Source organism: Ovis canadensis, chromosome 2, assembly GCF_042477335.2.
Source record: "Ovis canadensis isolate MfBH-ARS-UI-01 breed Bighorn chromosome 2, ARS-UI_OviCan_v2, whole genome shotgun sequence".
NCBI classification, from domain to species: domain Eukaryota; kingdom Metazoa; phylum Chordata; class Mammalia; order Artiodactyla; family Bovidae; genus Ovis; species Ovis canadensis.
The window spans coordinates 117,396,513-117,466,212 of record NC_091246.1 but is presented as its reverse complement, the minus strand read 5'-3'; positions in this window follow the sequence as shown (position 1 = coordinate 117,466,212).

The window sequence follows — 69,700 nt, the reverse complement described above, 5'->3', positions numbered from 1 at the left end:
CGTAGATCAAAGGATCTATGTTTTTCCCTCGAGTTTTTCCAACGTGGTTTCCCACGAGGCTTTCCCACAGGGCTGTCCCACGTGCACACGTGGTGGGAGCCGAACCTCGGCTTGAACGTCAAGGCAGTGCAGCGAAAACATGTTCCTCTGGAATGGACTGACACATCTGGGGGACTCTTGGAATGGTGGCACGACCCTGGACTTCCTCTCGCCTTTCCTGTGGAGAGCGCCTCCTCTTGAGATGCGACGGGAACGCCGGGAATTCTTTCCCTTCGAAACAGGGAAAGGATCCCTCATCTCGAGCTAGGAGGCGGAAACGGGGCTCCCCTGGATGTGTGCGGGACCCTCGTGCTTCCTCTCGAGTGGAGACGGGTATGTCGGGGAACTTCTTGAGTTGCAGCAAGGGTGTGAAGGACCCTTTGGAAGTTCCAGTGGTTAGATGTGATTAACCTCGAGAAATCTCAGCGGAAATGAGCCTCATCTCTCCTGGAGGGCAAAACCTCCTGGATTTTCTCGAGTTGCGGCAGGTGCTCTCGACTTACGACGGGGCCCTCAGGGACCCGCTCTGGTGGCCTCAGGAAAGGCCAGTCCCCATGCGAGTTCCTCGGGGGCCTCTCGGGATTCCTCTCCCGTCGATGCCGGGGCCTAAGACCTTGTGTGGAGTCGGGGCCGGAACCTGAGGATTCCTCTCCAGTGCTGACATGGATCTTGGGGTACTTCTGGAGACTCCCCAGGGGAGTCAGTCCTCGTCTTGAATGCAGGTATGCACTTGCGCTTTCCTCCAGAGCGGTAGCAGCAGTGCCACGCATTCTGCCGCGTGGATCAAAGGATCTATGGTTTTCCCTCGAGTCTTTGCCACGAGGCTTTCCCACGAGTCTTTCCCACAGGGCTGTCCCACGTGCACACGTGGTGGGAGTCGATCCTCGGCTTGAACGTCAAGGCAGTGCTGGGAAAACAGGTTCCTCTGGAGTGGACTGACACATCTGGGGGACTCTTGGAATGGTGGCACGACCCTGGAGTTCCTCTCGCCTTTCCTGTGGAGAGCGCCTCCTCTTGAGATGCGACGGGAAGGCCGGGAATTCTTTCCCTACGAAACAGGGAAAGGATGACTCATCTCAAGCTAGGAGGCGGAAACGGGTCTCCCATGGATGTGTGCGGGACCCTCGTGGTTCCTCTCGAGTGGACACGTGTATGTCGGGGAACTTCTTGAGTTGCAGCAAGGGTGTGAAGGACCCTTAGGAAGTTCCAGTGGTTAGATGTGATTAGCCCCGAGAAGCCTCAGCGGAAATGGGCCTCATCTCGCCTGGAGGGCAAAACCTCCTGGATTTTCTCGAGTTGCGGCAGGTGCTCTCGACTTACGACGGGGCCCTCAGGGACCCGCTCTGGTGGCCTAAGGAAAGTCCAGTCCCCATGCGAGTTCCTCGGGGGCCTCTCGGGATTCCTCTCACGTCGATGCCGGGGCCTAAGACCTTGTGTGGAGTCGGGGCCGGAACCTGAGGATTCCTCTCCAGTGCTGACATGGATCTTGGGGTACTTCTGGAGTCTCGCCAGGGGAGTCAGTCCTCGTCTGGAATGGGGGCATGCACTTGCTGTTTCCTCCAGAGCGGTAGCAGCAGTGTCACGCAGTCCGCCGCGTAGATCAAAGGATCTATGTTTTTCCCTCGAGTTTTTCCAACGTGGTTTCCCACGAGGCTTTCCCACAGGGCTGTCCCACGTGCACACGTGGTGGGAGCCGAACCTCGGCTTGAACGTCAAGGCAGTGCAGCGAAAACATGTTCCTCTGGAATGGACTGACACATCTGGGGGACTCTTGGAATGGTGGCACGACCCTGGACTTCCTCTCGCCTTTCCTGTGGAGAGCGCCTCCTCTTGAGATGCGACGGGAACGCCGGGAATTCTTTCCCTTCGAAACAGGGAAAGGATCCCTCATCTCGAGCTAGGAGGCGGAAACGGGGCTCCCCTGGATGTGTGCGGGACCCTCGTGCTTCCTCTCGAGTGGAGACGGGTATGTCGGGGAACTTCTTGAGTTGCAGCAAGGGTGTGAAGGACCCTTTGGAAGTTCCAGTGGTTAGATGTGATTAACCTCGAGAAATCTCAGCGGAAATGAGCCTCATCTCTCCTGGAGGGCAAAACCTCCTGGATTTTCTCGAGTTGCGGCAGGTGCTCTCGACTTACGACGGGGCCCTCAGGGACCCGCTCTGGTGGCCTCAGGAAAGGCCAGTCCCCATGCGAGTTCCTCAGGGGCCTCTCGGGATTCCTCTCCCGTCGATGCCGGGGCCTAAGACCTTGTGTGGAGTCGGGGCCGGAACCTGAGGATTCCTCTCCAGTGCTGACATGGATCTTGGGGTACTTCTGGAGACTCCCCAGGGGAGTCAGTCCTCGTCTTGAATGCGGGCATGCACTTGCGCTTTCCTCCAGAGCGGTAGTAGCAGTGCCACGCATTCTGCCGCGTGGATGAAAGGATCTATGGTTTTCCCTCGAGTCTTTCCCACGAGGCTTTCCCACGAGTCTTTCCCACAGGGCTGTCCCACGTGCACACGTGGTGGGAGTCGATCCTCGGCTTGAACGTCAAGGCAGTGCAGAGAAAACTGGTTCCTCTGGAATGGACTGACACATCTGGGGGACTCTTGGAATGGTGGCATGACCCTGGAGTTCCTCTCGCCTTTCCTGTGGAGAGCGCATCCTCTTGATCTGCGACGGGAACGCCGGGAATTCCTTCCCTACGAAACAGGGAAAGGATCACTCATCTCAAGCTAGGAGGCCGAAACGGGGCTCCCATGGATGTGTGCGGGACCCTCGTGCTTCCTCTCGAGTGGACACGGGTATGTCAGGGAACTTCTTGAGTTGCAGCAAGGGTGAGAAGGACCCTTAGGAAGTTCCAGTGGTTAGATGTGATTAGCCCCGAGAAGCCTCAGCGGAAATGGGCCTCATCTCGCCTGGAGGGCAAAACCTCCTGGATTTTCTCGAGTTGCGGCAGGTGCTCTCGACTTACGACGGGGCCCTCAGGGACCCGCTCTGGTGGCCTAAGGAAAGGCCAGTCCCCATGCGAGTTCCTCGGGGGCCTCTCGGGATTCCTCTCACGTCGATGCCGGGGCCTAAGACCTTGTGTGGAGTCGGGGCCGGAACCTGAGGATTCCTCTCCAGTGCTGACATGGATCTTGGGGTACTTCTGGAGTCTCGCCAGGGGAGTCAGTCCTCGTCTGGAATGGGGGCATGCACTTGCTGTTTCCTCCAGAGCGGTAGCAGCAGTGTCACGCAGTCCGCCGCGTAGATCAAAGGATCTATGTTTTTCCCTCGAGTTTTTCCAACGTGGTTTCCCACGAGGCTTTCCCACAGGGCTGTCCCACGTGCACACGTGGTGGGAGCCGAACCTCGGCTTGAACGTCAAGGCAGTGCAGCGAAAACATGTTCCTCTGGAATGGACTGACACATCTGGGGGACTCTTGGAATGGTGGCACGACCCTGGACTTCCTCTCGCCTTTCCTGTGGAGAGCGCCTCCTCTTGAGATGCGACGGGAACGCCGGGAATTCTTTCCCTTCGAAACAGGGAAAGGATCCCTCATCTCGAGCTAGGAGGCGGAAACGGGGCTCCCCTGGATGTGTGCGGGACCCTCGTGCTTCCTCTCGAGTGGAGACGGGTATGTCGGGGAACTTCTTGAGTTGCAGCAAGGGTGTGAAGGACCCTTTGGAAGTTCCAGTGGTTAGATTTGATTAACCTCGAGAAATCTCAGCGGAAATGAGCCTCATCTCTCCTGGAGGGCAAAACCTCCTGGATTTTCTCGAGTTGCGGCAGGTGCTCTCGACTTACGACGGGGCCCTCAGGGACCCGCTCTGGTGGCCTCAGGAAAGGCCAGTCCCCATGCGAGTTCCTCGGGGGCCTCTCGGGATTCCTCTCCCGTCGATGCCGGGGCCTAAGACCTTGTGTGGAGTCGGGGCCGGAACCTGAGGATTCCTCTCCAGTGCTGACATGGATCTTGGGGTACTTCTGGAGACTCCCCAGGGGAGTCAGTCCTCGTCTTGAATGCGGGCATGCACTTGCGCTTTCCTCCAGAGCGGTAGCAGCAGTGCCACGCATTCTGCCGCGTGGATCAAAGGATCTATGGTTTTCCCTCGAGTCTTTGCCACGAGGCTTTCCCACGAGTCTTTCCCACAGGGCTGTCCCACGTGCACACGTGGTGGGAGTCGATCCTCGGCTTGAACGTCAAGGCAGTGCTGGGAAAACAGGTTCCTCTGGAGTGGACTGACACATCTGGGGGACTCTTGGAATGGTGGCACGACCCTGGAGTTCCTCTCGCCTTTCCTGTGGAGAGCGCCTCCTCTTGAGATGCGACGGGAAGGCCGGGAATTCTTTCCCTACGAAACAGGGAAAGGATGACTCATCTCAAGCTAGGAGGCGGAAACGGGGCTCCCATGGATGTGTGCGGGACCCTCGTGGTTCCTCTCGAGTGGACACGGGTATGTCGGGGAACTTCTTGAGTTGCAGCAAGGGTGTGAAGGACCCTTAGGAAGTTCCAGTGGTTAGATGTGATTAGCCCCGAGAAGCCTCAGCGGAAATGGGCCTCATCTCGCCTGGAGGGCAAAACCTCCTGGATTTTCTCGAGTTGCGGCAGGTGCTCTCGACTTACGACGGGGCCCTCAGGGACCCGCTCTGGTGGCCTCAGGAAAGGCCAGTCCCCATGCGAGTTCCTCGGGGGCCTCTCGGGATTCCTCTCCCGCCGATGCCGGGGCCTAAGACCTTGTGTGGAGTCGGGGCCGGAACCTGAGGATTCCTCTCCAGTGCTGACATGGATCTTGGGGTGCTTCTGGAGACTCCCCAGGGGAGTCAGTCCTCGTCCCGAATGTGGGCATGCACTTGCGCTTTCCTCCAGAGCGGTAGCAACAGTGTCACGCTTTACGCCGCGGGGATCAAAGGATCTATGGTTTTCCCACGAGTCTTTGCCACGAGGCTTTCCCACGAGGCTTTCCCACAGGGCTGTCCCACGTGCACACGTGGTGGGAGTCGATCCTCGGCTTGAACGTCAGGGCAGTGCAGGGAAAACAGGTTCCTCTGGAATGGACTGACACATCTGGGGGACTTTTGGAATTGTGGCACGACCCTGGAGTTCCTCTCGCCTTTCCTGTGGAGAGCGCCTCCTCTTGAGATGCGACGGGAAGGCCGGGAATTCTTTCCCTACGAAACAGTGAAAGGATCCCTCATCCCGAGCTAGGAGGCGGAAACGGGGCTCCCCTGGATGTGTGGGACCCTCGTGCTTCCTCTCGTGTAGAGACGGGTATGTCGGGGAACTTCTTGAGTTGCAGCAAGGGTGTGAATGGCCCTTTGGAAGTTCCAGTGGTTAGATGTGATTAGCCTCGAGAAGCCTCAGCGGAAATGGGCCTCATCTCGCCTGGAGGTCAAAACCTCCTGGATTTTCTCGAGTTGCGGCAGGTGCTCTCGACTTACGACGGGGACCTCAGGGACCTGCTCTAGTGGCCTCACGAAAGGCCAGTCCCCATGCGAGTTCCTCGGTGGCCTCTCGGGATTCCTCTCCTGTCGATGCCGGGGCCTTAGTCCTCTTGTGGAGTCGAGGCCAGAACCTGAGGATTCCTCTCCAGTGCTGACATGGATCTTGGGGTACTTCTGGAGTCTCCCCAGGGGAGTCAGTCCTCGTCTCGAATGCGGGCATGCACTTGCGCTTTCCTCCATAGCGGTAGCAGCAGTGTCACGCAGTCCACCGCGTAGATCAAAGGATCTATGTTTTTCCCTCGAGTCTTTCCCACGAGGCTTTCCCACGAGGCTTTCCCACAGGGCTGTCCCACGTGCCACCGTGGTGGGAGCCGATCCTCGGCTTGAACGTCAAGGCAGTGCAGCGAAAACAGGTTCCTCTGGAATGGACTGACACATCTGGGGGACTCTTGGAATGGTGGCACGACCCTGGACTTCCTCTCGCCTTTCCTGTGGAGAGCGCCTCCTCTTGAGATGCGACGGGAACGCCGGGAATTCTTTCCCTACGAAACAGGGAAAGGATCCCTCATCTCGAGCTAGGAGGCGGAAACGGGGCTCCCCTGGATGTGTGCGGGACCCTAGTGCTTCCACTCGAGTGGAGACGGGTATGTCGGGGAACTTTTTGAGTTGCAGCAAGGGTGTGAATGACCCTTTGGAAGTTCCAGTTGTTAGATGTGATTAGCCTCGAGAAATCTCAGCGGAAATGGGCCTCATCTCGCCTGGAGGGCAAAACCTCCTGGATTTTCTCGAGTTGCGGCAGGTGCTCTCGACCTACGACGGGGCCCTCAGGGACCCGCTCTGGTGGCCTCAGGAAAGGCCAGTCCCCATGCGAGTTCCTCGGGGGCCTCTCGGGATTCCTCTCCCATCGATGCCGGGGCCTAAGACCTTGTGTGGAGTCGGGGCCGGAACCAGAGGAATCCTCGCCAGTGCTGACATGGATCTTGGGGTACTTCTGGAGACTCCCCAGGGGAGTCAGTCCTCGTCTTGAATGCGGGCATGCACTTGCGCTTTCCTCCAGAGCGGTAGCAGCAGTGCCACGCATTCTGCCGCGTGGATCAAAGGATCTATGATTTTCCCTCGAGTCTTTGCCACGAGGCTTTCCCACGAGTCTTTCCCACAGGGCTGTCCCACGTGCACACGTGGTGGGAGTCGATCCTCGGCTTGAACGTCAAGGCAGTGCTGGGAAAACAGGTTCCTCTGGAGTGGACTGACACATCTGGGGGACTCTTGGAATGGTGGCACGACCCTGGAGTTCCTCTCGCCTTTCCTTTGGAGAGCGCCTCCTCTTGAGATGCGACGGGAAGGCCGGGAATTCTTTCCCTACGAAACAGGGAAAGGATGACTCATCTCAAGCTAGGAGGCGGAAACGGGGCTCCCATGGATGTGTGCGGGACCCTCGTGGTTCCTCTCGAGTGGACACGGGTATGTCGGGGAACTTCTTGAGTTGCAGCAAGGGTGTGAAGGACTCTTAGGAAGTTCCAGTGGTTAGATGTGATTAGCCTCGAGAAGCCTCAGCGGAAATGGGCCTCATCTCCCCTGGAGGGCAAAACCTCCTGGGTTTACTCGAGTTGCGGCAGGTGCTCTCGGCTTACGTCGGGGCCCTCAGAGACCCGCTCTGGTGGCCTCAGGAAAGGCCAGTCCCCATGCGAGTTCCTCGGGGGCCTCTCGGGATTCCTCACCCGCCGATGCCGGGGTCTAAGACCTTGTGTGGAGTCGGGGCTGGAACCTGAGGATTCCTCTCCAGTGCTGACATGGATCTTGGGGTGCTTCTGGAGACTCCCCAGGGGAGTCAGTCCTCGTCTCGAATGTGGGCATGCACTGGCGCTTTCCTCCAGAGCGGTAGCAGGAGTGTCACGCAGTCCGCCGCGTGGATCAAAGATCTATGGTTTTCCCTCGAGTCTTTCCCACGAGGCTTTCCCACGAGGCTTTCCCACAGGGCTGTCTCACGTGCACACGTGGTGGGAGTCGATCCTCGGCTTGAACGTCAAGGCAGTGCAGGGAAAACAGGTTCCTCTGGAATGGACTGACACATCTGGGGGACTCTTGGAATGGTGGCACGACCCTGGAGTTCCTCTCGCCTTTCCTGTGGAGAGCGCCTCCTCTTGAGATGCGACGGGAACGCCGGGAATTCTTTCCCTACGAAACAGGGAAAGGATCCCTCATCTCGAGCTAGGAGGCGGAAACGGGGCTCCCCTGGATGTGTGCGGGACCCTCGTGCTTCCTCTCGAGTGGAGACGGGTATGTCGGGGAAATTCTTGAGTTGCAGTAAGGGTGTGAAGGACCCTTTGTAAGTTCCAGTGGTTAGATGTGATTAGCCTCGAGAAGCCTCAGCGGAAATGGGCCTCATCTTGCCTGGAGGGCAAAACCTCCTGGATTTTCTCGAATTGCGGTAGGTGCTCTCGACTTACAACGGGGACCTCAGGGACCCGCTCTGGTGGCCTCAGGAAAGGCCAGTCCCCATGCGAGTTCCTCGGGGGCCTCTCGGGATTCCTCTCCCGTCGATGCCGGGGCCTAAGACCTTGTGTGGAGTCGGGGCCGGAACCTGAGGATTCCTCTCCAGTGCTGACATGAATCTTGGGGTACTTTTGGAGTCTCCCCAGGGGAGTCAGTCCTCGTCTTGAATGCGGGCATGCACTTGCGCTTTCCTCCAGAGCGGTAGCAGCAGTGTCACCCAGTCCGCCGCGTGGATCAAAGGATCTATTGTTTTGCCTCGAGTCTTTCCCACGAGGCTTTCCCACGAGGCTTTCCCACGTGCACACGTGGTTGGAGCCGATCCTCGGCTTGAACCTCACGGCAGTGCAGGGAAAACAGGTCCCTCTGGAATGGTCTGACACATCTGGGGGACTCTTGGAATGGTGGCACGACCCTGGAGTTCCTCTCGCCTTTCCTGTGGAGAGCGCCTCCTCTTGAGATGCGATGGGATCCCCGGGAATTCTTTCCCTACGAAACAGGGAAAGGATACCTCATCTCGAGCTAGGAGGCGGAAACGGGGCTCCCCTGGAAGTGTGCGGGACCCTCGTGCTGCCTCTCGAGTGGAGACGGGTATGTCGGGGAACTTCTTGAGTTGCAGCAAGGGTGTGAAGGACCCTTTGGAAGTTCCAGTGGTTAGATGTGATTAGCCTCGAGAAGCCTCAGCGGAAATGGGCCTCATCTCGCCTGGAGGGCAAAACCTCCGGGATTTTCTCGAGTTGCGGCAGGTGCTCTCGACTAACGACGGGGCCCTCAGGGACCCGCTCTGGTGGCCTCAGGAAAGGCCAGTCCCCATGCGAGTTCCTCGGGGGCCTCTCGGGATTCCTCTCCCGTCGATGCCGGGGCCTAAGACCTTGTGTGGAGTCGGGGCAGGAACCTGAGGATTCCTCTCCAGTGCTGACATGGATCTTGGGGTACTTCTGGAGTCTCGCCAGGGGAGTCAGTCCTCGTCTCGAATGGGGGCATGCACTTGCGCTTTCCTCCAGAGCGGTAGCAGCAGTGTCACGCAGTCCGCCGCGTAGATCAAAGGATCTTGGTTTTCCCTAGAGACTTTCCAACGAGGTTTCCCACGAGGCTTTCCCACAGGGCTGTCCCACGTGCACACGTGGTGGGAGCCGATATTCGGCTTGAACGTCAAGGCAGTGCAGCGAAAACAGGTTCCTCTGGAATGTACTGACACATCTGGGGGACTCTTGGAATGGTGGCACTACCCTGGAGTTCCTCTCGCCCTTCCTGTGGAGAGCGCCTCCTCTTGAGATGCGACGGGAACGCCGGGAATTCTTTCCCTAAGAAACAGGGAAAGGATCCCTCATCTCGAGCTAGGAGGCGGAAACGGGGCTCCCCTGGATGTGTGCGGGACCCTCGTGCTTCCTCTCGAGTGGAGACGGGTATGTCGGGGAACTTCTTTAGTTGCAGCAAGGGTGTGAAGGACCCTTTGGAAGTTCCAGTGGTTAGATGTGATAAGCCTCGAGAAATCTCAGCGGAAATGAGCCTCATCTCGCCTGGAGGGCAAAACCTCCTGGATTTTCTCGAGTTGCGGCAGGTGCTCTCAACTTACGACGGGGCCCTCAGGGACCCGCTCTGGTGGCCTCAGGAAAGGCCAGTCCCCATGCGAGTTCCACGGGGGCCTCTCGGGATTCCTCTCCCGTCGACGCCGGGGCCTAAGACCTTGTGTGGAGTCGGGGCAGGAACCTGAGGATTCCTCTCCAGTGCTGACATGGATCTTGGGGTACTGCTGGAGTCTCTACAGGGGAGTCAGTCCTCGTCTCGAATGCGGGCATGCACTTGCGCTTTCCTCCAGAGCTGTAGCAACAGTGTCACGCAGTCCGCCGTGTGGATCAAAGGATCTATGGTTTTCCCTCGAGTCTTTGCCTCGAGGCTTTCCCACGAGTCTTTCCCACAGGGTTGTCCCACGTGCACACTTGGTGGGAGTCGATCCTTGGCTTGAACGTCAAGGCAGTGCAGGGAAAACAGGTTCCTCTGGAATGGACTGACACATCTGGGGGACTCTTGGAATGGTGGCACGACCCTGGAGTTCCTCTCGCCTTTCCTGTGGAGAGCGCCTCCTCTTGATCTGCGACGGGAACGCCGGGAATTCCTTCCCTACGAAACAGGGAAAGGATCACTCATCTCAAGCTAGGAGGCGGAAACGGGGCTCCCATGGATGTGTGCGGGACCCTCGTGCTTCCTCTCGAGTGGACACGGGTATGTCGGGGAACTTCTTGAGTTGCAGCAAGGGTGTGAAGGACCCTTTGTAAGTTCCAGTGGTTAGATGTGATTAGCCTCGAGAAGCCTCAGCGGAAATGGGCCTCATCTCGCCTGGAGGGCAAAACCTCCTGGATTTTCTCGAGTTGCGGCAGGTGCTCTCGGCTTACGTCGGGGACCTCAGGGACCCGCTATGGTGGCCTCAGGAAAGGCCAGTCCCCATGCGAGTTCCTCGGGGGCCTCTCGGGATTCCTCTCCCGTCGATGCCGGGGCCTAAGACCTTGTGTGGAGTCGGGGCCGGAACCTGAGGATTCCTCTCCAGTGCTGACATGGATCTTGGGGTACGTCTGGAGTCTCGCCAGGGGAGTCAGTCCTCGTCTCAAATGTGGGCATGCACTTGCGCTTTCCTCCAGAGCGGTAGCAGCAGTGTCACGCAGTCCGCCGCGTAGATCAAAGGATCTATGGTTTTGCCTCGAGTCTTTCCAACGAGGTTTCCCACGAGGCTTTCCCACAGGGCTGTCCCACCTGCCACCGTGGTGGGAGCCGATCCTCGGCTTGAACGTCAAGGCAGTGCAGCGAAAACAGGTTCCTCTCGAATGGACTGACACATCTGGGGGACTCTTGGAATGGTGACTCGACCCTGGAGTTCCTCTCGCCTTTCCTGTGGAGAGCGCCTCCTCTTGAGATGCGACGGGAACGCCGGGAATTCTTTCCCTACGAAACAGTGAAAGGATCCCTCATCTCGAGCTAAGAGGCGGAAACAGGGCTCCCCTGGATGTGTGCGGGACCCTCGTGCTTCCTCTCGAGTGGAGACGGGTATGTCGGGGAACTTCTTGAGTTGCAGCAAGGGTGTGAAGGACCCTTTGGAAGTTCCAGTGGTTAGATGTGATTAACCTCGAGAAATCTCAGCGGAAATGAGCCTCATCTCTCCTGGAGGGCAAAACCTCCTGGATTTTCTCGAGTTGCGGCAGGTGCTCTCGACTTACGACGGGGCCCTCAGGGACCCGCTCTGGTGGCCTCAGGAAAGGCCAGTCCCCATGCGAGTTCCTCGGGGGCCTCTCGGGATTCCTCTCCCGTCGATGCCGGGGCCTAAGACCTTGTGTGGAGTCGGGGCCGGAACCTGAGGATTCCTCTCCAGTGCTGACATGGATCTTGGGGTGCTTCTGGAGACTCCACAGGGGAGTCAGTCCTCGTCCCGAATGTGGGCATGCACTTGCGCTTTCCTCCAGAGCGGTAGCAACAGTGTCACGCTTTACGCCGCGGGGATCAAAGGATCTATGGTTTTCCCTCGAGTCTTTGCCACGAGGCTTTCCCACGAGGCTTTCCCACAGGGCTGTCCCACGTGCACACGTGGTGGGAGTCGATCCTCGGCTTGAACGTCAAGGCAGTGCTGGGAAAACAGGTTCCTCTGGAGTGGACTGACACATCTGGGGGACTCTTGGAATGGTGGCACGACCCTGGAGTTCCTCTCGCCTTTCCTGTGGAGAGCGCCTCCTCTTGAGATGCGACGGGAAGGCCGGGAATTCTTTCCCTACGAAACAGTGAAAGGATCCCTCATCCCGAGCTAGGAGGCGGAAACGGGGCTCCCCTGGATGTGTGGGACCCTCGTGCTTCCTCTCGTGTAGAGACGGGTATGTCGGGGAACTTCTTGAGTTGCAGCAAGGGTGTGAATGACCCTTTGGAAGTTCCAGTGGTTAGATGTGATTAGCCTCGAGAAGCCTCAGCGGAAATGGGCCTCATCTCGCCTGGAGGTCAAAACCTCCTGGATTTTCTCGAGTTGCGGCAGGTGCTCTCGACTTACGACGGGGACCTCAGGGACCTGCTCTAGTGGCCTCACGAAAGGCCAGTCCCCATGCGAGTTCCTCGGTGGCCTCTCGGGATTCCTCTCCTGTCGATGCCGGGGCCTTAGTCCTCTTGTGGAGTCGAGGCCAGAACCTGAGGATTCCTCTCCAGTGCTGACATGGATCTTGGGGTACTTCTGGAGTCTCCCCAGGGGAGTCAGTCCTCGTCTCGAATGCGGGCATGCACTTGCGCTTTCCTCCATAGCGGTAGCAGCAGTGTCACGCAGTCCACCGCGTAGATCAAAGGATCTATGTTTTTCCCTCGAGTCTTTCCCACGAGGCTTTCCCACGAGGCTTTCCCACAGGGCTGTCCCACGTGCCACCGTGGTGGGAGCCGATCCTCGGCTTGAACGTCAAGGCAGTGCAGCGAAAACAGGTTCATCTGGAATGGACTGACACATCTGGGGGACTCTTGGAATGGTGGCACGACCCTGGAGTTCCTCTCGCCTTTCCTGTGGAGAGCGCCTCCTCTTGAGATGCGACGGGAACGCCGGGAATTCTTTCCCTACGAAACAGGGAAAGGATCCCTCATCTCGAGCTAGGAGGCGGAAACGGGGCTCCCCTGGATGTGTGCGGGACCCTAGTGCTTCCACTCGAGTGGAGACGGGTATGTCGGGGAACTTTTTGAGTTGCAGCAAGGGTGTGAATGACCCTTTGGAAGTTCCAGTTGTTAGATGTGATTAGCCTCGAGAAATCTCAGCGGAAATGGGCCTCATCTCGCCTGGAGGGCAAAACCTCCTGGATTTTCTCGAGGTGCGGCAGGTGCTCTCGACCTACGACGGGGCCCTCAGGGACCCGCTCTGGTGGCCTCAGGAAAGGCCAGTCCCCATGCGAGTTCCTCGGGGGCCTCTCGGGATTCCTCTCCCATCGATGCCGGGGCCTAAGACCTTGTGTGGAGTCGGGGCCGGAACCAGAGGATTCCTCGCCAGTGCTGACATGGATCTTGGGGTACTTCTGGAGACTCCCCAGGGGAGTCAGTCCTCGTCTTGAATGCGGGCATGCACTTGCGCTTTCCTCCAGAGCGTTAGCAGCAGTGCCACGCATTCTGCCGCGTGGATCAAAGGATCTATGGTTTTCCCTCGAGTCTTTGCCACGAGGCTTTCCCACGAGTCTTTCCCACAGGGCTGTCCCACGTGCACACGTGGTGGGAGTCGATCCTCGGCTTGAACGTCAAGGCAGTGCTGGGAAAACAGGTTCCTCTGGAGTGGACTGACACATCTGGGGGACTCTTGGAATGGTGGCACGACCCTGGAGTTCCTCTCGCCTTTCCTTTGGAGAGCGCCTCCTCTTGAGATGCGACGGGAAGGCCGGGAATTCTTTCCCTACGAAACAGGGAAAGGATGACTCATCTCAAGCTAGGAGGCGGAAACGGGGCTCCCATGGATGTGTGCGGGACCCTCGTGGTTCCTCTCGAGTGGACACGGGTATGTCGGGGAACTTCTTGAGTTGCAGCAAGGGTGTGAAGGACCCTTAGGAAGTTCCAGTGGTTAGATGTGATTAGCCTCGAGAAGCCTCAGCGGAAATGGGCCTCATCTCCCCTGGAGGGCAAAACCTCCTGGGTTTACTCGAGTTGCGGCAGGTGCTCTCGGCTTACGTCGGGGCCCTCAGAGACCCGCTCTGGTGGCCTCAGGAAAGGCCAGTCCCCATGCGAGTTCCTCGGGGGCCTCTCGGGATTCCTCACCCGCCGATGCCGGGGTCTAAGACCTTGTGTGCAGTCGGGGCTGGAACCTGAGGATTCCTCTCCAGTGCTTACATGGATCTTGGGGTGCTTCTGGAGACTCCCCAGGGGAGTCAGTCCTCGTCTCGAATGTGGGCATGCACTGGCGCTTTCCTCCAGAGCGGTAGCAGGAGTGTCACGCAGTCCGCCGCGTGGATCAAAGATCTATGGTTTTCCCTCGAGTCTTTCCCACGAGGCTTTCCCACGAGGCTTTCCCACAGGGCTGTCTCACGTGCACACGTGGTGGGAGTCGATCCTCGGCTTGAACGTCAAGGCAGTGCAGGGAAAACAGGTTCCTCTGGAATGGACTGACACATCTGGGGGACTCTTGGAATGGTGGCACGACCCTGGAGTTCCTCTCGCCTTTCCTGTGGAGAGCGCCTCCTCTTGATCTGCGACAGGAACGCCGGGAATTCCTTCCCTACGAAACAGGGAAAGGATAACTCATCTCAAGCAAGGAGGCGGAAACGGGGCTCCCATGGATGTGTGCGGGACCGTCGTGCTTCCTCTCGAGTGGACACGGGTATGTCGGGGAACTTCTTGAGTTGCAGCAAGGGTGTGAAGGACCCTTTGTAAGTTCCAGTGGTTAGATGTGATTAGCCTCGAGAAGCCTCAGCGGAAATGGGCCTCATCTCGCCTGGAGGGCAAAACCTCCTGGATTTCCTCGAGTTGCGGCAGGTGCTCTCGGCTTACGACGGGGACCTCAGGGACCCGCTATGGTGGCCTCAGGAAAGGCCAGTCCCCATGCGAGTTCCTCGGGGGCCTCTCGGGATTCCTCTCCCGTCGATGCCGGGGCCTAAGACCTTGTGTGGAGTCGGGGCCGGAACCTGAGGATTCCTCTCCAGTGCTGACATGGATCTTGGGGTACGTCTGGAGTCTCGCCAGGGGAGTCAGTCCTCGTCTCAAATGTGGGCATGCACTTGCGCTTTCCTCCAGAGCGGTAGCAGCAGTGTCACGCAGTCCGCCGCGTAGATCAAAGGATCTATGGTTTTGCCTCGAGTCTTTCCAACGAGGTTTCCCACGAGGCTTTCCCACAGGGCTGTCCCACCTGCCACCGTGGTGGGAGCCGATCCTCGGCTTGAACGTCAAGGCAGTGCAGCGAAAACAGGTTCCTCTCGAATGGACTGACACATCTGGGGGACTCTTGGAATGGTGACTCGACCCTGGAGTTCCTCTCGCCTTTCCTGTGGAGAGCGCCTCCTCTTGAGATGCTACGGGAACGCCGGGAATTCTTTCCCTACGAAACAGTGAAAGGATCCCTCATCTCGAGCTAAGAGGCGGAAACAGGGCTCCCCTGGATGTGTGCGGGACCCTCGTGCTTCCTCTCGAGTGGAGACGGGTATGTCGGGGAACTTCTTGAGTTGCAGCAAGGGTGTGAAGGACCCTTTGGAAGTTCCAGTGGTTAGATGTGATTAACCTCGAGAAATCTCAGCGGAAATGAGCCTCATCTCTCCTGGAGGGCAAAACCTCCTGGATTTTCTCGAGTTGCGGCAGGTGCTCTCGACTTACGACGGGGCCCTCAGGGACCCGCTCTGGTGGCCTCAGGAAAGGCCAGTCCCCATGCGAGTTCCTCGGGGGCCTCTCGGGATTCCTCTCCCGTCGATGCCGGGGCCTAAGACCTTGTGTGGAGTCGGGGCCGGAACCTGAGGATTCCTCTCCAGTGCTGACATGGATCTTGGGGTACTTCTGGAGACTCCCCAGGGGAGTCAGTCCTCGTCTTGAATGCGGGCATGCACTTGCGCTTTCCTCCAGAGCGGTAGCAGCAGTGCCACGCATTCTGCCGCGTGGATCAAAGGATCTATGGTTTTCCCTCGAGTCTTTGCCACGAGGCTTTCCCACGAGTCTTTCCCACAGGGCTGTCCCACGTGCACACGTGGTGGGAGTCGATCCTCGGCTTGAACGTCAAGGCAGTGCTGGGAAAACAGGTTCCTCTGGAGTGGACTGACACATCTGGGGGACTCTTGGAATGGTGGCACGACCCTGGAGTTCCTCTCGCCTTTCCTGTGGAGAGCGCCTCCTCTTGAGATGCGACGGGAAGGCCGGGAATTCTTTCCCTACGAAACAGGGAAAGGATGACACATCTCAAGCTAGGAGGCGGAAACGGGGCTCCCATGGATGTGTGCGGGACCCTCGTGGTTCCTCTCGAGTGGACACTGGTATGTCGGGGAACTTCTTGAGTTGCAGCAAGGGTGTGAAGGACCCTTAGGAAGTTCCAGTGGTTAGATGTGATTAGCCTCGAGAAGCCTCAGCGGAAATGGGCCTCATCTCCCCTGGAGGGCAAAACCTCCTGGATTTTCTCGAGTTGCGGCAGGTGCTCTCGGCTTACGTCGGGGCCCTGAGGGACCCGCTCTGGTGGCCTCAGGAAAGGCCAGTCCCCATGCGAGTTCCTCGGGGGCCTCTCGGGATTCCTCTCCCGCCGATGCCGGGGCCTAAGACCTTGTGTGGAGTCGGGGCCGGAACCTGAGGATTCCTCTCCAGTGCTGACATGGATCTTGGGGTGCTTCTGGAGACTCCACAGGGGAGTCAGTCCTCGTCCCGAATGTGGGCATGCACTTGCGCTTTCCTCCTGAGCGGTAGCAACAGTGTCACGCTTTACGCCGCGGGGATCAAAGGATCTATGGTTTTCCCTCGAGTCTTTGCCACGAGGCTTTCCCACGAGGCTTTCCCACAGGGCTGTCCCACGTGCACACGTGGTGGGAGTCGATCCTCGGCTTGAACGTCAGGGCAGTGCAGGGAAAACAGGTTCCTCTGGAATGGACTGACACATCTGGGGGACTCTTGGAATTGTGGCACGACCCTGGAGTTCCTCTCGCCTTTCCTGTGGAGAGCGCCTCCTCTTGAGATGCGACGGGAAGGCCGGGAATTCTTTCCCTACGAAACAGTGAAAGGATCCCTCATCCCGAGCTAGGAGGCGGAAACGGGGCTCCCCTGGATGTGTGGGACCCTCGTGTTTCCTCTCGTGTAGAGACGGGTATGTCGGGGAACTTCTTGAGTTGCAGCAAGGGTGTGAATGACCCTTTGGAAGTTCCAGTGGTTAGATGTGATTAGCCTCGAGAAGCCTCAGCGGAAATGGGCCTCATCTCGCCTGGAGGTCAAAACCTCCTGGATTTTCTCGAGTTGCGGCAGGTGCTCTCGACTTACGACGGGGACCTCAGGGACCTGCTCTAGTGGCCTCACGAAAGGCCAGTCCCCATGCGAGTTCCTCGGTGGCCTCTCGGGATTCCTCTCCTGTCGATGCCGGGGCCTTAGTCCTCTTGTGGAGTCGAGGCCAGAACCTGAGGATTCCTCTCCAGTGCTGACATGGATCTTGGGGTACTTCTGGAGTCTCCCCAGGGGAGTCAGTCCTCGTCTCGAATGCGGGCATGCACTTGCGCTTTCCTCCATAGCGGTAGCAGCAGTGTCACGCAGTCCACCGCGTAGATCAAAGGATCTATGTTTTTCCCTCGAGTCTTTCCCACGAGGCTTTCCCACGAGGCTTTCCCACAGGGCTGTCCCACGTGCCACCGTGGTGGGAGCCGATCCTCGGCTTGAACGTCAAGGCAGTGCAGCGAAAACAGGTTCATCTGGAATGGACTGACACATCTGGGGGACTCTTGGAATGGTGGCACGACCCTGGAGTTCCTCTCGCCTTTCCTGTGGAGAGCGCCTCCTCTTGAGATGCGACGGGAACGCCGGGAATTCTTTCCCTACGAAACAGGGAAAGGATCCCTCATCTCGAGCTAGGAGGCGGAAACGGGGCTCCCCTGGATGTGTGCGGGACCCTAGTGCTTCCACTCGAGTGGAGACGGGTATGTCGGGGAACTTTTTGAGTTGCAGCAAGGGTGTGAATGACCCTTTGGAAGTTCCAGTTGTTAGATGTGATTAGCCTCGAGAAATCTCAGCGGAAATGGGCCTCATCTTGCCTGGAGGGCAAAACCTCCTGGATTTTCTCGAGTTGCGGCAGGTGCTCTCGACCTACGACGGGGCCCTCAGGGACCCGCTCTGGTGGCCTCAGGAAAGGCCAGTCCCCATGCGAGTTCCTCGGGGGCCTCTCGGGATTCCTCTCCCATCGATGCCGGGGCCTAAGACCTTGTGTGGAGTCGGGGCCGGAACCAGAGGATTCCTCGCCAGTGCTGACATGGATCTTGGGGTACTTCTGGAGACTCCCCAGGGGAGTCAGTCCTCGTCTTGAATGCGGGCATGCACTTGCGCTTTCCTCCAGAGCGTTAGCAGCAGTGCCACGCATTCTGCCGCGTGGATCAAAGGATCTATGGTTTTCCCTCGAGTCTTTGCCACGAGGCTTTCCCACGAGTCTTTCCCACAGGGCTGTCCCACGTGCACACGTGGTGGGAGTCGATCCTCGGCTTGAACGTCAAGGCAGTGCTGGGAAAACAGGTTCCTCTGGAGTGGACTGACACATCTGGGGGACTCTTGGAATGGTGGCACGACCCTGGAGTTCCTCTCGCCTTTCCTTTGGAGAGCGCCTCCTCTTGAGATGCGACGGGAAGGCCGGGAATTCTTTCCCTACGAAACAGGGAAAGGATGACTCATCTCAAGCTAGGAGGCGGAAACGGGGCTCCCATGGATGTGTGCGGGACCCTCGTGGTTCCTCTCGAGTGGACACGGGTATGTCGGGGAACTTCTTGAGTTGCAGCAAGGGTGTGAAGGACCCTTAGGAAGTTCCAGTGGTTAGATGTGATTAGCCTCGAGAAGCCTCAGCGGAAATGGGCCTCATCTCCCCTGGAGGGCAAAACCTCCTGGGTTTACTCGAGTTGCGGCAGGTGCTCTCGGCTTACGTCGGGGCCCTCAGAGACCCGCTCTGGTGGCCTCAGGAAAGGCCAGTCCCCATGCGAGTTCCTCGGGGGCCTCTCGGGATTCCTCACCCGCCGATGCCGGGGTCTAAGACCTTGTGTGCAGTCGGGGCTGGAACATGAGGATTCCTCTCCAGTGCTGACATGGATCTTGGGGTGCTTCTGGAGACTCCCCAGGGGAGTCAGTCCTCGTCTCGAATGTGGGCATGCACTGGCGCTTTCCTCCAGAGCGGTAGCAGGAGTGTCACGCAGTCCGCCGCGTGGATCAAAGATCTATGGTTTTCCCTCGAGTCTTTCCCACGAGGCTTTCCCACGAGGCTTTCCCACAGGGCTGTCTCACGTGCACACGTGGTGGGAGTCGATCCTCGGCTTGAACGTCAAGGCAGTGCAGGGAAAACAGGTTCCTCTGGAATGGACTGACACATCTGGGGGACTCTTGGAATGGTGGCACGACCCTGGAGTTCCTCTCGCCTTTCCTGTGGAGAGCGCCTCCTCTTGAGATGCGACGGGAACGCCGGGAATTCTTTCCCTACGAAACAGGGAAAGGATCCCTCATCTCGAGCTAGGAGGCGGAAACGGGGCTCCCCTGGATGTGTGCGGGACCCTCGTGCTTCCTCTCGAGCGGAGACGGGTATGTCGGGGAAATTCTTGAGTTGCAGTAAGGGTGTGAAGGACCCTTTGTAAGTTCCAGTGGTTAGATGTGATTAGCCTCGAGAAGCCTCAGCGGAAATGGGCCTCATCTTGCCTGGAGGGCAAAACCTCCTGGATTTTCTCGAGTTGCGGTAGGTGCTCTCGACTTACAACGGGGACCTCAGGGACCCGCTCTGGTGGCCTCAGGAAAGGCCAGTCCCCATGCGAGTTCCTCGGGGGCCTCTCGGGATTCCTCTCCCGTCGATGCCGGGGCCTAAGACCTTGTGTGGAGTCGGGGCCGGAACCTGAGGATTCCTCTCCAGTGCTGACATGAATCTTGGGGTACTTTTGGAGTCTCCCCAGGGGAGTCAGTCCTCGTCTTGAATGCGGGCATGCACTTGCGCTTTCCTCCAGAGCGGTAGCAGCAGTGTCACCCAGTCCGCCGCGTGGATCAAAGGATCTATTGTTTTGCCTCGAGTCTTTCCCACGAGGCTTTCCCACGAGGCTTTCCCACGTGCACACGTGGTTGGAGCCGATCCTCGGCTTGAACCTCACGGCAGTGCAGGGAAAACAGGTCCCTCTGGAATGGTCTGACACATCTGGGGGACTCTTGGAATGGTGGCATGACCCTGGAGTTCCTCTCGCCTTTCCTGTGGAGAGCGCCTCCTCTTGAGATGCGATGGGAACGCCGGGAATTCTTTCCCTACGAAACAGGGAAAGGATACCTCATCTCGAGCTAGGAGGCGGAAACGGGGCTCCCCTGGAAGTGTGCGGGACCCTCGTGCTGCCTCTCGAGTGGAGACGGGTAAGTCGGGGAACTTCTTGAGTTGCAGCAAGGGTGTGAAGGACCCTTTGGAAGTTCCAGTGGTTAGATGTGATTAGCCTCGAGAAGCCTCAGCGGAAATGGGCCTCATCTCGCCTGCAGGGCAAAACCTCCTGGATTTTCTCGAGTTGCGGCAGGTGCTCTCGACTAACGACGGGGCCCTCAGGGACCCGCTCTGGTGGCCTCAGGAAAGGCCAGTCCCCATGCGAGTTCCTCGGGGGCCTCTCGGGATTCCTCTCCCGTCGATGCCGGGGCCTAAGACCTTGTGTGGAGTCGGGGCAGGAACCTGAGGATTCCTCTCCAGTGCTGACATGGATCTTGGGGTACTTCTGGAGTCTCGCCAGGGGAGTCAGTCCTCGTCTCGAATGGGGGCATGCACTTGCGCTTTCCTCCAGAGCGGTAGCAGCAGTGTCACGCAGTCCGCCGCGTAGATCAAAGGATCTTGGTTTTCCCTAGAGACTTTCCAACGAGGTTTCCCACGAGGCTTTCCCACAGGGCTGTCCCACGTGCACACGTGGTGGGAGCCGATCCTCGGCTTGAACGTCAAGGCAGTGCAGCGAAAACAGGTTCCTCTGGAATGGACTGACACATCTGGGGGACTCTTGGAATGGTGGCACTACCCTGGAGTTCCTCTCGCCCTTCCTGTGGAGAGCGCCTCCTCTTGAGATGCGACGGGAACGCCGGGAATTCTTTCCCTACGAAACAGGGAAAGGATCCCTCATCTCGAGCTAGGAGGCGGAAACGGGGCTCCCCTGGATGTGTGCGGGACCCTCGTGCTTCCTCTCGAGTGGAGACGGGTATGTCGGGGAACTTCTTGAGTTGCAGCAAGGGTGTGAAGGACCCTTTGGAAGTTCCAGTGGTTAGATGTGATAAGCCTCGAGAAATCTCAGCGGAAATGAGCCTGATCTCGCCTGGAGGGCAAAACCTCCTGGATTTTCTCGAGTTGCGGCAGGTGCTCTCAACTTACGACGGGGCCCTCAGGGACCCGCTCTGGTGGCCTCAGGAAAGGCCAGTCCCCATGCGAGTTCCACGGGGGCCTCTCGGGATTCCTCTCCCGTCGACGCCGGGGCCTAAGACCTTGTGTGGAGTCGGGGCAGGAACCTGAGGATTCCTCTCCAGTGCTGACATGGATCTTGGGGTACTGCTGGAGTCTCTACAGGGGAGTCAGTCCTCGTCTCGAATGCGGGCATGCACTTGCGCTTTCCTCCAGAGCTGTAGCAACAGTGTCACGCAGTCCGCCGTGTGGATCAAAGGATCTATGGTTTTCCCTCGAGTCTTTGCCTCGAGGCTTTCCCACGAGTCTTTCCCACAGGGTTGTCCCACGTGCACACTTGGTGGGAGTCGATCCTTGGCTTGAACGTCAAGGCAGTGCAGGGAAAACAGGTTCCTCTGGAATGGACTGACACATCTGGGGGACTCTTGGAATGGTGGCACGACCCTGGAGTTCCTCTCGCCTTTCCTGTGGAGAGCGCCTCCTCTTGATCTGCGACGGGAACGCCGGGAATTCCTTCCCTACGAAACAGGGAAAGGATCACTCATCTCAAGCTAGGAGGCGGAAACGGGGCTCCCATGGATGTGTGCGGGACCCTCGTGCTTCCTCTCGAGTGGACACGGGTATGTCGGGGAACTTCTTGAGTTGCAGCAAGGGTGTGAAGGACCCTTTGGAAGTTCCAGTGGTTAGATGTGATTAGCCTCGAGAAGCCTCAGCGGAAATGGGCCTCATCTCGCCTGGAGGGCAAAACCTCCTGGATTTTCTCGAGTTGCGGCAGGTGCTCTCGGCTTACGTCGGGGACCTCAGGGACCCGCTATGGTGGCCTCAGGAAAGGCCAGTCCCCATGCGAGTTCCTCGGGGGCCTCTCGGGATTCCTCTCCCGTCGATGCCGGGGCCTAAGACCTTGTGTGGAGTCGGGGCCGGAACCTGAGGATTCCTCTCCAGTGCTGACATGGATCTTGGGGTACGTCTGGAGTCTCGCCAGGGGAGTCAGTCCTCGTCTCAAATGTGGGCATGCACTTGCGCTTTCCTCCAGAGCGGTAGCAGCAGTGTCACGCAGTCCGCCGCGTAGATCAAAGGATCTATGGTTTTGCCTCGAGTCTTTCCAACGAGGTTTCCCACGAGGCTTTCCCACAGGGCTGTCCCACCTGCCACCGTGGTGGGAGCCGATCCTCGGCTTGAACGTCAAGGCAGTGCAGCGAAAACAGGTTCCTCTCGAATGGACTGACACATCTGGGGGACTCTTGGAATGGTGACTCGACCCTGGAGTTCCTCTCGCCTTTCCTGTGGAGAGCGCCTCCTCTTGAGATGCTACGGGAACGCCGGGAATTCTTTCCCTACGAAACAGTGAAAGGATCCCTCATCTCGAGCTAAGAGGCGGAAACAGGGCTCCCCTGGATGTGTGCGGGACCCTCGTGCTTCCTCTCGAGTGGAGACGGGTATGTCGGGGAACTTCTTGAGTTGCAGCAAGGGTGTGAAGGACCCTTTGGAAGTTCCAGTGGTTAGATGTGATTAACCTCGAGAAATCTCAGCGGAAATGAGCCTCAACTCTCCTGGAGGGCAAAACCTCCTGGATTTTCTCGAGTTGCGGCAGGTGCTCTCGACTTACGACGGGGCCCTCAGGGACCCGCTCTGGTGGCCTCAGGAAAGGCCAGTCCCCATGCGAGTTCCTCGGGGGCCTCTCGGGATTCCTCTCCCGTCGATGCCGGGGCCTAAGACCTTGTGTGGAGTCGGGGCCGGAACCTGATGATTCCTCTCCAGTGCTGACATGGATCTTGGGGTACTTCTGGAGACTCCCCAGGGGAGTCAGTCCTCGTCTTGAATGCGGGCATGCACTTGCGCTTTCCTCCAGAGCGGTAGCAGCAGTGCCACGCATTCTGCCGCGTGGATCAAAGGATCTATGGTTTTCCCTCGAGTCTTTGCCACGAGGCTTTCCCACGAGTCTTTCCCACAGGGCTGTCCCACGTGCACACGTGGTGGGAGTCGATCCTCGGCTTGAACGTCAAGGCAGTGCTGGGAAAACAGGTTCCTCTGGAGTGGACTGACACATCTGGGGGACTCTTGGAATGGTGGCACGACCCTGGAGTTCCTCTCGCCTTTCCTGTGGAGAGCGCCTCCTCTTGAGATGCGACGGGAAGGCCGGGAATTCTTTCCCTACGAAACAGGGAAAGGATGACACATCTCAAGCTAGGAGGCGGAAACGGGGCTCCCATGGATGTGTGCGGGACCCTCGTGGTTCCTCTCGAGTGGACACGGGTATGTCGGGGAACTTCTTGAGTTGCAGCAAGGGTGTGAAGGACCCTTAGGAAGTTCCAGTGGTTAGATGTGATTAGCCTCGAGAAGCCTCAGCGGAAATGGGCCTCATCTCCCCTGGAGGGCAAAACCTCCTGGATTTTCTCGAGTTGCGGCAGGTGCTCTCGGCTTACGTCGGGGCCCTGAGGGACCCGCTCTGGTGGCCTCAGGAAAGGCCAGTCCCCATGCGAGTTCCTCGGGGGCCTCTCGGGATTCCTCTCCCGCCGATGCCGGGGCCTAAGACCTTGTGTGGAGTCGGGGCCGGAACCTGAGGATTCCTCTCCAGTGCTGACATGGATCTTGGGGTGCTTCTGGAGACTCCACAGGGGAGTCAGTCCTCGTCCCGAATGTGGGCATGCACTTGCGCTTTCCTCCAGAGCGGTAGCAACAGTGTCACGCTTTACGCCGCGGGGATCAAAGGATCTATGGTTTTCCCTCGAGTCTTTGCCACGAGGCTTTCCCACGAGGCTTTCCCACAGGGCTGTCCCACGTGCACACGAGGTGGGAGTCGATCCTCGGCTTGAACGTCAGGGCAGTGCAGGGAAAACAGGTTCCTCTGGAATGGACTGACACATCTGGGGGACTCTTGGAATTGTGGCACGACCCTGGAGTTCCTCTCGCCTTTCCTGTGGAGAGCGCCTCCTCTTGAGATGCGACGGGAAGGCCGGGAATTCTTTCCCTACGAAACAGTGAAAGGATCCCTCATCCCGAGCTAGGAGGCGGAAACGGGGCTCCCCTGGATGTGTGGGACCCTCGTGCTTCCTCTCGTGTAGAGACGGGTATGTCGGGGAACTTCTTGAGTTGCAGGAAGGGTGTGAATGACCCTTTGGAAGTTCCAGTGGTTAGATGTGATTAGCCTCGAGAAGCCTCAGCGGAAATGGGCCTCATCTCGCCTGGAGGTCAAAACCTCCTGGATTTTCTCGAGTTGCGGCAGGTGCTCTCGACTTACGACGGGGACCTCAGGGACCTGCTCTAGTGGCCTCACGAAAGGCCAGTCCCCATGCGAGTTCCTCGGTGGCCTCTCGGGATTCCTCTCCTGTCGATGCCGGGGCCTTAGTCCTCTTGTTGAGTCGAGGCCAGAACCTGAGGATTCCTCTCCAGTGCTGACATGGATCTTGGGGTACTTCTGGAGTCTCGCCAGGGGAGTCAGTCCTCGTCTCGAATGCGGGCATGCACTTGCGCTTTCCTCCATAGCGGTAGCAGCAGTGTCACGCAGTCCACCGCGTAGATCAAAGGATCTATGTTTTTCCCTCGAGTCTTTCCCACGAGGCTTTCCCACGAGGCTTTCCCACAGGGCTGTCCCACGTGCCACCGTGGTGGGAGCCGATCCTCGGCTTGAACGTCAAGGCAGTGCAGCGAAAACAGGTTCATCTGGAATGGACTGACACATCTGGGGGACTCTTGGAATGGTGGCACGACCCTGGAGTTCCTCTCGCCTTTCCTGTGGAGAGCGCCTCCTCTTGAGATGCGACGGGAACGCCGGGAATTCTTTCCCTACGAAACAGGGAAAGGATCCCTCATCTCGAGCTAGGAGGCGGAAACGGGGCTCCCCTGGATGTGTGCGGGACCCTAGTGCTTCCACTCGAGTGGAGACGGGTATGTCGGGGAACTTTTTGAGTTGCAGCAAGGGTGTGAATGACCCTTTGGAAGTTCCAGTTGTTAGATGTGAGTAGCCTCGAGAAATCTCAGCGGAAATGGGCCTCATCTCGCCTGGAGGGCAAAACCTCCTGGATTTTCTCGATTTGCGGCAGGTGCTCTCGACCTACGACGGGGCCCTCAGGGACCCGCTCTGGTGGCCTCAGGAAAGGCCAGTCCCCATGCGAGTTCCTCGGGGGCCTCTCGGGATTCCTCTCCCGTCGATGCCGGGGCCTAAGACCTTGTGTGGAGTCGGGGCCGGAACCTGAGGATTCCTCTCCAGTGCTGACATGGATCTTGGGGTACGTCTGGAGTCTCGCCAGGGGAGTCAGTCCTCGTCTCAAATGTGGGCATGCACTTGCGCTTTCCTCCAGAGCGGTAGCAGCAGTGTCACGCAGTCCGCCGCGTAGATCAAAGGATCTATGGTTTTGCCTCGAGTCTTTCCAGCGAGGTTTCCCACGAGGCTTTCCCACAGGGCTGTCCCACCTGCCACCGTGGTGGGAGCCGATCCTCGGCTTGAACGTCAAGGCAGTGCAGCGAAAACAGGTTCCTCTCGAATGGACTGACACATCTGGGGGACTCTTGGAATGGTGACTCGACCCTGGAGTTCCTCTCGCCTTTCCTGTGGAGAGCGCCTCCTCTTGAGATGCTACGGGAACGCCGGGAATTCTTTCCCTACGAAACAGTGAAAGGATCCCTCATCTCGAGCTAAGAGGCGGAAACAGGGCTCCCCTGGATGTGTGCGGGACCCTCGTGCTTCCTCTCGAGTGGAGACGGGTATGTCGGGGAACTTCTTGAGTTGCAGCAAGGGTGTGAAGGACCCTTTGGAAGTTCCAGTGGTTAGATGTGATTAACCTCGAGAAATCTCAGCGGAAATGAGCCTCATCTCTCCTGGAGGGCAAAACCTCCTGGATTTTCTCGAGTTGCGGCAGGTGCTCTCGACTTACGACGGGGCCCTCAGGGACCCGCTCTGGTGGCCTCAGGAAAGGCCAGTCCCCATGCGAGTTCCTCGGGGGCTTCTCGGGATTCCTCTCCCGCCGATGCCGGGGCCTAAGACCTTGTGTGGAGTCGGGGCCGGAACCTGAGGATTCCTCTCCAGTGCTGACATGGATCTTGGGGTGCTTCTGGAGACTCCCCAGGGGAGTCAGTCCTCGTCCCGAATGTGGGCATGCACTTGAGCTTTCCTCCAGAGCGGTAGCAACAGTGTCACGCTTTCCGCCGCGGGGATCAAAGGATCTATGGTTTTCCCTCGAGTCTTTGCCACGAGGCTTTCCCACGAGGCTTTCCCACAGGGCTGTCCCACGTGCACACGTGGTGGGAGTCGATCCTCGGCTTGAACGTCAGGGCAGTGCAGGGAAAACAGGTTCCTCTGGAATGGACTGACACATCTGGGGACTCTTGGAATTGTGGCACGACCCTGGAGTTCCTCTCGCCTTTCCTGTGGAGAGCGCCTCCTCTTGAGATGCGACGGGAAGGCCGGGAATTCATTCCCTACGAAACAGTGAAAGGATCCCTCATCTCGAGCTAGGAGGCGGAAACGGGGCTCCCCTGGATGTGTGGGACCCTCGTGCTTCCTCTCGTGTAGAGACGGGTATGTCGGGGAACTTCTTGAGTTGCAGCAAGGGTGTGAATGACCCTTTGGAAGTTCCAGTGGTTAGATGTGATTAGCCTCGAGAAGCCTCAGCGGAAATGGGCCTCATCTCGCCTGGAGGTCAAAACCTCCTGGATTTTCTCGAGTTGCGGCAGGTGCTCTCGACTTACGACGGGGACCTCAGGGACCTGCTCTAGTGGCCTCACGAAAGGCCAGTCCCCATGCGAGTTCCTCGGTGGCCTCTCGGGATTCCTCTCCTGTCGATGCCGGGGCTTAGTCCTCTTGTGGAGTCGAGGCCAGAACCTGAGGATTCCTCCCCAGTGCTGACATGGATCTTGGGGTACTTCTGGAGTCTCCCCAGGGGAGTCAGTCCTCGTCTCGAATGCGGGCATGCACTTGCGCTTTCCTCCATAGCGGTAGCAGCAGTGTCACGCAGTCCACCGCGTAGATCAAAGGATCTATGTTTTTCCCTCGAGTCTTTCCCACGAGGCTTTCCCACGAGGCTTTCCCACAGGGCTGTCCCACGTGCCACCGTGGTGGGAGCCGATCCTCGGCTTGAACGTCAAGGCAGTGCAGCGAAAACAGGTTCATCTGGAATGGACTGACACATCTGGGGGACTCTTGGAATGGTGGCACGATCCTGGAGTTCCTCTCGCCTTTCCTGTGGAGAGCGCCTCCTCTTGAGATGCGACGGGAACGCCGGGAATTCTTTCCCTACGAAACAGGGAAAGGATCCCTCATCTCGAGCTAGGAGGCGGAAACGGGGCTCCCCTGGATGTGTGCGGGACCCTAGTGCTTCCTCTCGAGTGGAGACGGGTATGTCGGGGAACTTTTTGAGTTGCAGCAAGGGTGTGAATGACCCTTTGGAAGTTCCAGTTGTTAGATGTGATTAGCCTCGAGAAATCTCAGCGGAAATGGGCCTCATCTCGCCTGGAGGGCAAAACCTCCTGGATTTTCTCGAGTTGCGGCAGGTGCTCTCGACCTACGACGGGGCCCTCAGGGACCCGCTCTGGTGGCCTCAGGAAAGGCCAGTCCCCATGCGAGTTCCTCGGGGGCCTCTCGGGATTCCTCTCCCATCGATGCCGGGGCCTAAGACCTTGTGTGGAGTCGGGGCCGGAACCTGAGGATTCCTCGCCAGTGCTGACATGGATCTTGGGGTACTTCTGGAGACTCCCCAGGGGAGTCAGTCCTCGTCTTGAATGCGGGCATGCACTTGCGCTTTCCTCCAGAGCGTTAGCAGCAGTGCCACGCATTCTGCCGCGTGGATCAAAGGATCTATGTTTTTCCCTCGAGTCTTTGCCACGAGGCTTTCCCACGAGTCTTTCCCACAGGGCTGTCCCACGTGCACACGTGGTGGGAGTCGATCCTCGGCTTGAACGTCAAGGCAGTGCTGGGAAAACAGGTTCCTCTGGAGTGGACTGACACATCTGGGGGACTCTTGGAATGGTGGCACGACCCTGGAGTTCCTCTCGCCTTTCCTTTGGAGAGCGCCTCCTCTTGAGATGCGACGGGAAGGCCGGGAATTCTTTCCCTACGAAACAGGGAAAGGATGACTCATCTCAAGCTAGGAGGCGGAAACGGGGCTCCCATGGATGTGTGCGGGACCCTCGTGGTTCCTCTCGAGTGGACACGGGTATGTCGGGGAACTTCTTGAGTTGCAGCAAGGGTGTGAAGGACCCTTAGGAAGTTCCAGTGGTTAGATGTGATTAGCCTCGAGAAGCCTCAGCGGAAATGGGCCTCATCTCCCCTGGAGGGCAAAACCTCCTGGGTTTACTCGAGTTGCGGCAGGTGCTCTCGGCTTACGTCGGGGCCCTCAGAGACCCGCTCTGGTGGCCTCAGGAAAGGCCAGTCCCCATGCGAGTTCCTCGGGGGCCTCTCGGGATTCCTCACCCGCCGATGCCGGGGTCTAAGACCTTGTGTGCAGTCGGGGCTGGAACCTGAGGATTCCTCTCCAGTGCTGACATGGATCTTGGGGTGCTTCTGGAGACTCCCCAGGGGAGTCAGTCCTCGTCTCGAATGTGGGCATGCACTGGCGCTTTCCTCCAGAGCGGTAGCAGGAGTGTCACGCAGTCCGCCGCGTGGATCAAAGATCTATGGTTTTCCCTCGAGTCTTTCCCACGAGGCTTTCCCACGAGGCTTTCCCACAGGGCTGTCTCACGTGCACACGTGGTGGGAGTCGATCCTCGGCTTGAACGTCAAGGCAGTGCAGGGAAAACAGGTTCCTCTGGAATGGACTGACACATCTGGGGGACTCTTGGAATGGTGGCACGACCCTGGAGTTCCTCTCGCCTTTCCTGTGGAGAGCGCCTCCTCTTGAGATGCGACGGGAACGCCGGGAATTCTTTCCCTACGAAACAGGGAAAGGATCCCTCATCTCGAGCTAGGAGGCGGAAACGGGGCTCCCCTGGATGTGTGCGGGACCCTCGTGCTTCCTCTCGAGTGGAGACGGGTATGTCGGGGAAATTCTTGAGTTGCAGTAAGGGTGTGAAGGACCCTTTGTAAGTTCCAGTGGTTAGATGTGATTAGCCTCGAGAAGCCTCAGCGGAAATGGGCCTCATCTTGCCTGGAGGGCAAAACCTCCTGGATTTTCTCGAGTTGCGGTAGGTGCTCTCGACTTACAACGGGGACCTCAGGGACCCGCTCTGGTGGCCTCAGGAAAGGCCAGTCCCCATGCGAGTTCCTCGGGGGCCTCTCGGGATTCCTCTCCCGTCGATGCCGGGGCCTAAGACCTTGTGTGGAGTCGGGGCCGGAACCTGAGGATTCCTCTCCAGTGCTGACATGAATCTTGGGGTACTTTTGGAGTCTCCCCAGGGGAGTCAGTCCTCGTCTTGAATGCGGGCATGCACTTGCGCTTTCCTCCAGAGCGGTAGCAGCAGTGTCACCCAGTCCGCCGCGTGGATCAAAGGATCTATTGTTTTGCCTCGAGTCTTTCCCACGAGGCTTTCCCACGAGGCTTTCCCACGTGCACACGTGGTTGGAGCCGATCCTCGGCTTGAACCTCACGGCAGTGCAGGGAAAACAGGTCCCTCTGGAATGGTCTGACACATCTGGGGGACTCTTGGAATGGTGGCACGACCCTGGAGTTCCTCTCGCCTTTCCTGTGGAGAGCGCCTCCTCTTGAGATGCGATGGGAACGCCGGGAATTCTTTCCCTACGAAACAGGGAAAGGATACCTCATCTCGAGCTAGGAGGCGGAAACGGGGCTCCCATGGATGTGTGCGGGACCCTCGTGCTGCCTCTCGAGTGGAGACGGGTATGTCGGGGAACTTCTTGAGTTGCAGCAAGGGTGTGAAGGACCCTTTGGAAGTTCCAGTGGTTAGATGTGATTAGCCTCGAGAAGCCTCAGCGGAAATGGGCCTCATCTCGCCTGCAGGGCAAAACCTCCTGGATTTTCTCGAGTTGCGGCAGGTGCTCTCGACTTACGACGGGGCCCTCAGGGACCCGCTCTGGTGGCCTCAGGAAAGGCCAGTCCCCATGCGAGTTCCTCGGGGGCCTCTCGGGATTCCTCTCCCGCCGATGCCGGGGCCTAAGACCTTGTGAGGAGTCGGGGCCGGAACCTGAGGATTCCTCTCCAGTGCTGACATGGATCTTGGGGTGCTTCTGGAGACTCCCCAGGGGAGTCAGTCCTCGTCCCGAATGTGGGCATGCACTTGAGCTTTCCTCCAGAGCGGTAGCAACAGTGTCACGCTTTCCGCCGCGGGGATCAAAGGATCTATGGTTTTCCCTCGAGTCTTTGCCACGAGGCTTTCCCACGAGGCTTTCCCACAGGGCTGTCCCACGTGCACACGTGGTGGGAGTCGATCCTCGGCTTGAACGTCAGGGCAGTGCAGGGAAAACAGGTTCCTCTGGAATGGACTGACACATCTGGGGACTCTTGGAATTGTGGCACGACCCTGGAGTTCCTCTCGCCTTTCCTGTGGAGAGCGCCTCCTCTTGAGATGCGACGGGAAGGCCGGGAATTCTTTCCCTACGAAACAGTGAAAGGATCCCTCATCTCGAGCTAGGAGGCGGAAACGGGGCTCCCCTGGATGTGTGGGACCCTCGTGCTTCCTCTCGTGTAGAGACGGGTATGTCGGGGAACTTCTTGAGTTGCAGCAAGGGTGTGAATGACCCTTTGGAAGTTCCAGTGGTTAGATGTGATTAGCCTCGAGAAGCCTCAGCGGAAATGGGCCTCATCTCGCCTGGAGGTCAAAACCTCCTGGATTTTCTCGAGTTGCGGCAGGTGCTCTCGACTTACGACGGGGACCTCAGGGACCTGCTCTAGTGGCCTCACGAAAGGCCAGTCCCCATGCGAGTTCCTCGGTGGCCTCTCGGGATTCCTCTCCTGTCGATGCCGGGGCTTAGTCCTCTTGTGGAGTCGAGGCCAGAACCTGAGGATTCCTCCCCAGTGCTGACATGGATCTTGGGGTACTTCTGGAGTCTCCCCAGGGGAGTCAGTCCTCGTCTCGAATGCGGGCATGCACTTGCGCTTTCCTCCATAGCGGTAGCAGCAGTGTCACGCAGTCCACCGCGTAGATCAAAGGATCTATGTTTTTCCCTCGAGTCTTTCCCACGAGGCTTTCCCACGAGGCTTTCCCACAGGGCTGTCCCACGTGCCACCGTGGTGGGAGCCGATCCTCGGCTTGAACGTCAAGGCAGTGCAGCGAAAACAGGTTCATCTGGAATGGACTGACACATCTGGGGGACTCTTGGAATGGTGGCACGACCCTGGAGTTCCTCTCGACTTTCCTGTGGAGAGCGCCTCCTCTTGAGATGCGACGGGAACGCCGGGAATTCTTTCCCTACGAAACAGGGAAAGGATCCCTCATCTCGAGCTAGGAGGCGGAAACGGGGCTCCCCTGGATGTGTGCGGGACCCTAGTGCTTCCTCTCGAGTGGAGACGGGTATGTCGGGGAACTTTTTGAGTTGCAGCAAGGGTGTGAATGACCCTTTGGAAGTTCCAGTTGTTAGATGTGATTAGCCTCGAGAAATCTCAGCGGAAATGGGCCTCATCTCGCCTGGAGGGCAAAACCTCCTGGATTTTCTCGAGTTGCGGCAGGTGCTCTCGACCTACGACGGGGCCCTCAGGGACCCGCTCTGGTGGCCTCAGGAAAGGCCAGTCCCCATGCGAGTTCCTCGGGGGCCTCTCGGGATTCCTCTCCCATCGATGCCGGGGCCTAAGACCTTGTGTGGAGTCGGGGCCGGAACCTGAGGATTCCTCGCCAGTGCTGACATGGATCTTGGGGTACTTCTGGAGACTCCCCAGGGGAGTCAGTCCTCGTCTTGAATGCGGGCATGCACTTGCGCTTTCCTCCAGAGCGTTAGCAGCAGTGCCACGCATTCTGCCGCGTGGATCAAAGGATCTATGTTTTTCCCTCGAGTCTTTGCCACGAGGCTTTCCCACGAGTCTTTCCCACAGGGCTGTCCCACGTGCACACGTGGTGGGAGTCGATCCTCGGCTTGAACGTCAAGGCAGTGCTGGGAAAACAGGTTCCTCTGGAGTGGACTGACACATCTGGGGGACTCTTGGAATGGTGGCACGACCCTGGAGTTCCTCTCGCCTTTCCTTTGGAGAGCGCCTCCTCTTGAGATGCGACGGGAAGGCCGGGAATTCTTTCCCTACGAAACAGGGAAAGGATGACTCATCTCAAGCTAGGAGGCGGAAACGGGGCTCCCATGGTTGTGTGCGGGACCCTCGTGGTTCCTCTCGAGTGGACACGGGTATGTCGGGGAACTTCTTGAGTTGCAGCAAGGGTGTGAAGGACCCTTAGGAAGTTCCAGTGGTTAGATGTGATTAGCCTCGAGAAGCCTCAGCGGAAATGGGCCTCATCTCCCCTGGAGGGCAAAACCTCCTGGGTTTACTCGAGTTGCGGCAGGTGCTCTCGGCTTACGTCGGGGCCCTCAGAGACCCGCTCTGGTGGCCTCAGGAAAGGCCAGTCCCCATGCGAGTTCCTCGGGGGCCTCTCGGGATTCCTCACCCGCCGATGCCGGGGTCTAAGACCTTGTGTGCAGTCGGGGCTGGAACCTGAGGATTCCTCTCCAGTGCTGACATGGATCTTGGGGTGCTTCTGGAGACTCCCCAGGGGAGTCAGTCCTCGTCTCGAATGTGGGCATGCACTGGCGCTTTCCTCCAGAGCGGTAGCAGGAGTGTCACGCAGTCCGCCGCGTGGATCAAAGATCTATGGTTTTCCCTCGAGTCTTTCCCACGAGGCTTTCCCACGAGGCTTTCCCACAGGGCTGTCTCAAGTGCACACGTGGTGGGAGTCGATCCTCGGCTTGAACGTCAAGGCAGTGCAGGGAAAACAGGTTCCTCTGGAATGGACTGACACATCTGGGGGACTCTTGGAATGGTGGCACGACCCTGGAGTTCCTCTCGCCTTTCCTGTGGAGAGCGCCTCCTCTTGAGATGCGACGGGAACGCCGGGAATTCTTTCCCTACGAAACAGGGAAAGGATCCCTCATCTCGAGCTAGGAGGCGGAAACGGGGCTCCCCTGGATGTGTGCGGGACCCTCGTGCTTCCTCTCGAGTGGAGACGGGTATGTCGGGGAAATTCTTGAGTTGCAGTAAGGGTGTGAAGGACCCTTTGTAAGTTCCAGTGGTTAGATGTGATTAGCCTCGAGAAGCCTCAGCGGAAATGGGCCTCATCTTGCCTGGAGGGCAAAACCTCCTGGATTTTCTCGAGTTGCGGTAGGTGCTCTCGACTTACAACGGGGACCTCAGGGACCCGCTCTGGTGGCCTCAGGAAAGGCCAGTCCCCATGCGAGTTCCTCGGGGGCCTCTCGGGATTCCTCTCCCGTCGATGCCGGGGCCTAAGACCTTGTGTGGAGTCGGGGCCGGAACCTGAGGATTCCTCTCCAGTGCTGACATGAATCTTGGGGTACTTTTGGAGTCTCCCCAGGGGAGTCAGTCCTCGTCTTGAATGCGGGCATGCACTTGCGCTTTCCTCCAGAGCGGTAGCAGCAGTGTCACCCAGTCCGCCGCGTGGATCAAAGGATCTATTGTTTTGCCTCGAGTCTTTCCCACGAGGCTTTCCCACGAGGCTTTCCCACGTGCACACGTGGTTGGAGCCGATCCTCGGCTTGAACCTCACGGCAGTGCAGGGAAAACAGGTCCCTCTGGAATGGTCTGACACATCTGGGGGACTCTTGGAATGGTGGCACGACCCTGGAGTTCCTCTCGCCTTTCCTGTGGAGAGCGCCTCCTCTTGAGATGCGATGGGAACGCCGGGAATTCTTTCCCTACGAAACAGGGAAAGGATACCTCATCTCGAGCTAGGAGGCGGAAACGGGGCTCCCCTGGAAGTGTGCGGGACCCTCGTGCTGCCTCTCGAGTGGAGACGGGAATGTCGGGGAACTTCTTGAGTTGCAGCAAGGGTGTGAAGGACCCTTTGGAAGTTCCAGTGGTTAGATGTGATTAGCCTCGAGAAGCCTCAGCGGAAATGGGCCTCATCTCGCCTGCAGGGCAAAACCTCCTGGATTTTCTCGAGTTGCGGCAGGTGCTCTCGACTAACGACGGGGCCCTCAGGGACCCGCTCTGGTGGCCTCAGGAAAGGCCAGTCCCCATGCGAGTTCCTCGGGGGCCTCTCGGGATTCCTCTCCCGTCGATGCCGGGGCCTAAGACCTTGTGTGGAGTCGGGGCAGGAACCTGAGGATTCCTCTCCAGTGCTGACATGGATCTTGGGGTACTTCTGGAGTCTCGCCAGGGGAGTCAGTCCTCGTCTCGAATGGGGGCATGCACTTGCGCTTTCCTCCAGAGCGGTAGCAGCAGTGTCACGCAGTCCGCCGCGTAGATCAAAGGATCTTGGTTTTCCCTAGAGACTTTCCAACGAGGTTTCCCACGAGGCTTTCCCACAGGGCTGTCCCACGTGCACACGTGGTGGGAGCCGATCCTCGGCTTGAACGTCAAGGCAGTGCAGCGAAAACAGGTTCCTCTGGAATGGACTGACACATCTGGGGGACTCTTGGAATGGTGGCACTACCCTGGAGTTCCTCTCGCCCTTCCTGTGGAGAGCGCCTCCTCTTGAGATGCGACGGGAACGCCGGGAATTCTTTCCCTACGAAACAGGGAAAGGATCCCTCATCTCGAGCTAGGAGGCGGAAACGGGGCTCCCCTGGATGTGTGCGGGACCCTCGTGCTTCCTCTCGAGTGGAGACGGGTATGTCGGGGAACTTCTTTAGTTGCAGCACGGGTGTGAAGGACCCTTTGGAAGTTCCAGTGGTTAGATGTGATGAGCCTCGAGAAATCTCAGCGGAAATGAGCCTGATCTCGCCTGGAGGGCAAAACCTCCTGGATTTTCTCGAGTTGCGGCAGGTGCTCTCAACTTACGACGGGGCCCTCAAGGACCCGCTCTGGTGGCCTCAGGAAAGGCCAGTCCCCATGCGAGTTCCACGGGGGCCTCTCGGGATTCCTCTCCCGTCGACGCCGGGGCCTAAAACCTTGTGTGGAGTCGGGGCAGGAACCTGAGGATTCCTCTCCAGTGCTGACATGGATCTTGGGGTACTGCTGGAGTCTCTACAGGGGAGTCAGTCCTCGTCTCGAATGCGGGCATGCACTTGCGCTTTCCTCCAGAGCTGTAGCAACAGTGTCACGCAGTCCGCCGTGTGGATCAAAGGATCTATGGTTTTCCCTCGAGTCTTTGCCTCGAGGCTTTCCCACGAGTCTTTCCCACAGGGTTGTCCCACGTGCACACTTGGTGGGAGTCGATCCTTGGCTTGAACGTCAAGGCAGTGCAGGGAAAACAGGTTCCTCTGGAATGGACTGACACATCTGGGGGACTCTTGGAATGGTGGCACGACCCTGGAGTTCCTCTCGCCTTTCCTGTGGAGAGCGCCTCCTCTTGATCTGCGACGGGAACGCCGGGAATTCCTTCCCTACGAAACAGGGAAAGGATCACTCATCTCAAGCTAGGAGGCGGAAACGGGGCTCCCATGGATGTGTGCGGGACCCTCGTGCTTCCTCTCGAGTGGACACGGGTATGTCGGGGAACTTCTTGAGTTGCAGCAAGGGTGTGAAGGACCCTTTGGAAGTTCCAGTGGTTAGATGTGATTAGCCTCGAGAAGCCTCAGAGGAAATGGGCCTCATCTCGCCTGGAGGGCAAAACCTCCTGGATTTTCTCGAGTTGCGGCAGGTGCTCTCGGCTTACGTCGGGGACCTCAGGGACCCGCTATGGTGGCCTCAGGAAAGGCCAGTCCCCATGCGAGTTCCTCGGGGGCCTCTCGGGATTCCTCTCCCGTCGATGCCGGGGCCTAACACCTTGTGTGGAGTCGGGGCCGGAACCTGAGGATTCCTCTCCAGTGCTGACATGGATCTTGGGGTACGTCTGGAGTCTCGCCAGGGGAGTCAGTCCTCGTCTCAAATGTGGGCATGCACTTGCGCTTTCCTCCAGAGCGGTAGCAGCAGTGTCACGCAGTCCGCCGCGTAGATCAAAGGATCTATGGTTTTGCCTCGAGTCTTTCCAACGAGGTTTCCCACGAGGCTTTCCAACAGGGCTGTCCCACCTGCCACCGTGGTGGGAGCCGATCCTCGGCTTGAACGTCAAGGCAGTGCAGCGAAAACAGGTTCCTCTCGAATGGACTGACACATCTGGGGGACTCTTGGAATGGTGACTCGACCCTGGAGTTCCTCTCGCCTTTCCTGTGGAGAGCGCCTCCTCTTGAGATGCTACGGGAACGCCGGGAATTCTTTCCCTACGAAACAGTGAAGGGATCCCTCATCTCGAGCTAAGAGGCGGAAACAGGGCTCCCCTGGATGTGTGCGGGACCCTCGTGCTTCCTCTTGAGTGGAGACGGGTATGTCGGGGAACTTCTTGAGTTGCAGCAAGGGTGTGAAGGACCCTTTGGAAGTTCCAGTGGTTAGATGTGATTAACCTCGAGAAATCTCAGCGGAAATGAGCCTCATCTCTCCTGGAGGGCAAAACCTCCTGGATTTTCTCGAGTTGCGGCAGGTGCTCTCGACTTACGACGGGGCCCTCAGGGACCCGCTCTGGTGGCCTCAGGAAAGGCCAGTCCCCATGCGAGTTCCTCGGGGGCCTCTCGGGATTCCTCTCCCGTCGATGCCGGGGCCTAAGACCTTGTGTGGAGTCGGGGCCGGAACCTGAGGATTCCTCTCCAGTGCTGACATGGATCTTGGGGTACTTCTGGAGACTCCCCAGGGGAGTCAGTCCTCGTCTTGAATGCGGGCATGCACTTGCGCTTTCCTCCAGAGCGGTAGCAGCAGTGCCACGCATTCTGCCGCGTGGATCAAAGGATCTATGGTTTTCCCTCGAGTCTTTGCCACGAGGCTTTCCCACGAGTCTTTCCCACAGGGCTGTCCCACGTGCACACGTGGTGGGAGTCGATCCTCGGCTTGAACGTCAAGGCAGTGCTGGGAAAACAGGTTCCTCTGGAGTGGACTGACACATCTGGGGGACTCTTGGAATGGTGGCACGACCCTGGAGTTCCTCTCGCCTTTCCTGTGGAGAGCGCCTCCTCTTGAGATGCGACGGGAAGGCCGGGAATTCTTTCCCTACGAAACAGGGAAAGGATGACTCATCTCAAGCTAGGAGGCGGAAACGGGGCTCCCATGGATGTGTGCGGGACCCTCGTGGTTCCTCTCGAGTGGACACGGGTATGTCGGGGAACTTCTTGAGTTGCAGCAAGGGTGTGAAGGACCCTTAGGAAGTTCCAGTGGTTAGATGTGATTAGCCTCGAGAAGCCTCAGCGGAAATGGGCCTCATCTCCCCTGGAGGGCAAAACCTCCTGGATTTTCTCGAGTTGCGGCAGGTGCTCTCGGCTTACGTCGGGGCCCTGAGGGACCCGCTCTGGTGGCCTCAGGAAAGGCCAGTCCCCATGCGAGTTCCTCGGGGGCCTCTCGGGATTCCTCTCCCGCCGATGCCAGGGCCTAAGACCTTGTGTGGAGTCGGGGCCGGAACCTGAGGATTCCTCTCCAGTGCTGACATGGATCTTGGGGTGCTTCTGGAGACTCCCCAGGGGAGTCAGTCCTCGTCCCGAATGCGGGCATGCACTTGCGCTTTCCTCCAGAGCGGTAGCAACAGTGTCACGCTTTCCGCCGCGGGGATCAAAGGATCTATGGTTTTCCCTCGAGTCTTTGCCACGAGGCTTTCCCACGAGGCTTTCCCACAGGGCTGTCCCACGTGCACACGTGGTGGGAGTCGATCCTCGGCTTGAACGTCAGGGCAGTGCAGGGAAAACAGGTTCCTCTGGAATGGACTGACACATCTGGGGGACTCTTGGAATTGTGGCACGACCCTGGAGTTCCTCTCGCCTTTCCTGTGGAGAGCGCCTCCTCTTGAGATGCGACGGGAAGGCCGGGAATTCTTTCCCTACGAAACAGTGAAAGGATCCCTCATCTCGAGCTAGGTGGCGGAAACGGGGCTCCCCTGGATGTGTGGGACCCTCGTGCTTCCTCTCGTGTAGAGACGGGTATGTCGGGGAACTTCTTGAGTTGCAGCAAGGGTGTGAATGACCCTTTGGAAGTTCCAGTGGTTAGATGTGATTAGCCTCGAGAAGCCTCAGCGGAAATGGGCCTCATCTCGCCTGGAGGTCAAAACCTCCTGGATTTTCTCGAGTTGCGGCAGGTGCTCTCGACTTACGACGGGGACCTCAGGGACCTGCTCTAGTGGCCTCACGAAAGGCCAGTCCCCATGCGAGTTCCTCGGTGGCCTCTCGGGATTCCTCTCCTGTCGATGCCGGGGCCTTAGTCCTCTTGTGGAGTCGAGGCCAGAACCTGAGGATTCCTCTCCAGTGCTGACATGGATCTTGGGGTACTTCTGGAGTCTCCCCAGGGGAGTCAGTCCTCGTCTCGAATGCGGGCATGCACTTGCGCTTTCCTCCATAGCGGTAGCAGCAGTGTCACGCAGTCCATCGCGTAGATCAAAGGATCTATGTTTTTCCCTCGAGTCTTTCCCACGAGGCTTTCCCACGAGGCTTTCCCACAGGGCTGTCCCACGTGCCACCGTGGTGGGAGCCGATCCTCGGCTTGAACGTCAAGGCAGTGCAGCGAAAACAGGTTCATCTGGAATGGACTGACACATCTGGGGGACTCTTGGAATGGTGGCACGACCCTGGAGTTCCTCTCGCCTTTCCTGTGGAGAGCGCCTCCTCTTGAGATGCGACGGGAACGCCGGGAATTCTTTCCCTACGAAACAGGGAAAGGATCCCTCATCTCGAGCTAGGAGGCGGAAACGGGGCTCCCCTGGATGTGTGCGGGACCCTAGTGCTTCCTCTCGAGTGGAGACGGGTATGTCGGGGAACTTTTTGAGTTGCAGCAAGGGTGTGAATGACCCTTTGGAAGTTCCAGTTGTTGGATGTGATTAGCCTCGAGAAATCTCAGCGGAAATGGGCCTCATCTCGCCTGGAAGGCAAAACCTCCTGGATTTTCTCGAGTTGCGGCAGGTGCTCTCGACCTACGACGGGGCCCTCAGGGACCCGCTCTGGTGGCCTCAGGAAAGTCTAGTCCCCATGCGAGTTCCTCGGGGGCCTCTCGGGATTCCTCTCCCATCGATGCCGGGGCCTAAGACCTTGTGTGGAGTCGGGGCCGGAACCTGAGGATTCCTCGCCAGTGCTGACATGGATCTTGGGGTACTTCTGGAGACTCCCCAGGGGAGTCAGTCCTCGTCTTGAATGCGGGCATGCACTTGCGCTTTCCTCCAGAGCGTTAGCAGCAGTGCCACGCATTCGGCCGCGTGGATCAAAGGATCTATGGTTTTCCCTCGAGTCTTTGCCACGAGGCTTTCCCACGAGTCTTTCCCACAGGGCTGTCCCACGTGCACACGTGGTGGGAGTCGATCCTCGGCTTGAACGTCAAGGCAGTGCTGGGAAAACAGGTTCCTCTGGAGTGGACTGACACATCTGGGGGACTATTGGAATGGTGGCACGACCCTGGAGTTCCTCTCGCCTTTCCTGTGGAGAGCGCCTCCTCTTGACATGCGACGGGAAGGCCGGGAATTCTTTCCCTACGAAACAGGGAAAGGATGACTCATCTCAAGCTAGGAGGCGGAAACGGGGCTCCCATGGATGTGTGCGGGACCCTCGTGGTTCCTCTCGAGTGGACACGGGTATGTCGGGGAACTTCTTGAGTTGCAGCAAGGGTGTGAAGGACCCTTAGGAAGTTCCAGTGGTTAGATGTGATTAGCCTCGAGAAGCCTCAGCGGAAATGGGCCTCATCTCCCCTGGAGGGCAAAACCTCCTGGGTTTACTCGAGTTGCGGCAGGTGCTCTCGGCTTACGTCGGGGCCCTCAGAGACCCGCTCTGGTGGCCTCAGGAAAGGCCAGTCCCCATGCGAGTTCCTCGGGGGCCTCTCGGGATTCCTCACCCGCCGATGCCGGGGTCTAAGACCTTGTGTGCAGTCGGGGCTGGAACCTGAGGATTCCTCTCCAGTGCTGACATGGATCTTGGGGTGCTTCTGGAGACTCCCCAGGGGAGTCAGTCCTCGTCTCCAATGTGGGCATGCACTGGCGCTTTCCTCCAGAGCGGTAGCAGGAGTGTCACGCAGTCCGCCTCGTGGATCAAAGATCTATGGTTTTCCCTCGAGTCTTTCCCACGAGGCTTTCCCACGAGGCTTTCCCACAGGGCTGTCTCACGTGCACACGTGGTGGGAGTCGATCCTCGGCTTGAACGTCAAGGCAGTGCAGGGAAAACAGGTTCCTCTGGAATGGACTGACACATCTGGGGGACTCTTGGAATGGTGGCACGACCCTGGAGTTCCTCTCGCCTTTCCTGTGGAGAGCGCCTCCTCTTGAGATGCGACGGGAACGCCGGGAATTCTTTCCCTATGAAACAGGGAAAGGATCCCTCATCTCGAGCTAGGAGGCGGAAACGGGGCTCCCCTGGATGTGTGCGGGACCCTCGTGCTTCCTCTCGAGTGGAGACGGGTATGTCGGGGAAATTCTTGAGTTGCAGTAAGGGTGTGAAGGACCCTTTGTAAGTTCCAGTGGTTAGATGTGATTAGCCTCGAGAAGCATCAGCGGAAATGGGCCTCATCTTGCCTGGAGGGCAAAACCTCCTGGATTTTCTCGAGTTGAGGTAGGTGCTCTCGACTTACAACGGGGACCTCAGGGACCCGCTCTGGTGGCCTCAGGAAAGGCCAGTCCCCATGCGAGTTCCTCGGGGGCCTCTCGGGATTCCTCTCCCGTCGATGCCGGGGCCTAAGACCTTGTGTGGAGTCGGGGCCGGAACCTGAGGATTCCTCTCCAGTGCTGACATGCATCTTGGGGTACTTTTGGAGTCTCCCCAGGGGAGTCAATCCTCGTCTTGAATGCGGGCATGCACTTGCGCTTTCCTCCAGAGCGGTAGCAGCAGTGTCACCCAGTCCGCCGCGTGGATCAAAGGATCTATTGTTTTGCCTCGAGTCTTTCCCACGAGGCTTTCCCACAAGGCTTTCCCACGTGCACACGTGGTTGGAGCCGATCCTCGGCTTGAACCTCACGGCAGTGCAGGGAAAACAGGTCCCTCTGGAATGGTCTGACACATCTGGGGGACTCTTGGAATGGTGGCACCACCCTGGAGTTCCTCTGCCTTTCCTGTGGAGAGCGCCTCCTCTTGATATGCTACGAGAACGCCGGGAATTCTTTCCCTACGAAACAGGGAAAGGATACCTCATCTCGAGCTAGGAGGCGGAAACGGGGCTCCCCTGGAAGTGTGCGGGACCCTCGTGCTGCCTCTCGAGTGGAGACGGGTATGTCGGGGAACTTCTTGAGTTGCAGCAAGGGTGTGAAGGACCCTTTGGAAGTTCCAGTGGTTAGATGTGATTAGCCTCGAGAAGCCTCAGCGGAAATGGGCCTCATCTCGCCTGCAGGGCAAAACCTCCTGGATTTTCTCGAGTTGCGGCAGGTGCTCTCGACTTACGACGGGGCCCTCAGGGACCCGCTCTGGTGGCCTCAGGAAAGGCCAGTCCCCATGCGAGTTCCTCGGGGGCCTCTCGGGATTCCTCTCCCGTCGATGCTGGGGCCTAAAACCTTGTGTGGAGTCGGGGCAGGAACCTGAGGATTCCTCTCCAGTGCTGACATGGATCTTGGGGTACTTCTGGAGTCTCGCCAGGGGAGTCAGTCCTCGTCTCGAATGGGGGCATGCACTTGCGCTTTCCTCCAGAGCGGTAGCAGCAGTGTCACGCAGTCCGCCGCGTAGATCAAAGGATCTTGGTTTTCCCTAGAGACTTTCCAACGAGGTTTCCCACGAGGCTTTCCCACAGGGCTGTCCCACGTGCACACGTGGTGGGAGCCGATCCTCGGCTTGAACGTCAAGGCAGTGCAGCGAAAACAGGTTCCTCTGGAATGGACTGACACATCTGGGGGACTCGTGGAATGGTGGCACTACCCTGGAGTTCCTCTCGCCCTTCCTGTGGAGAGCGCCTCCTCTTGAGATGCGACGGGAACGCCGGGAATTCTTTCCCTACGAAACAGGGAAAGGATCCCTCATCTCGAGCTAGGAGGCGGAAACGGGGCTCCCCTGGATGTGTGCGGGACCCTCGTGCTTCCTCTCGAGTGGAGACGGGTATGTCGGGGAACTTCTTTAGTTGCAGCAAGGGTGTGAAGGACCCTTTGGAAGTTCCAGTGGTTAGATGTGATAAGCCTCGAGAAATCTCAGCGGAAATGAGCCTCATCTCGCCTGGAGGGCAAAACCTCCTGGATTTTCTCGAGTTGCGGCAGGTGCTCTCAACTTACGACGGGGCCCTCAGGGACCCGCTCTGGTGGCCTCAGGAAAGGCCAGTCCCCATGCGAGTTCCTCGGGGGCCTCTCGGGATTCCTCTCCCGTCGATGCCGGGGCCTAAGACCTTGTGTGGAGTCGGGGCCGGAACCTGAGGATTCCTCTCCAGTGCTGACATGGATCTTGTGGTACGTCTGGAGTCTCGCCAGGGGAGTCAGTCCTCGTCTCAAATGTGGGCATGCACTTGCGCTTTCCTCCAGAGCGGTAGCAGCAGTGTCACGCAGTCCGCCGCGTAGATCAAAGGATCTATGGTTTTGCCTCGAGTCTTTCCAACGAGGTTTCCCACGAGGCTTTCCCACAGGGCTGTCCCACCTGCCACCGTGGTGGGAGCCGATCCTCGGCTTGAACGTCAAGGCAGTGCAGCGAAAACAGGTTCCTCTCGAATGGACTGACACATCTGGGGGACTCTTGGAATGGTGACTCGACCCTGGAGTTCCTCTCGCCTTTCCTGTGGAGAGCGCCTCCTGTTGAAATGCGACGGGAACGCCGGGAATTCTTTCCCTACGAAACAGGGAAAGGATCCCTCATCTCGAGCTAGGAGGCGGAAACGGGGCTCCCCTGGATGTGTGCGGGACCCTCGTGCTGCCTCTCGAGTGGAGACCGGTATGTCGGGGAACTTCTTGAGTTGCAGCAAGGGTGTCAAGGACCCTTCGGAAGTTCCAGTGGTTGGATGTGATTAGCCTCGAGAAATCTCAGCGGAAATGAGCCTCATCTCGCCTGGAGGGCAAAACATCCTGGATTTTCTCGAGTTGCGGCAGGTGCTCTCGACTTACGACGGGGCCCTCAGGGACCCGTTCTGGTGGCCTCTGGAAAGGCCAGTCCCCATGCGAGTTCCTCGGGGGCCTCTCGGGATTCCTCTCCCGTCGACGCCGGGGTCTAAGACCTTGTGTGGAGTCGGGGCAGGAACCTGAGGATTCCTCTCCAGTGCTGACATGGATCTTGGGGTACTGCTGGAGTCTCTACAGGGGAGTCAGTCCTCGTCTCGAATGCGGGCATGCACTTGCGCTTTCCTCCAGCGCTGTAGCAACAGTGTCACGCAGTCCGCCGTGTGGATCAAAGGATCTATGGTTTTCCCTCGAGTCTTTGCCTCGAGGCTTTCCCACGAGTCTTTCCCACAGGGTTGTCCCACGTGCACACTTGGTGGGAGTCGATCCTTGGCTTGGACGTCAAGGCAGTGCAGGGAAAACAGGTTCCTCTGGAATGGACTGACACATCTGGGGGACTCTTGGAATGGTGGCACGACCCTGGAGTTCCTCTCGCCTTTCCTGTGGAGAGCGCCTCCTCTTGATCTGCGACGGGAACGCCGGGAATTCCTTCCCTACGAAACAGGTAAAGGATCCCTCATCTCGAGCTAGGAGGCGGAAACGGGGCTCCCCTGGATGTGTGCGGGACCCTCGTGCTTCCTCTCGAGTGGAGACGTGTATGTCGGGGAACTTCTTGAGTTGCAGCAAGGGTGTGAAGGACCCTTTGGAAGTTCCAGTGGTTAGATGTGATTAGCCTCGAGAAATCTCAGCGGAAATGAGCCTCATCTCGCCTTTAGGACAAAACCTCCTGGATTTTCTCGAGTTGCGGCAGGTGCTCTCGACTACGACGGGGCCCTCAGGGACCCGCTCTGGTGGCCTCAGGAAAGGCCAGTCCCCATGCGAGTTCCTCGGGGGCCTCTCGGGATTCCTCTCCCGTCGATGCCGGGGCCTTAGAACTCTTGTGGAGTCGAGGCCAGAACCTGAGGATTCCTCTCCAGTGCTGACATGGATCTTGCGGTACTTCTGGAGTCTCCCCATGGGAGTCAGTCCTCGTCTCGAATGCGGGCATGCACTTGCGCTTTCCTCCAGAGCTGTAGCAGCAGTGTCACGCAGTCCGCCGTGTGGATCAAAGGATCTATGGTTTTCCCTCGAGTCTTTGCCTCGAGGCTTGCCCACGAGTCTTTCCCACAGGGTTGTCCCACGTGCACACGTGGTGGGAGTCGATCCTCGGCTCGAACGTCAAGGCAGTGCAGGGAAAACAGGTTCCTCTGGAATGGACTGACACATCTCGGGGACTCTTGGAATGGTGTCACGACCCTGGAGTTCCTCTCGCCTTTCCTGTGGAGAGCGCCTCCTCTTGATATGCGACGGGAACGCCGGGAATTCTTTCCGTACGAAACAGGGAAAGGATCCCTCATCTCGAGCTAGGAGGCGGAAACGGGGCTCCCCTGGATGTGTGCAGGACCCTCGTGCTTCCTCTCGAGTGGAGACGGGTATGTCGGGGAACTTCTTGAGTTGCAGCAAGGGTGTGAAGGACCCTTCGGAAGTTCCAGTGGTTAGATGTGATTAGCCTCGAGAAGCCTCAGCGGAAATGGGCCTCATCTCGCCTGGAGGGCAAAACCTCCTGGATTTTCTCGTGTTGCGGCAGGTGCTCTCGGCTTACGTCGGGGCCCTCAGGAACCCGCTGGTGGCCTCAGGAAAGGCCAGTCCCCATGCGAGTTCCTCAGGGGCCTCTCGGGATTCCTCTCCCATCGATGCCGGGGCCTTAGACCTTGTGTGGAGTCGGGGCCGGAACCTGAGGATTCCTCTCCAGTGCTGACATGCATCTTGGGGTACTTCTGGAGTCTCCCCAGGGTAGTCAGTCCTCGTCTTGAATGCGGGCATGCACTTGCGCTTTCCTCCAGAGCGGTAGCAGCAGTGTCACCCTGTCCGCCGCGTGGATCAAAGGATCTATTGTTTTGCCTCGAGTCTTTCCCACGAGGCTTTCCCACGAGGCTTTCCCACGTGCACACGTGGTTTTAGCCGATCCTCGGCTTGAACCTTACGGCAGTGCAGGGAAAACAGGTCCCTCTGGAATGGACTGACACATCTGGGGGACTCTTCAAATGGTGGCACGACCCTGGAGTTCCTCTCGCCTTTCCTGTGGAGAGCGCCTCCTCTTGAGATGCGATGGGAACGCCGGGAATTCTTTCCCTACGAAACAGGGAAAGGATCCCTCATCTCGAGCTAGGAGGCGGAAACGGGGCTCCCCTGGAAGTGTGCGGGACCCTCGTGCTGCCTCTCGAGTGGAGACGGGTATTTCGGGGAACTTCTTGAGTTGCAGCAAGGGTGTGAAGGACCCTTTGGAAGTTCCAGTGGTTAGATGTGATTAGCCTCGAGAAGCCTCAGCGGAAATGGGCCTCATCTCGCCTGCAGGGCAAAACCTCCTGGATTTTCTCGAGTTGCGGCAGGTGCTCTCGACTTACGACGGGGCCCTCAGGGACCCGCTCTGGTGGCCTCAGGAAAGGCCAGTCCCCATGCGAGTTCCTCGGGGGCCTCTCGGGATTCCTCTCCCTTCGATGCCGGGGCCTAAGACCTTGTGTGGAGTCGGGGCAGGAACCTGAGGATTCCTCTCCAGTGCTGACATGGATCTTGGGGTACTTCTGGAGTCTCGCCAGGGGAGTCAGTCCTCGTCTCGAATGGGGGCATGCACTTGCGCTTTCCTCCAGAGCGGTAGCAGCAGTGTCACGAAGTCCGCCGCGTAGATCAAAGGATCTTGGTTTTCCCTAGAGCCTTTCCAACGAGGTTTCCCACGAGGCTTTCCCACAGGGCTGTCCCACGTGCACACGTGGTGGGAGTCGATCCTCGGCTTGAACGTCAAGGCAGTGCAGGGAAAACAGGTTCCTCTGGAATGGACTGACGCATCTGGGGGACTCGTGGAATGGTGGCACTACCCTGGAGTTCCTCTCGCCCTTCCTGTGGAGAGCGCCTCCTCTTGAGATGCGACGGGAACGCCGGGAATTCTTTCCCTACGAAACAGCGAAAGGATCCCTCATCTCGAGCTAGGAGGCGGAAACGGGGCTCCCCTGGATGTGTGCGGGACCCTCGTGCTTCCTCTCGAGTGGAGACGGGTATGTCGGGGAACTTCTTTAGTTGCAGCAAGGGTGTGAAGGACCCTTTGGAAGTTCCAGTGGTTAGATGTGATAAGCCTCGAGAAATCTCAGCGGAAATGAGCCTCATCTCGCCTGGAGGGCAAAACCTCCTGGATTTTCTCGAGTTGCGGCAGGTGCTCTCAACTTACGACGGGGCCCTCAGGGACCCGCTCTGGTGGCCTCAGGAAAGGCCAGTCCCCATGCGAGTTCCTCGGGGGCCTCTCGGGATTCCTCTCCCGTCGATGCCGGGGCCTAAGACCTTGTGTGGAGTCGGGGCCGGAACCTGAGGATTCCTCTCCAGTGCTGACATGGATCTTGGGGTACGTCTGGAGTCTCGCCAGGGGAGTCAGTCCTCGTCTCAAATGTGGGCATGCACTTGCGCTTTCCTCCAGAGCGGTAGCAGCAGTGTCACGCAGTCCGCCGCGTGGATCAAAGGATCTATGGTTTTCCCTCGAGTCTTTCCCACGAGGCTTTCCCACAGGGCTGTCCCACGTGCACACATGGTGGGAGTCGATCCTCGGCTTGAACGTCGAGGCAGTGCAGGGAAAACAGGTTCCTCTGGAATGGACTGACACGTCTGGGGGACTCTTCGAATGGTGGCACGACCCTGGAGTTCCTCTCGCCTTTCCTGTGGAGAGCGCCTCCTCTTGATATGCGACGGGAACGCTGGGAATTCTTTCCCTACGAACAGTGAAAGGATCCCTCATCTCGAGCTAGGAGGCGGAAACGGGGCTCCCCTGGATGTGTGCGGGACCCTCGTGCTTCCTCTCGAGTCGAGACGGGTATGTCGGGGAAGTTCTTGAGTTGCAGTAAGGGTGTGAAGGACCCTTTGGAAGTTCCAGTGGTTAAATGTGATTAGCCTCGAGAAGCCTCAGCGGAAATGGGCCTCATCTCGCCTGGAGGGCAAAACCTCCTGGATTTTCTCGAGTTGCGGTAGGTGCTCTCGACTTACGACGGGGACCTCAGGGACCCGCTCTGGTGGCGTCAGGAAAGGCCAGTCCCCATGCGAGTTCCTCGGGGGCCTCTCGGGATTCCTCTCCCGTCGATGCCGGGGCCTAAGACCTTGTGTGGAGTCGGGGCCGGAACCTGAGGATTCCTCTCCAGTGCTGACATGGATCTTGCGGTACTTCTGGAGTCTCCCCATGGGAGTCAGTCCTCGTCTCGAATGCGGGCATGCACTTGCGCTTTCCTCCAGAGCTGTAGCAGCAGTGTCACGCAGTCCGCCGTGTGGATCAAAGGATCTATGGTTTTCCCTCGAATCTTTGCCTCGAGGCTTGCCCACGAGTCTTTCCCACAGGGTTGTCCCACGTGCATACGTGGTGGGAGTCGATCCTCGGCTCGAACGTCAAGGCAGTGCAGGGAAAACAGGTTCCTCTGGAATGGACTGACACATCTCGGGGACTCTTGGAATGGTGTCACGACCCTGGAGTTCCTCTCGCCTTTCCTGTGGAGAGCGCCTCCTCTTGATATGCGACGGGAACGCCGGGAATTCTTTCCCTACGAAACAGGGAAAGGATCCCTCATCTCGAGCTAGGAGGCGGAAACGGGGCTCCCCTGGATGTGTGCAGGACCCTCGTGCTTCCTCTCGAGTGGAGACGGGTATGTCGGGGAACTTCTTGAGTTGCAGCAAGGGTGTGAAGGACCCTTCGGAAGTTCCAGTGGTTAGATGTGATTAGCCTCGAGAAGCCTCAGCGGAAATGGGCCTCATCTCGCCTGGAGGGCAAAACCTCCTGGATTTTCTCGAGTTGCGGCAGGTGCTCTCGGCTTACGTCGGGGCCCTCAGGAACCCGCTGGTGGCCTCAGGAAAGGCCAGTCCCCATGCGAGTTCCTCGGGGGCCTCTCGGGATTCCTCTCCCATCGATGCCGGGGCCTTAGACCTTGTGTGGAGTCGGGGCCGGAACCTGAGGATTCCTCTCCAGTGCTGACATGCATCTTGGGGTACTTCTGGAGTCTCCCCAGGGTAGTCAGTCCTCGTCTTGAATGCGGGCATGCACTTGCGCTTTCCTCCAGAGCGGTAGCAGCAGTGTCACCCTGTCCGCCGCGTGGATCAAAGGATCTATTGTTTTGCCTCGAGTCTTTCCCACGAGGCTTTCCCACGAGGCTTTCCCACGTGCACACGTGGTTTTAGCCGATCCTCGGCTTGAACCTTACGGCAGTGCAGGGAAAACAGGTCCCTCTGGAATGGACTGACACATCTGGGGGACTCTTGGAATGGTGGCACGACCCTGGAGTTCCTCTCGCCTTTCCTGTGGAGAGCGCCTCCTCTTGAGATGCGATGGGAACGCCGGGAATTCTTTCCCTACGAAACAGGGAAAGGATCCCTCATCTCGAGCTAGGAGGCGGAAACGGGGCTCCCCTGGAAGTGTGCGGGACCCTCGTGCTGCCTCTCGAGTGGAGACGGGTATTTCGGGGAACTTCTTGAGTTGCAGCAAGGGTGTGAAGGACCCTTTGGAAGTTCCAGTGGTTAGATGTGATTAGCCTCGAGAAGCCTCAGCGGAAATGGGCCTCATCTCGCCTGCAGGGCAAAACCTCCTGGATTTTCTCGAGTTGCGGCAGGTGCTCTCGACTTACGACGGGGCCCTCAGGGACCCGCTCTGGTGGCCTCAGGAAAGGCCAGTCCCCATGCGAGTTCCTCGGGGGCCTCTCGGGATTCCTCTCCCTTCGATGCCGGGGCCTAAGACCTTGTGTGGAGTCGGGGCAGGAACCTGAGGATTCCTCTCCAGTGTTGACATGGATCTTGGGGTACTTCTGGAGTCTCGCCAGGGGAGTCAGTCCTCGTCTCGAATGGGGGCATGCACTTGCGCTTTCCTCCAGAGCGGTAGCAGCAGTGTCACGAAGTCCGCCGCGTAGATCAAAGGATCTTGGTTTTCCCTAGAGACTTTCCAACGAGGTTTCCCACGAGGCTTTCCCACAGGGCTGTCCCACGTGCACACGTGGTGGGAGTCGATCCTCGGCTTGAACGTCAAGGCAGTGCAGGGAAAACAGGTTCCTCTGGAATGGACTGACACATCTGGGGGACTCGTGGAATGGTGGCACTACCCTGGAGTTCCTCTCGCCCTTCCTGTGGAGAGCGCCTCCTCTTGAGATGCGACGGGAACGCCGGGAATTCTTTCCCTACGAAACAGCGAAAGGATCCCTCATCTCGAGCTAGGAGGCGGAAACGGGGCTCCCCTGGATGTGTGCGGGACCCTCGTGCTTCCTCTCGAGTGGAGACGGGTATGTCGGGGAACTTCTTTAGTTGCAGCAAGGGTGTGAAGGACCCTTTGGAAGTTCCAGTGGTTAGATGTGATAAGCCTCGAGAAATCTCAGCGGAAATGAGCCTCATCTCGCCTGGAGGGCAAAACCTCCTGGATTTTCTCGAGTTGCGGCAGGTGCTCTCAACTTACGACGGGGCTCTCAGGGACCCGCTCTGGTGGCCTCAGGAAAGGCCAGTCCCCATGCGAGTTCCTCGGGGGCCTCTCGGGATTCCTCTCCCGTCGATGCCGGGGCCTAAGACCTTGTGTGGAGTCGGGGCCGGAACCTGAGGATTCCTCTCCAGTGCTGACATGGATCTTGGGGTACGTCTGGAGTCTCGCCAGGGGAGTCAGTCCTCGTCTCAAATGTGGGCATGCACTTGCGCTTTCCTCCAGAGCGGTAGCAGCAGTGTCACGCAGTCCGCCGCGTGGATCAAAGGATCTATGGTTTTCCCTCGAGTCTTTCCCACGAGGCTTTCCCACAGGGCTGTCCCACGTGCACACATGGTGGGAGTCGATCCTCGGCTTGAACGTCGAGGCAGTGCAGGGAAAACAGGTTCCTCTGGAATGGACTGACACTTCTGGGGGACTCTTCGAATGGTGGCACGACCCTGGAGTTCCTCTCGCCTTTCCTGTGGAGAGCGCCTCCTCTTGATATGCGACGGGAACGCTGGGAATTCTTTCCCTACGAAACAGTGAAAGGATCCCTCATCTCGAGCTAGGAGGCGGAAACGGGGCTCCCCTGGATGTGTGCGGGACCCTCGTGCTTCCTCTCGAGTGGAGACGGGTATTTCGGGGAAGTTCTTGAGTTGCAGTAAGGGTGTGAAGGACCCTTTGGAAGTTCCAGTGGTTAAATGTGATTAGCCTCGAGAAGCCTCAGCGGAAATGGGCCTCATCTCGCCTGGAGGGCAAAACCTCCTGGATTTTCTCGAGTTGCGGTAGGTGCTCTCGACTTACGACGGGGACCTCAGGGACCCGCTCTGGTGGCGTCAGGAAAGGCCAGTCCCCATGCGAGTTCCTCGGGGGCCTCTCGGGATTCCTCTCCCGTCGATGCCGGGGCCTAAGACCTTGTGTGGAGTCGGGGCCGGAACCTGAGGATTCCTCTCCAGTGCTGACATGGATCTTGCGGTACTTCTGGAGTCTCCCCATGGGAGTCAGTCCTCGTCTCGAATGCGGGCATGCACTTGCGCTTTCCTCCAGAGCTGTAGCAGCAGTGTCACGCAGTCCGCCGTGTGGATCAAAGGATCTATGGTTTTCCCTCGAGTCTTTGCCTCGAGGCTTGCCCACGAGTCTTTCCCACAGGGTTGTCCCACGTGCACACGTGGTGGGAGTCGATCCTCGGCTCGAACGTCAAGGCAGTGCAGGGAAAACAGGTTCCTCTGGAATGGACTGACACATCTCGGGGACTCTTGGAATGGTGTCACGACCCTGGAGTTCCTCTCGCCTTTCCTGTGGAGAGCGCCTCCTCTTGATATGCGACGGGAACGCCGGGAATTCTTTCCCTACGAAACAGGGAAAGGATCCCTCATCTCGAGCTAGGAGGCGGAAACGGGGCTCCCCTGGATGTGTGCAGGACCCTCGTGCTTCCTCTCGAGTGGAGACGGGTATGTCGGGGAACTTCTTGAGTTGCAGCAAGGGTGTGAAGGACCCTTCGGAAGTTCCAGTGGTTAGATGTGATTAGCCTCGAGAAGCCTCAGCGGAAATGGGCCTCATCTCGCCTGGAGGGCAAAACCTCCTGGATTTTCTCGAGTTGCGGCAGGTGATCTCGGCTTACGTCGGGGCCCTCAGGAACCCGCTGGTGGCCTCAGGAAAGGGCAGTCCCCATGCGAGTTCCTCGGGGGCCTCTCGGGATTCCTCTCCCATCGATGCCGGGGCCTTAGACCTTGTGTGGAGTCGGGGCCGGAACCTGAGGATTCCTCTCCAGTGCTGACATGCATCTTGAGGTACTTCTGGAGTCTCCCCAGGGTAGTCAGTCCTCGTCTTGAATGCGGGCATGCACTTGCGCTTTCCTCCAGAGCGGTAGCAGCAGTGTCACCCTGTCCGCCGCGTGGATCAAAGGATCTATTGTTTTGCCTCGAGTCTTTCCCACGAGGCTTTCCCACGAGGCTTTCCCACGTGCACACGTGGTTTTAGCCGATCCTCGGCTTGAACCTTACGGCAGTGCAGGGAAAACAGGTCCCTCTGGAATGGACTGACACATCTGGGGGACTCTTGGAATGGTGGCACGACCCTGGAGTTCCTCTCGCCTTTCCTGTGGAGAGCGCCTCCTCTTGAGATGCGATGGGAACGCCGGGAATTCTTTCCCTACGAAACAGGGAAAGGATCCCTCATCTCGAGCTAGGAGGCGGAAACGGGGCTCCCCTGGAAGTGTGCGGGACCCTCGTGCTGCCTCTCGAGTGGAGACGGGTATTTCGGGGAACTTCTTGAGTTGCAGCAAGGGTGTGAAGGACCCTTTGGAAGTTCCAGTGGTTAGATGTGATTAGCCTCGAGAAGCCTCAGCGGAAATGGGCCTCATCTCGCCTGCAGGGCAAAACCTCCTGGATTTTCTCGAGTTGCGGCAGGTGCTCTCGACTTACGACGGGGCCCTCAGGGACCCGCTCTGGTGGCCTCAGGAAAGGCCAGTCCCCATGCGAGTTCCTCGGGGGCCTCTCGGGATTCCTCTCCCTTCGATGCCGGGGCCTAAGACCTTGTGTGGAGTCGGGGCAGGAACCTGAGGATTCCTCTCCAGTGTTGACATGGATCTTGGGGTACTTCTGGAGTCTCGCCAGGGGAGTCAGTCCTCGTCTCGAATGGGGTCATGCACTTGCGCTTTCCTCCAGAGCGGTAGCAGCAGTGTCACGAAGTCCGCCGCGTAGATCAAAGGATCTTGGTTTTCCCTGGAGACTTTCCAACGAGGTTTCCCACGAGGCTTTCCCACAGGGCTGTCCCACGTGCACACGTGGTGGGAGTCGATCCTCGGCTTGAACGTCAAGGCAGTGCAGGGAAAACAGGTTCCTCTGGAATGGACTGACACATCTGGGGGACTCGTGGAATGGTGGCACTACCCTGGAGTTCCTCTCGCCCTTCCTGTGGAGAGCGCCTCCTCTTGAGATGCGACGGGAACGCCGGGAATTCTTTCCCTACGAAACAGCGAAAGGATCCCTCATCTCGAGCTAGGAGGCGGAAACGGGGCTCCCCTGGATGTGTGCGGGACCCTCGTGCTTCCTCTCGAGTGGAGACGGGTATGTCGGGGAACTTCTTTAGTTGCAGCAAGGGTGTGAAGGACCCTTTGGAAGTTCCAGTGGTTAGATGTGATAAGCCTCGAGAAATCTCAGCGGAAATGAGCCTCATCTCGCCTGGAGGGCAAAACCTCCTGGATTTTCTCGAGTTGCGGCAGGTGCTCTCAACTTACGACGGGGCCCTCAGGGACCCGCTCTGGTGGCCTCAGGAAAGGCCAGTCCCCATGCGAGTTCCTCGGGGGCCTCTCGGGATTCCTCTCCCGTCGATGCCGGGGCCTAAGACCTTGTGTGGAGTCGGGGCCGGAACCTGAGGATTCCTCTCCAGTGCTGACATGGATCTTGGGGTACGTCTGGAGTCTCGCCAGGGGAGTCAGTCCTCGTCTCAAATGTGGGCATGCACTTGCGCTTTCCTCCAGAGCGGTAGCAGCAGTGTCACGCAGTCCGCCGCGTAGATCAAAGGATCTATGGTTTTGCCTCGAGTCTTTCCAACGAGGTTTCCCACGAGGCTTTCCCACAGGGCTGTCCCACCTGCCACCGTGGTGGGAGCCGATCCTCGGCTTGAACGTCAAGACAGTGCAGCGAAAAAAGGTTCCTCTCGAATGGACTGACACATCTGGGGGACTCTTGGAATGGTGACTCGACCCTGGAGTTCCTCTCGCCTTTCCTGTGGAGAGCGCCTCCTGTTGAGATGCGACGGGAACGCCGGGAATTCTTTCCCTACGAAACAGGGAAAGGATCCCTCATCTCGAGCTAGGAGGCGGAAACGGGGCTCCCCTGGATGTGTGCGGGACCCTCGTGCTGCCTCTTGAGTGGAGACCGGTATGTCGGGGAACTTCTTGAGTTGCAGCAAGGGTGTGAAGGACCCTTTGGAAGTTCCAGTGGTTAGATGTGATTAGCCTCGAGAAATCTCAGCGGAAATGAGCCTCATCTCGCCTGGAGGGCAAAACCTCCTGGATTTTCTCGAGTTGCGGCAGGTGCTCTCGACCTACGACGGGGCCCTCAGGGACCCGCTCTGGTGGCCTCTGGAAAGGCCAGTCCCCATGCGAGTTCCTCGGGGGCCTCTCGGGATTCCTCTCCCGTCGATGCCGGGGCCTAAGACCTTGTGTGGAGTCGGGGCCGGAACCTGAGGATTCCTCTCCAGTGCTGACATGGATCTTGGGGTACTGCTGGAGTCTCTACAGGGGAGTCAGTCCTCGTCTCGAATGCGGGCATGCACTTGCGCTTTCCTCCAGAGCTGTAGCAGCAGTGTCACGCAGTCCGCCGTGTGGATCAAAGGATCTATGGTTTTCCCTCGAGTCTTTGCCTCGAGGCTTTCCCACGAGTCTTTCCCACAGGGGTGTCCCACGTGCACACTTGGTGGGAGTCGATCCTCGGCTTGAACGTCAATGCAGTGCGGGGAAAACAGGTTCCTCTGGAATGGACTGACACATCTGGGGGACTCTTGGAATGGTGGCACGACCCTGGAGTTCCTCTCGCCTTTCCTGTGGAGAGCGCCTCCTCTTGATCTGCGACGGGAACGCCGGGAATTCCTTCCCTACGAAACAGGGAAAGGATCACTCATCTCAAGCTAGGAGGCGGAAACGGGGCTCCCATGGATGTGTGCGGGACCTTCGTGCTTCCTCTCGAGTGGACACGGGTATGTCGGGGAACTTCTTGAGTTGCAGCAAGGGTGTGAAGGACCCTTAGGAGGTTCCAGTGGTTAGATGTGATTAGCCTCGAGAAGCCTCAGCGGAAATGGGCCTCATCTCGCCTGGAGGGCAAAACCTCCTGGATTTTCTCGAGTTGCGGCAGGTGCTCTCGGCTTACCTCAGGGACCTCAGGGACCCGCTATGGTGGCCTCAGGAAAGGCCAGTCCCCTTGCGAGTTCCTCGGGGGCCTCTCGGGATTCCTCTCCCGCCGATGCCCGGGCCTATGACCTTGTGTGCAGTCGGGGCCGGAACCTGAGGATTCCTCTCCAGTGCTGACATGGATCTTGGGGTACTTCTGGAGTCTCCCCAGGGGAGTCAGTCCTCGTCTCGAATGCGGGCATGCACTTGCGCTTTCCTCCAGAGCAGTAGCAGGAGTGCCACGCATTCTGCCGCGTGGATCAAAGGATCTATGGTTTTCCCTCGAGTCTTTCCCACGAGGCTTTCCCACGAGTCTTTCCCACAGGGCTGTCCCACGTGCACACGTGGTGGGAGTCGATCCTCGGCTTGAACGTCAAGGCAGTGCAGGGAAAACAGGTTCCTCTGGAATGGACTGACACATCTGGGGGACTCTTGGAATGGTGGCACGACCCTGGAGTTCCTCTCGCCTTTCTGGTGGAGAGCGCCTCCTCTTGAGATGCGACGGGAACGCCGGGAATTCTTTCCCTACGAAACAGGTAAAGGATCCCTCATCTCGAGCTAGGAGGCGGAAAGGGGGCTCCCCTGGATGTGTGCGGGACCCTCGTGCTTCCTCTCGAGTGGAGACGTGTATGTCGGGGAACTTCTTGAGTTGCAGCAAGGGTGTGAAGGACCCTTTGGAAGTTCCAGTGGTTAGATGTGATTAGCCTCGAGAAATCTCAGCGGAAATGAGCCTCATCTCGCCTGGAGGACAAAACCTCCTGGATTTTCTCGAGTTGCGGCAGGTGCTCTCGACCTACGACGGGGCCCTCAGGGACCCGCTCTGGTGGCCTCAGGAAAGGCCAGTCCCCATGCGAGTTCCTCGGGGGCCTCTCGGGATTCCTCTCCCGTCGATGCCGGGGCCTTAGAACTCTTGTGGAGTCGAGGCCAGAACCTGAGGATTCCTCTCCAGTGCTGACATGGATCTTGGGGTACTTCTGTAGTCTCCCCAGGGGAGTCAGTCCTCGTCTCGAATGCGGGCATGCTCTTGCGCTTTCCTCCAGAGCAGTAGCAGCAGTGTCACGCAGTCCGCCGCGTGGATCAAAGGATCTATGGTTTTCCCTCGAGTTTTCCCACGAGGCTTTCCCACAGGGCTGTCCCACGTGCACACATGGTGGGAGTCGATCCTCGGCTTGAACGTCGAGGCAGTGCAGGGAAAACAGGATCCTCTGGAATGGACTGACACTTCTGGGGGACTCTTCGAATGGTGGCACGACCCTGGAGTTCCTCTCGCCTTTCCTGTGGAAAGCGCCTCCTCTTGATATGCGATGGGAACGCCGGGAATTCTTTCCCTAGGAAACAGTGAAAGGATCCCTCATCTCGAGCTAGGAGGCGGAAACGAGGCTCCCCTGGATGTGTGCGGGAACCTCGTGCTTCCTCTCGAGTGGAGACGGGTATGTCGGGGAACTTCTTGAGTTGCAGTAAGGGTGTGAAGGACCCTTTGGAAGTTCCAGTGGTTAAATGTGATTAGCTTCGAGAAGCCTCAGCGGAAATGGGCCTCATCTCGCCTGGAGGGCAAAACCTCCTGGATTTTCTCGAGTTGCGGTAGGTGCTCTCGACTTACGACGGGGACCTCAGGGACCCGCTCTGGTGGCGTCAGGAAAGGCCAGTCCCCATGCGAGTTCCTCGGGGGCCTCTCGGGATTCCTCTCCCGTCAATGCCGGGGCCTAAGACCTTGTGTGGAGTCGGGGCCGGAACCTGAGGATTCCTCTCCAGTGCTGACATGGATCTTGCGGTACTTCTGGAGTCTCCCCAGGGGAGTCAGTCCTCGTCTCGAATGCGGGCCTGCACTTGCGCTTTCCTCCAGAGCTGTAGCAGCAGTGTCACGCAGTCCGCCGTGTGGATCAAAGGATCTATGGTTTTCCCTCGAGTCTTTGCCTCGAGGCTTGCCCACGAGTCTTTCCCACAGGGTTGTCCCACGTGCACACGTGGTGGGAGTCGATCCTCGGCTCGAACGTCAAGGCAGTGCAGGGAAAACAGGTTCCTCTGGAATGGACTGACACATCTCGGGGACTCTTGGAATGGTGTCACGACCCTGGAGTTCCTCTCGCCTTTCCTGTGGAGAGCGCCTCCTCTTGAGATGCGACGGGAACGCCGGGAATTCTTTCCCTACGAAACAGGGAAAGGATCCCTCATCTCGAGCTAGGAGGCGGAAACGGGGCTCCCCTGGATGTGTGCAGGACCCTCGTGCTTCCTCTCGAGTGGAGACGGGTATGTCGGGGAACTTCTTGAGTTGCAGCAAGGGTGTGAAGGACCCTTCGGAAGTTCCAGTGGTTAGATGTGATTAGCCTCGAGAAGCCTCAGCGGAAATGGGCCTCATCTCGCCTGGAGGGCAAAACCTCCTGGATTTTCTCGAGTTGCGGCAGGTGCTCTCGGCTTACGTCGGGGCCCTCAGGGACCCGCTGGTGGCCTCAGGAAAGGCCAGTCCCCATGCGAGTTCCTCGGGGGCCTCTCAGGATTCCTCTCCCGCCGATGCCGGGGCCTAAGACCTTGTGTGGAGTCGGGGCCGGAACCTGAGGATTCCTCTCCAATGCTGACATGGATCTTGGGGTACTTCTGGAGTCTCCCCAGGGGAGTCAGTCCTCGTCTCGAATGCGGGCATGCACTTGAGCTTTCCTCCAGAGCGGTAGCAGCAGTCATGCTTTCCGTCGCGGGGATCAAAGGATCTATGGTTTTCCCTCGAGTCTTTGCCACGAGGCTTTCCCACGAGGCTTTCCCACAGGGCTGTCCCACGTGCACACGTGGTGGGAGTCGATCCTCGGCTTGAACGTCAAGGCAGTGCAGGGAAAACAGGTTCCTCTGGAATGGACTGACACATCTGGGGGACTCTTGGAATGGTGGCACGACCCTGGAGTTCCTCTCGCCTTTCCTGTGGAGAGCGCCTCCTCTTGAGATGCGACGGGAACGCCGGGAATTCTTTCCCTATGAAACAGGGACAGGATCCGTCATCTCGAGCTAGGAGGCGGAAACGGGGCTCCCCTGGATGTGTGCGGGACTCTCGTTCTGCCTCTCGAGTGGAGACGGGTATGTCGGGGAACTTCTTGAGTTGCAGCAAGGGTGTGAAGGACCCTATGGAAGTTCCAGTGGTTAGATGTGATTAGCCTCGAGAAACCTCAGCGGAAATGGGCCTCATCTCGCCTGCAGGGCAAAACCTCCTGGATTTTCTCGAGTTGCGGCAGGTGCTCTCGACTTACGACGGGGCCCTCAGGGACCCGCTCTGGTCGCCTCAGGAAAGGCCAGTCACCATGCGAGTTCCACGGGGGCCTCTCGGGATTCCTCTCCCGTCGATGCCGGGGCCTAAGACCTTGTGTGGAGTCGGGGCCGGAACCTGAGGATTCCTCGCCAGTCCTGACATGGATCTTGGGGTTATTCTGGAGTCTCCCCAGGGGAGTCAGTCCTCGTCTTGAATGCGGGCATGCACTTGCGCTTTCCTCCAGAGCGGTAGCAGCAGTGCCACGCATTCTGCCGCGTGGATCAAAGGATCTATGGTTTTCCCTCGAGTCTTTCCCACGAGGCTTTCCCACGAGTCTTTCCCACAGGGCTGTCCCACGTGCACACGTGGTGGGAGTCGATCCTCGGCTTGAACGTCAAGGCAGTGCATGGAAAACAGGTTCCTCTGGAATGGACTGACACATCTGGGGGACTCTTGGAATGGTGGCACGACCCTGGAGTTCCTCTCGCCTTTCTGGTGGAGAGCGCCTCCTCTTGAGATGCGACGGGAACGCCGGGAATTCTTTCCCTACGAAACAGGTAAAGGATCCCTCATCTCGAGCTAGGAGGCGGAAACGGGGCTCCCCTGGATGTGTGCGGGACCCTCGTGCTTCCTCTCGAGTGGAGACGTGTATGTCGGGGAACTTCTTGAGTTGCAGCAAGGGTGTGAAGGACCCTTTGGAAGTTCCAGTGGTTAGATGTGATTAGCCTCGAGAAATCTCAGCGGAAATGAGCCTCATCTCGCCTGGAGGACAAAACCTCCTGGATTTTCTCGAGTTACGGCAGGTGCTCTCGACCTACGACGGGGCCCTCAGGGACCCGCTATGGTGGCCTCAGGAAAGGCCAGTCCCCATGCGAGTTCCTCGGGGGCCTCTCGGGATTCCTCTCCCGTCGATGCCGGGGCCTTAGAACTCTTGTGGAGTCGAGGCCAGAACCTGAGGATTCCTCTCCAGTGCTGACATGGATCTTGGGGTACTTCTGTAGTCTCCCCAGGGGAGTCAGTCCTCGTCTCGAATGCGGGCATGCTCTTGCGCTTTCCTCCAGAGCAGTAGCAGCAGTGTCACGCAGTCCGCCGCGTGGATCAAAGGATCTATGGTTTTCCCTCGAGTCTTTCCCACGAGGCTTTCCCACAGGGCTGTCCCACGTGCACACATGGTGGGAGTCGATCCTCGGCTTGAACGTCGAGGCAGTGCAGGGAAAACAGGGTCCTCTGGAATGGACTGACACTTCTGGGGGACTCTTCGAATGGTGGCACGACCCTGGAGTTCCTCTCGCCTTTCCTGTGGAGAGCGCCTCCTCTTGATATGCGACGGGAACGCCGGGAATTCTTTCCCTACGAAACAGTGAAAGGATCCCTCATCTCGAGCTAGGAGGCGGATACGGGGCTCCCCTGGATGTGTGCGGGAACCTCGTGCTTCCTCTCGAGTGGAGACGGGTATGTCGGGGAACTTCTTGAGTTGCAGTAAGGGTGTGAAGGACCCTTTGGAAGTTCCAGTGGTTAAATGTGATTAGCCTCGAGAAGCCTCAGCGGAAATGGGCCTCATCTCGCCTGGAGGGCAAAACCTCCTGGATTTTCTCGAGTTGCGGTAGGTGCTCTCGACTTACGACGGGGACCTCAGGGACCCGCTCTGGTCGCCTCAGGAAAGGCCAGTCCCCTTGCGAGTTCCTCGGGGGCCTCTCGGGATTCCTCTCCCGTCAATGCCGGGGCCTAAGACCTTGTGTGGAGTCGGGGCCGGAACCTGAGGATTCCTCTCCAGTGCTGACATGGATCTTGCGGTACTTCTGGAGTCTCCCCAGGGGAGTCAGCCCTTGTCTCGAATGCGGGCATGCACTTGCGCTTTCCTCCAGAGCTGTAGCAGCAGTGTCACGCAGTCCGCCGTGTGGATCAAAGGATCTATGGTTTTCCCTCGAGTCTTTGCCTCGAGGCTTTCCCACGAGTCTTTCCCACAGGGTTGTCCCACGTGTACACGTGGTGGGAGTCGATCCTCGGCTCGAACGTCAAGGCAGTGCAGGGAAAACAGGTTCCTCTGGAATGGACTGACACATCTCGGGGACTCTTGGAATGGTGTCACGACCCTGGAGTTCCTCTCGCCTTTCCTGTGGAGAGCGCCTCCTCTTGAGATGTGACGGGAACGCCGGGAATTCTTTCCCTACGAAACAGGGAAAGGATCCCTCATCTCGAGCTAGGAGGCGGAAACGGGGCTCCCCTGGATGTGTGCAGGACCCTCGTGCTTCCTCTCGAGTGGAGACGGGTATGTCGGGGAACTTCTTGAGTTGCAGCAAGGGTGTGAAGGACCCTTCGGAAGTTCCAGTGGTTAGATGTGATTAGCCTCGAGAAGCCTCAGCGGAAATGGGCCTCATCTCGCCTGGAGGGCAAAACCTCCTGGATTTTCTCGAGTTGCGGCAGGTGCTCTCGGCTTACGTCGGGGCCCTCAGGGACCCGCTGGTGGCCTCAGGAAAGGCCAGTCCCCATGCGAGTTCCTCGGGGGCCTCTCGGGATTCCTCTCCCATCGATGCCGGGGCCTTAGACCTTGTGTGGAGTCGAGGCCGGAACCTGAGGATTCCTCTCCAGTGCTGACATGGATCTTGGGGTACTTTTGGAGTCTCCCCAGGGTAGTCAGTCCTCGTCTCGAATGCGGGTATGCACTTGCGCTTTCCTCCAGAGAGGTAGCAGCAGTGTCACCCAGTCCGCCGCGTGGATCAAAGGATCTATTGTTTTGCCTCGAGTCTTTCCCACGAGGCTTTCCCACGAGGCTTTCCCACAGGGCGGTCCCACGTGCACACGTGGTGGGAGCCGATCCTCGGCTTGAACGTCACGGCATTGCAGGGAAAACAGGTCCCTCTGGAATGGACTGACACATCTGGGGGACTCTTCGAATGGTGGCACGACCCTGGAGTTCCTCTCGCCTTTCCTGTGGAGAGCGCCTCTTCTTGAGATGCGATGGGAACGCCGGGAATTCTTTCCCTACGAAACAGGGAAAGGATCCCTCATCTCGAGCTAGGAGGCGGAAACGGGGCTCCCCTGGATGTGTGCGGGACCCTCGTGCTGCCTCTCGAGTGGAGACGGGTATGTCGGGGAACTTCTTGAGTTGCAGCAAGGGTGTGAAGGACCCTTCGGAAGTTCCAGTGGTTAGATGTGATTAGCCTCGAGAAGCCTCAGCGGAAATGGGCCTCATCTCGCCTGGAGGGCAAAACCTCCTGGATTTTCTCGAGTTGCGGCAGGTGCTCTCGGCTTACGTCGGGGCCCTCAGGGACCCGCTGGTGGCCTCAGGAAAGGCCAGTCCCCATGCGAGTTCCTCGGGGGCCTCTCAGGATTCCTCTCCCGCCGATGCCGGGGCCTAAGACCTTGTGTGGAGTCGGGGCCGGAACCTGAGGATTCCTCTCCAATGCTGACATGGATCTTGGGGTACTTCTGGAGTCTCCCCAGGGGAGTCAGTCCTCGTCTCGAATGCGGGCATGCACTTGAGCTTTCCTCCAGAGCGGTAGCAGCAGTCATGCTTTCCGTCGCGGGGATCAAAGGATCTATGGTTTTCCCTCGAGTCTTTGCCACGAGGCTTTCCCACGAGGCTTTCCCACAGGGCTGTCCCACGTGCACACGTGGTGGGAGTCGATCCTCGGCTTGAACGTCAAGGCAGTGCAGGGAAAACAGGTTCCTCTGGAATGGACTGACACATCTGGGGGACTCTTGGAATGGTGGCACGACCCTGGAGTTCCTCTCGCCTTTCCTGTGGAGAGCGCCTCCTCTTGAGATGTGTCGGGAACGCCGGGAATTCTTTCCCTACGAAACAGGGAAAGGATCCCTCATCTCGAGCTAGGAGGCGGAAACGGGGCTCCCCTGGATGTGTGCAGGACCCTCGTGCTTCCTCTCGAGTGGAGACGGGTATGTCGTTGAACTTCTTGAGTTGCAGCAAGGGTGTGAAGGACCCTTCGGAAGTTCCAGTGGTTAGATGTGATTAGCCTCGAGAAGCCTCAGCGGAAATGGGCCTCATCTCGCCTGGAGGGCAAAACCTCCTGGATTTTCTCGAGTTGCGGCAGGTGCTCTCGACTTACGATGGGGCCCTCAGGGACCCGCTCTGGTGGCCTCAGGAAAGGCCAGTCCCCATGCGAGTTCCTCGGGGGCCTCTCGGGATTCCTCTCCCGTCGATGCCGGGGCCTAAGACCTTGTGTGGAGTCGGGGCCGGATCCTGAGGATTCCTCGCCAGTGCTGACATGGATCTTGGGGTAATTCTGGAGTCTCCCCAGGGGAGTCAGTCCTCGTCTTGAATGCGGGCATGCACTTGCGCTTTCCTCCAGAGCGGTAGCAGCAGTGCCACGCATTCTGCCGCGTGGATCAAAGGATCTATGGTTTTCCCTCGAGTCTTTCCCACGAGGCTTTCCCACGAGTCTTTCCCACAGGGCTGTCCCACGTGCACACGTGGTGGGAGTCGATCCTCGGCTTGAACGTCAAGGCAGTGCAGGGAAAACAGGTTCCTTTGGAATGGACTGACACATCTGGGGGACTCTTGGAATGGTGGCACGACCCTGGAGTTCCTCTCGCCTTTCTGGAGGAGAGCGCCTCCTCTTGAGATGCGACGGGAACGCCGGGAATTCTTTCCCTACGAAACAGGTAATGGATCCCTCATCTCGAGCTAGGAGGCGGAAACGGGGCTCCCCTGGATGTGTGTGGGACCCTCGTGCTTCCTCTCGAGTGGAGACGTGTATGTCGGGGAACTTCTTGAGTTGCAGCAAGGGTGTGAAGGACCCTTTGGAAGTTCCAGTGGTTAGATGTGATTAGCCTCGAGAAATCTCAGCGGAAATGAGCCTCATCTCGCCTGGAGGACAAAACCTCCTGGATTTTCTCGAGTTGCGGCAGGTGCTCTCGACCTACGACGGGGCCCTCAGGGACCCGCTCTGGTGGCCTCAGGAAAGGCCAGTCCCCATGCGAGTTCCTCGGGGGCCTCTCGGGATTCCTCTCCCGTCGATGCCGGGGCCTTAGAACTCTTGTGGAGTCGAGGCCAGAACCTGAGGATTCCTCTCCAGTGCTGACATGGATCTTGGGGTACTTCTGTAGTCTCCCCAGGGGAGTCAGTCCTCGTCTCGAATGCGGGCATGCTCTTGCGCTTTCCTCCAGAGCAGTAGCAGCAGTGTCACGCAGTCCGCAGCGTGGATCAAAGGATCTATGGTTTTCCCTCGAGTCTTTCCCACGAGGCTTTCCCACAGGGCTGTCCCACGTGCACACATGGTGGGAGTCGATCCTCGGCTTGAACGTCGAGGCAGTGCAGGGAAAACAGGATCCTCTGGAATGGACTGACACTTCTGGGGGACTCTTCGAATGGTGGCACGACCCTGGAGTTCCTCTCGCCTTTCCTGTGGAGAGCGCCTCCTCTTGATATGCGACGGGAACGCCGGGAATTCTTTCCCTACGAAACAGTGAAAGGATCCCTCATCTCGAGCTAGGAGGCGGAAACGGGGCTCCCCTGGATGTGTGCGGGACCCTCGTGCTTCCTCTCGAGTGGAGACGGGTATGTCGGGGAACTTCTTGAGTCGCAGTAAGGGTGTGAAGGACCCTTTGGAAGTTCCAGTGGTTAAATGTGATTAGCCTCGAGAAGCCTCGGGGACCCGCTCTGGTGGCCTCAGGAAAGGCCAGTCCCCATGCGAGTTCCACGGGGGCCTCTCGGGATTCCTCTCCCGTCGATGCCGGGGCCTAAGACCTTGTGTGGAGTCGGGGCCGGAACCTGAGGATTCCTCTCCAGTGCTGACATGGATCTTGGGGTACTTCTGGAGTCTCGCCAGGGGAGTCAGTCCTCGTCTCGAATGGGGGCATGCCCTTGCGCTTTCCTCCAGAGCGGTAGCAACAGTGTCACGAAGTCCGCCGCGTAGATCAAAGGATCTATGTTTTTCCCTCGAGTCTTTCCAACGAGGCTTTCCCACGAGGCTTTCCCACAGGGCTGTCCCACGTGCCACCGTGGTGGGAGCCGATCCTCGGCTTGAACGTCAAGGCAGTGCAGCGAAAACAGGTTCCTCTGGAATGGACTGACACATCTGGGGGACGCTTGGAATGGTGGCACGACCCTGGAGTTCCTCTCGCCTTTCCTGTGGAGAGCGCCTCCTCTTGAGATGTGACGGGAACGCCGGGAATTCTTTCCCTACGAAACAGGGAAAGGATCCCTCATCTCGAGTTAGGAGGCGGAAACGGGGCTCCCCTGGATGTGTGCAGGACCCTCGTGCTTCCTCTCGAGTGGAGACGGGTATGTCGTTGAACTTCTTGAGTTGCAGCAAGGGTGTGAAGGACCCTTCGGAAGTTCCAGTGGTTAGATGTGATTAGCCTCGAGAAGCCTCAGCGGAAATGGGCCTCATCTCGCCTGGAGGGCAAAACCTCCTGGATTTTCTCGAGTTGCGGCAGGTGCTCTCGACTTACGACGGGGCCCTCAGGGACCCGCTCTGGTGGCCTCAGGAAAGGCCAGTCCCCATGCGAGTTCCTCGGGGGCCTCTCGGGATTCCTCTCCCGTCGATGCCGGGGCCTAAGACCTTGTGTGGAGTCGGGGCCGGAACCTGAGGATTCCTCTCCAGTGCTGACATGGATCTTGCGGTACTTCTGGAGTCTCCCCAGGGGAGTCAGTCCTCGTCTCGAATGCGGGCATGCACTTGCGCTTTCCTCCAGAGCTGTAGCAGCAGTGTCACGCAGTCCGCCGTGTGGATCAAAGGATCTATGGTTTTCCCTCGAGTTTTTGCCTCGAGGCTTTCCCACGAGTCTTTCCCACAGGGTTGTCCCACGTGCACACGTGGTGGGAGTCGATCCTCGGCTCGAACGTCAAGGCAGTGCAGGGAAAACAGGTTCCTCTGGAATGGACTGACACATCTCGGGGACTCTTGGAATGGTGTCACGACCCTGGAGTTCCTCTCGCCTTTCCTGTGGAGAGCGCCTCCTCTTGAGATGTGACGGGAACGCCGGGAATTCTTTCCCTACGAAACAGGGAAAGGATCCCTCATCTCGAGCTAGGAGGCGGAAACGGGGCTCCCCTGGATGTGTGCAGGACCCTCGTGCTTCCTCTCGAGTGGAGACGGGTATGTCGGGGAACTTCTTGAGTTGCAGCAAGGGTGTGAAGGACGCTTCGGAAGTTCCAGTGGTTAGATGTGATTAGTCTCGAGAAGCCTCAGCGGAAATGGGCCTCATCTCGCCTGGAGGGCAAAACCTCCTGGATTTTCTCGAGTTGCGTCAGGTGCTCTCGGCTTACGTCGGGGCCCTCAGGGACCCGCTCTGGTGGCCTCAGGAAAGGCCAGTCCCCATGCGAGTTCCTCGGGGGCCTCTCGGGATTCCTCTCCCGTCGATGCCGGGGTCTAAGACCTTGTGTGGAGTCGGGGCCGGAACCTGAGGATTCCTCGCCAGTGCTGACTTGGATCTTGGGGTACTTCTGGAGTCTCCCCAGGGGAGTCAGTCCTCGTCTTGAATGCGGGCATGCACTTGCGCTTTCCTCCAGAGCGGTAGCAGCAGTGCCACGCATTCTGCCGCGTGGATCAAAGGATCTATGGTTTTCCCTCGAGTCTTTCCCACGAGGCTTTCCCACGAGTCTTTCCCACAGGGCTGTCCCACGTGCACAGGTGGTGGGAGTCGATCCTCGGCTTGAACGTCAAGGCAGTGCAGGGAAAACAGGTTCCTCTGGAATGGACTGACACATCTGGGGGACTCTTGGAATGGTGGCAAGACCCTGGAGTTCCTCTCGCCTTTCCTGTGGAGAGCGCCTCCTCTTGATCTGCGACGGGAACGCCGGGAATTCCTTCCCTACGAAACAGGGAAAGGATCACTCATCTCAAGCTAGGAGGCGGAAACGGGGCTCCCATGGATGTGTGCGGGACCCTCGTGCTTCCTCTCGAGTGGACACGGGTATGTCGGGGAACTTCTTGAGTTGCAGCAAGGGTGTGAAGGACCCTTAGGAAGTTCCAGTGGTAAGATGTGATTAGCCTCGAGAAGCCTCAGCGGAAATGGGCCTCATCTCGCCTGGAGGGCAAAACCTCCTGGATTTTCTCGAGTTGCGGCAGGTGCTCTCGGCTTACGTCGGGGCCCTCAGGGACCCGCTCTGGTGGCCTCAGGAAAGGCCAGTCCCCATGCGAGTTCCTCGGGGGCCTCTCGGGATTCCTCTCCTGTCGATGCCGGGGCCTTAGTCCTCTTGTGGAGTCGAGGCCAGAACCTGAGGATTCCTCTCCAGTGCTGACATGGATCTTGGGGTACTTCTGGAGTCTCCCCAGGGGAGTCAGTCCTCGTCTCGAATGCGGGCATGCACTTGCGCTTTCCTCCAGAGCGGTAGCAGCAGTGTCACGCAGTCCACCGCGTAGATCAAAGGATCTATGTTTTTCCCTCGAGTCTTTGCCACGAGGCTTTCCCACGAGGCTTTCCCAGAGGGCTGTCCCACGTGCCACCGTGGTGGGAGCCGATACTCGGCTTGAACGTCAAGGCAGTGCAGCGAAAACAGGTTCATCTGGAATGGACTGACACATCTGGGGGACTCTTGGAATGGTGGCACGACCCTGGAGTTCCTCTCGCCTTTCCTGTGGAGAGCGCCTCCTCTTGAGATGCGACGGGAACGCCGGGAATTCTTTCCCTACGAAAAAGGGAAAGGATCCCTCCTCTCGAGCTAGGAGGCGGAAACGGGGCTCCCCTGGATGTGTGCGGGACCCTCGTGCTTCCTCTCGAGTGGAGACGGGTATGTCGGGGAACTTTTTGAGTTGCAGCAAGGGTGTGAATGACCCTTTGGAAGTTCCAGTGGTTAGATGTGATTAGCCTCGAGAAATCTCAGCGGAAATGGGCCTCATCTCGCCTGGAGGGCAAAACCTCCTGGAATTTCTCGAGTTGCGGCAGGTGCTCTCGACCTACGACGGGGCCCTCAGGGACCCGCTCTGGTGGCCTCAGGAAAGGCCAGTCCCCATGCGAGTTCCTCGGGGGCCTCTCGGGATTCCTCTCCCATCGATGCCGGGGCCTAAGACCTTGTGTGGAGTCGGGGCCGGAACCTGAGGATTCCTCGCCAGTGCTGACATGGATCTTGGGGTACTTCTGGAGACTCCCCAGGGGAGTCAGTCCTGGTCTTGAATGCGGGCATGCACTTGCGCTTTCCTCCAGAGCGGTAGCAGCAGTGCCACGCATTCTGCCGCATGGATCAAAGGATCTATGGTTTTCCCTCGAGTCTTTGCCACGAGGCTTTCCCACGAGGCTTTCCCACGAGGCTTTCCCACAGGGCTGTCCCACGTGCACACGTGGTGGGAGCCGATCCTCGGCTTGAACGTCAAGGCAGTGCAGCGAAAACAGGTTCCTCTGGAATGGACTGACACATCTGGGGGACTCGTGGAATGGTGGCACTACCCTGGAGTTCCTCTCGCCCTTCCTGTGGAGAGCGCCTCCTCTTGAGATGCGACGGGAACGCCGGGAATTCTTTCCCTACGAAACAGGGAAAGGATCCCTCATCTCGAGCTAGGAGGCGGAAACGGGGCTCCCCTGGATGTGTGCGGGACCCTCGTCCTTCCTCTCGAGTGGAGACGGGTATGTCGGGGAACTTCTTTAGTTGCAGCAAGGGTGTGAAGGACCCTTTGGAAGTTCCAGTGGTTAGATGTGATAAGCCTCGAGAAATCTCAGCGGAAATGAGCCTCATCTCGCCTGGAGGACAAAACCTCCTGGATTTTCTCGAGTTGCGGCAGGTGCTCTCAACTTACGACGGGGCCCTCAGGGACCCGCTCTGGTGGCCTCAGGAAAGGCCAGTCCCCATGCGAGTTCCTCGGGGGCCTCTCGGGATTCCTCTCCCGTCGATGCCGGGGCCTAAGACCTTGTGTGGAGTCGGGGCCGGAACCTGAGGATTCCTCTCCAGTGCTGACATGGATCTTGGGGTACGTCTGGAGTCTCGCCAGGGGAGTCAGTCCTCGTCTCGAATGTGGGCATGCACTTGCGCTTTCCTCCAGAGCGGTAGCAGCAGTGTCACGCAGTCCGCCGCGTAGATCAAAGGATCTATGGTTTTGCCTCGAGTCTTTCCAACGAGGTTTCCCACGAGGCTTTCCCACAGGGCTGTCCCACCTGCCACCGTGGTGGGAGCCGATCCTCGGCTTGAACGTCAAGGCAGTGCAGCGAAAACAGGTTCCTCTCGAATGGACTGACACATCTGGGGGACTCTTGGAATGGTGACTCGACCCTGGAGTTCCTCTCGCCTTTCCTGTGGAGAGCGCCTCCTGTTGAGATGCGACGGGAACGCCGGGAATTCTTTCCCTACGAAACAGGTAAAGGATCCCTCATCTCGAGCTAGGAGGCAGAAACGGGGCTCCCCTGGATGTGTGCGGGACCCTCGTGCTGCCTCTCGAGTGGAGACCGGTATGTCGGGGAACTTCTTGAGTTGCAGCAAGGGTGTGAAGGACCCTTTGGAAGTTCCAGTGGTTAGATGTGATTAGCCTCGAGAAATCTCAGCGGAAATGAGCCTCATCTCGCCTGGAGGGCAAAACCTCCTGGATTTTCTCGAGTTGCGGCAGGTGCTCTCGACCTACGACGGGGCCCTCAGGTACCCGATCTGGTGGCCTCTGGAAAGGCCAGTCCCCATGCGAGTTCCTCGGGGGCCTCTCGGGATTCCTCTCCCGACGACGCCGGGGCCTAAGACCTTGTGTGGAGTCGGGGCAGGAACCTGAGGATTCCTCTCCAGTGCTGACATGGATCTTGGGGTACTGCTGGAGGCTCTACAGGGGAGTCAGTCCTCGTCTCGAATGCGGGCATGCACTTGCGCTTTCCTCCAGAGCTGTAGCAGCAGTGTCACGCAGTCCGTCGTGTGGATCAAAGGATCTATGGTTTTCCCTCGAGTCTTTGCCTCGAGGCTTTCCCACGAGTCTTTCCCACAGGGTTGTCCCACGTGCACACGTGGTGGGAGTCGATCCTCGGCTTGAACGTCAAGGCAGTGCAGGGAAAACAGGTTCCTCTGGAATGGACTGACACATCTGGGGGACTCTTGGAATGGTGGCACGACCCTGGAGTTCCTCTCGCCTTTCCTGTGGAGAGCGCCTCCTGTTGAGATGCGACGGGAACGCCGGGAATTCTTTCCCTACGAAACAGGGAAAGGATCCCTCATCTCGAGCTAGGAGGCGGAAACGGGGCTCCCCTGGATGTGTGCGGGACCCTCGTTCTGCCTCTCGAGTGGAGACGGGTATGTCGGGGAACTTTTTGAGTTGCAGCAAGGGTGTGAAGGACCCTTTGGAAGTTCCAGTGGTTAGATGTGATTAGCCTCGAGAAGCCTCAGCGGAAATGGGCCTCATCTCGCCTGCAGGGCAAAACCTCCTGGATTTTCTCGAGTTGCGGCAGGTGCTCTCGACTTACGACGGGGCCCTCAGGGACCCGCTCTGGTCGCCTCAGGAAAGGCCAGTCCCCATGCGAGTTCCACGGGGGCCTCTCGGGATTCCTCTCCCGTCGATGCCGGGGCCTAAGACCTTGTGTGGAGTCGGGGCCGGAACATGAGGATTCCTCTCCAGTGCTGACATGGATCTTGGGGTACTTCTGGAGTCTCGCCAGGGGAGTCAGTCCTCGTCTCGAATGGGGGCATGCCCTTGCGCTTTCCTCCAGAGCGGTAGCAACAGTGTCACGAAGTCCGCCGCGTAGATCAAAGGATCTATGTTTTTCCCTCGAGTCTTTCCAACGAGGCTTTCCCACGAGGCTTTCCCACAGGGCTGTCCCACGTGCCACCGTGGTGGGAGCCGATCCTCGGCTTGAACGTCAAGGCAGTGCAGCGAAAACAGGTTCCTCTGGAATGGACTGACACATCTGGGGGACTCGTGGAATGGTGGCACTACCCTGGAGTTCCTCTCGCCCTTCCTGTGGAGAGCGCCTCCTCTTGAGATGCGACGGGAACGCCGGGAATTCTTTCCCTACGAAACAGGGAAAGGATCCCTCATCTCGAGCTAGGAGGCGGAAACGGGGCTCCCCTGGATGTGTGCGGGACCCTCGTCCTTCCTCTCGAGTGGAGACGGGTATGTCGGGGAACTTCTTTAGTTGCAGCAAGGGTGTGAAGGACCCTTTGGAAGTTCCAGTGGTTAGATGTGATAAGCCTCGAGAAATCTCAGCGGAAATGAGCCTCATCTCGCCTGGAGGACAAAACCTCCTGGATTTTCTCGAGTTGCGGCAGGTGCTCTCAACTTACGACGGGGCCCTCAGGGACCCGCTCTGGT